The 72089-nt window shown below is 37.1% G+C and overlaps 1 protein-coding gene and 1 long non-coding RNA gene across 2 annotated transcripts; both read left to right on the forward strand.

Moving 5' to 3' along the window:
* The first annotated feature begins 6306 nt into the window (after nucleotides 1-6306).
* Nucleotides 6307-53211, forward strand: LOC127798385 (uncharacterized). The gene is made up of 2 exons (XM_052331918.1): nucleotides 6307-6360; nucleotides 51536-53211. Exons 1-2 carry the CDS (start codon nucleotides 6347-6349, stop codon nucleotides 52980-52982), a joined length of 1461 nt encoding a protein of 486 aa, XP_052187878.1. The 5' UTR covers nucleotides 6307-6346; the 3' UTR covers nucleotides 52983-53211.
* LOC127798386 (uncharacterized) lies at nucleotides 20994-30641 on the forward strand. The gene is made up of 3 exons (XR_008022379.1): nucleotides 20994-21852; nucleotides 22059-22156; nucleotides 30511-30641. It is a non-coding gene; the product is annotated as an uncharacterized LOC127798386 (long non-coding RNA).
* Nucleotides 53212-72089: the final 18878 nt, after the last annotated feature.

Genomic DNA, 72089 nt, shown 5'->3' on the forward strand with positions numbered 1-72089 from the left:
ACATATAAATATAAATGGGTTTCTCAGAGCAGGGCATTAGTTTGGACGTGTATATCTCTCTCTCTCTCTCTCTCTATATATATATATATAATTATAAATGAGTTTGTGGAGCTGGTGCTTGAATGGGCATACACACATATATATTTTATTTCCTTGGATTTTAATGCCCTCACTTTCTCTCTCTACTGGTGCGCATACATATATATATATATAGACAAGTGGTTTGGACAGAGAAAGGGAAGGCTTCCAGTAAACACCTGATACACAGCTGCACTTTCAGCTAGACTTTCAGCGTACAAGATTTTACATATGTATGGGTAGAGGCAGAGGGAGAGCTCCCATTCAACTGGCTGCTCTGATGCGTATAACTATATAAGTATATATATGTAGGTGTGGGTAGGCTAGAACAAGGGAGCTTTCAGATTTGCTTATGTATATATGTATATATGAATATGTGGGTGGCCGAATAGGAGCAGGGCATTGGAATGGCAAGTGTAACAAAGTGTATACATGTGTATATATAAATATATAAATGGGTCAAGTAGTTGATTGAAACAAGGGGCATTTTAGTGGAGGTGTGCGTGTACGTATACAAATGGTGATCCGCATGAAGCATATATCTATACGGCTATATATCCAAGTAAGAGGCTACTCATTTGGTGTGAATATACATATATGTATAGGGGTGTATATATACATGTAGCCAATTTTTTTGATACAGAGATGAACAAGGCTGTTGTATCGATTGAAACAAAGGTAGCCATTCGCAAAAAGTAAAAAGTAAGTGATGCTTTATAGCAAGAGAAGGAAGGAGGAGAAGTTAGTAGGGATATAGAATTTTACATTCATCTAGGCAACAGACAATAACCCAAGAAGAGATCAAATACACAAAATTTACATAATATAACTGAAAAGGCAGGAAGAACTTGCAACAAGGCATCAGCAGAGAGATCAGAGAGAAACTTGCCTGAAGAAGATGCTAGCGAGAGAACTCCACCAATATAATGAAGAGCAGCGCACAGTGAATTGAACAGAAACACAAGGAGGAGGTGAAGTATAAGATGATGCTGAGGGGATGAGGAAATAAATGGAAAAGTGAAGAAAAGAGAGAGATGATATGCACTAGAATTAGAAGATTTGTAGACAGAGAAGGTTGCAAATTTCTGTGTACAGATTGCATGCCAATATTGAGAATTTTACCAAAATGACATTCTTATCATATAATAGGCAGAAATTGTTAGGGATTTTATTGACAATTGCTAATTTAATTTATTTTCTTCTCTTCTTCTTTTTTTTTTTCTTTTTTTATTTATTTATATATATATATATTTTTACATAACACAATTTAAATCCCCTCTACCATTGGGCTCAAGCCCAAACCCAACAATTTATTTAACCCACTTGGTAAACCCATGAACTCATTTAACTATTCAAATGGAGTCCAAAACATTTATTTCCCAAATTTTAAAAATAGGCCCATACTCTTAAATTCATGATCACATGAATCAAGAAAATTTCATATTAATCCAAAATCATGTTATGCCATCAAAACAATATATCATAAATTGTTAAAATACTTTGACCCACATTTAGAATGCCCTTGAGCTAAAATTAAATATTAAAAAAAAACACCTAGACCCAATTTAGGGTCATTACAAGGCGAGCGGCCGAGGGCGAGCTTGAGCAAGGAGAGGGCGAGAGCGAGCGAGGGTCCGAGGGCGAGCTCGAGCGAGGAGAGGGCGAGAGCGAGGGTCCGAGGGCTAGCGACGGCGAGCGAGCGGCCGAGGGCGACCTCGATCGAGCGAGGGGAGGGCGAGAGTGAGCTAGGGGGCGAGGGCTAGCAACGCTAGGGAGAAGGAGAGACATAGATCGAGAGGGTTCGAGAAGGGTTCGCAGAGAGAGAGTAAAATTGGGGGAGGGAATTTGGGGGTGCCTTGGCACAGGCGGGTAATGGGAAATTGGGGGAGGGAATTTGGTTTTTTTAGTTAAATAATTTATTTGATTATTTAATTAATTATTTAACTGTGAAATTTAAAGTAATTATATTTAATATACATAATTTAATATAAAAAATTAATATTGTTGACTAATTTATATTTTTAAATAATATAAAAATATTAAATTTAATTATTTGTAAAACTTAATTCATATTAGGCATTATCTGAAAAAAAAAATTAAAAAATTATTAAAAGAGATCGATGTACTGTTTTATTGATATTTTTCAAGTGATCAATAACATTAAAGGTGTGTTTGATAGTATAACAATTTCATAAAAAATATCACATTCAAAAAGTGAATTCCATTATTGTTATTTGACACACTATATTTTTTATAGAATTAAATTTTATAGTACAATTATTTATAGCATATTTTAATCTATTTTCTATGAAAAATTGATTCCAAGAGATGGTAGTTTTTATTTTTCATGTAAACTAAATATAATCAAACACACCTTGAGACTATTATTTTACTACAGATAAATGTTAAGTAAACTAATAAAATGATATATACACGCTCAGCTATGTACATTTTTTATCTAAACACTAAATTGCTTTATATTTAAAAGAATTTTCGATTTCAGTTACTACAATACTATATTAAAGTAATTTTGATCAATTTTGTAACCTTATTAGTATATTTGGAAACAAAAAAATTTTAAAATTCAATTCATTTCATTTAAAACAATTAAATTTCAATGTTTGAAATAGTAAATATTCATAGAATTATGGAGATAAAATTGAAAAGTTCAAATTGATCTTATACAATACAAATCATGGAATCAATTTATGTGTGATTTGGAAAGAATTGAAATCAACATGAGAATTTTATTTTAAATTAATTTATTGTAATGAATTTAAATTTTAAAAATTTTTATAAAATATTAATAATTTAAAAATATTCAAATAAAAATCTTACTAATTTAAATTTATTATTTTTTTAAATTTTAAAAAAATTATAAAAATATTAATTAAATTTAAATTTCAATTATTTTTAAAATTGTTATTTAAGTTTTACGGCGGTTTCCTTGAAACCGCCACAATTAAATATAGTTTTTAATTATTTAATTAAAAAATATTGCGGCGGTTGATTACTGCCGCAATATATCAAAATTATATTTTATTTAATTTTAAATTTTCTTTAAATTTTGCGGCGATTTCAGAGAAACTACCTCAAAATTTAGTTTTTAATATTTAATTAAAAATATTGCATCGGTTACTAACCGCTGCAATATGTTAAAATTAAATTTTATTTAATTTTAAATTTTTTGTTTAAATTTTTCAACGGTTTCGGAGAAACCGTTGCAAAATTTAGTTTTTAATATTTAATTAAAAAATATTGCGGCGGTTTCCCAACCGCCACAAAATTTTATTTTAATTTTTTTTAAAATTATTTCATTATCCTTAAAATTTAATGGCGGTTTCAATTAATGGCGGTTTCATTGAAACCGCCGCAAAGTGTTACAAAAAACGCCGCGAAAATTGCATTTTGCGGCGGTTCGGAAACCGCCTCAAAATATCTAGTTTTGCGACGGTTTTTGAAACCGCCGCTAAAATGCTGTTTTTTTGTAGTGAAGGAAAGAAATAATTAATTTATCAATATGCTTTAGTGATGAATTTATGATTATACAAAATAATTTTTTGAACCATTGTGACTAATTTTGTGGGTAAATCAATTATAAACAAAATAGAAGAAAAATCGTAGGAACGTACACTGCAAATTAGCACCAAATATCAATTATACTGGAAAATTAATATAACACTCATTTTTGGCTGGAAGTGCTTAAAATATATAGTCTTGTGCATCACGAAACGCACTAAGGAGATATAATATCCTTGCACTATATGAGATATAATAGGGTTAGAACAGAAATTTTCTCCACTCTTCTTATAAAATGACAAAAAAAAAAAAAAAAAAGGGTATTCGGATAAAATTGTAAATCCTTTCGGAATCAAAATATGAAATGATTAAGATAAGTTTGAAAAGTTCATTTTTCGAGATTTTCCTTTGAATTATTTGTTAATAGTCTAAATAAAAAAAAAATTATTTTTAGTGAGTTCATTGAAGTTTTATATCTTGGTGAAGTCATATAAAATTATTTGGTAGAGGAGATCAGATAATTTTATTTGCCTCTATCAAGATAAGAAGTTATGCAATTTTTATTTTATTTTTTGTAAGTCTCATAATTTAATAAACACTTTAAATAAATTAAGATACTCCTTTTCGGTCATAAATTGGTTAAAAACAGGGTATTCTAGTAACTTTACTTTAGTGTATTTATATATTAATATTTTTCTGATGCCACGTGATTGGAGCTCAACCCTATCCATTGCTCTTTCTTTTACCATCATTAATTTCCATGTCAAAGCATCCTATGTTTGTTTCATCTCAAATCACAAGCCCTTAGCACTCATGTTCATGTTCTTCTCATAATTAACATCTTCAAAGAGGAGTCGAAGTATAACTACGAAATCCTAATTAATTAAAAGAAGTCAAATGTAACATTATTTTAATCCGTCCAATATATAATTGCACACGTGCTCCATGTGTAAGCTAGAAAAGGAACAAAATGAATAATTGATTATTCCATATGTTCGCCCGCAAAGTTACGGTGATAATCACTTTAAGTCTGTATTGATTAATAGAATTTAGTGTTATTTATTACTCTTACCAGTTTTATGGCGAAAAATAGTACAGATGAGGAAGAAATTTCTTTTGTTTTTCAAAATTTTCCATCTTTTATTGCCAATTAGTAAGTAGTTTCGAATTCCTTTAGATACCAAAATGTAATCCGGCCATTAGTGCCCCCTTAAGATAAAAAAAAAATAAATCATCTTCTATTTACGTATTTATATATATTATAAAAAATCAATTATTAATATTCAAAAACCACAATACCGGAAGCTATAAACAGCAAAAGCTTTCATTTTTTCTTTTAGTTTATCAAAAGAAAATTAAAATCCTTAGATAAGAGGCAATTTTTAGGGGAAAAAATGACATTCTATATGACTCAATCGAGCATATCCTTACTTGGAGATCATACTTTAATTTTGCTATGAATTGCGATCGTGGCTCATTTTCTGATAACTCCCTTTCTTCTATTCTCTTTCTTAGTTCCCTCTCAGTCACCTGAGAGAAAATTATATCTCATCCAACAATTACATAAACAGTGACTGTCAAATAATTAAAAAAAAAAAATAGATTCAGTAACCAATCAAACTAATAAAAAAAAGAAAAATATAGAGTAGATAAAAACTAATGGCCCATTTTTCTACTCCCTTTTTTAACTTAGAAGCTGGCAATTGCTGACTTATATCTTAGGTGATAAAGTGACTGTGGATAAGGACCAAAGAGTGAAGTGACTAGGGTTTGGAGATGGTAAACAAGGAGTGAGATAAGATTAGAATTTCCACTGAGTAAGAGCTAAAACTAAAAATTTATGATATCTCTCTCCTTGGAAAGAATAGAATTTCAAAATATTTCCACTAAAAATTTAAAAATTTAATATTTCCATTGGAAAGATTAGAATTTCCATTGCGTGCATGGAGATCTTCACTGTTGCTTTGTCGCATCTGATTTCTGATTAATATTTTGATAATTCATTAAATATATTTAAATGATGAAAAGATATTTAAAATTTTGAAAAGAAGGGTTTGGATTGTGCTTTTCGAGATGGGTGTTCAATATTTTTCTGATGCCACGTGATTAATTTGAGCTCAACCCTACCCCCAATCTTATCCATTCCTCTTTCTATTTTTACCATCTTAGTTCCATCCTAAAGCATCTGATGGTTCATATCAAATCACAAACCCTCTAGCATCCACGTTCGTGTTCTTCCCGAGATTTTGTTTCATATATACTAATTAATATGTTTGAGGAGTCCAAGTACAATCACATGTGTTCACATGCACATTACATTATCCAATTCAAAAAGAATAAGAAAACAGTAAGGAATGCAATTATATATACTAATTAATATGTTCATAGAGGAGTCTAAGTACAATCACATCTGTTCACATATATATTGCATTATCCAATTCAAAAAGAACAAGAAAAGAGTAGGTATGCAATTATATACTGGGCGTGTGAAGCATTAATGCATTTCTTATTGCCAGAAAAAGAAAAACGTGAGAATATTTTTATTTTTCTATAATATTATGTGGTGTTAAAATCTGTGTTCTCATGACAGAGATTCGATCATCATATGTGTTCGCGTGCACATTGCATTATCCAATTCAAAAAAAGAAGAAGAAATTTTGGATATAAATAGCTTGGGAGGTTCAGGTAAGCAAGCACAAGAGAGCGAAAAACACCAAGACAACAAAATCAAAAAGAGAGTAGCAAAAGAATGGCATTGCCAAGGTTTATCGTGCTCCGATCCAATGAGAAGAACGAATACTTGGGATACATCCATGAAAAAGGAGAGTCTGCTGATGACTATCTCTCATTTTCGGAAACTCAGGCTGTGAGCCCATATGCAAAATTTGAAGTGGAGAGGCCAGCAAGTGCACGAGCTGCCATAGGTGACTTGGTGCACCTAAGGAGCTGTGAAAACAACAAATACTGGGTGCGAACAAAAAATCGTTCAATCACTGGAAATCCAAAGGAGGAGAATTGGATTACTGCAACGGCTGACAAGCCGGAGGAAGACCAATCCAAGGAGTCGTGCACACTGTTCAAGCTTATTTCTGTAGACCCAGTAGAGAGCACGGTCCGAATCATGCATGTCCAATCAGGATGCTATCTATGTTTATGGCGGTTGAGTTGGGATCCAGCAGTAGTTTTTGGTCGCTGCGTGTTGGCAAACTACAACGTTTTTGATGGTAATGGACGTGATATCTTCACGGTCATTGATTGGGAGTCGTTGCTGATTCTGCCCAAGTACGTGGCTTTCAAAGGGGACAACGATCACTATCTGTGTCTTCGTTGGATCGAGGGTCACCCATATATGCAGTTCGCAACTAAAGATATTGGTGATTCAACTGTGCCATGCGAGATCTTTGTTACTCATGACGGAAACGTCCGCATAAAGCCTACTAGTTCCGAAAAATTTTGGAGGCGCAGTCCAAATTGGATTTGGGCGGATTCTGATCACGGCGCTGACACCATTAATCCCCCGCTGGACACCTTGTTTCGCCCCGTCAAAGTCGACGATCGTACAATTGCTCTTCTCAACTTGGGAAACAATAATTTCTGCAAGAGGCTCACAACCGAGGGAAAGACAAGCTGCCTTAACGCAGCCGTCCCCTCTGTTACCAAAGAGGCCCAGCTAATAGTGGAAGAGCCTGTCATGACAAGAGAAATTTATGATGTCAAATACAAACTTGATTATTCCAGGGTGTACGATGAAAGCATCCTTGTTGCGACCAGGAATACTGCCACCAACTATAGCCAGCAATCCACCACTTTAGACGTGAAGCTTTCCTATACAGAAACCAGGACTACTACTTGGAAGATTTCGAGTTCACTCAAGTTAGGTGCGAAAGCCACCTTCGATGTTGGCCTTCCACTCATTTTTAACGGAAAGGTTGAATTATCTGGTGAAGTTCAATTTGGAGGGGAGTGGGGAAAGACCACGACATCGACCAGTGTAGTGGAGGTCGTACACAAAGCTGTTGTGCCTCCAATGACTAAGGTGACGGTGAATCTAATTGCAACAAATGGTAAGTGTGACGTTCCCTTCTCATTCTTTCAAAGGGACACTCTTTATAATGGGAAGACTGTCATAACTGAAGTGCAAGGTGGCACTTTCACTGGTTCTAATTATTACAACTTCAACTTCGAAACCAAAGAAGAGAAGCTGCAGTGAACCAAACCAATAAAATCGATCTCCACTGGGCAAGCAGGGATTTACAAGGACTGTGTTGTTTCCACAAATAAAATTGTTTCCTTCATGGAAGCATGTCTGTTTTCTTATTATTAATCTACAATAATGTATACTGCACGCATAGCCCAGTGATATTATATTTTTCATGTATCTTGATTTTAGAATATATAAATTATATGTGGTGTTTCTTTATCTGGTTTGGACACACACACAATTATATAATGGAAATTAAGCTCCGCCTATCTATATATTCATACTTAAAATCTTTCTAATTATGACTTTCTCTTCATTTGCATCATAACAAAATGGCCCAATTATCAAAATTTTATGAACTGTACTTCTTCTAATTTTTGAAATTCATAGCATTTGAAGATTATTATTTAATCTTTTAATATCTTTATTTGATGAAAATTTTGGAGGAAAAAATTTGAAAAAGAGAGGATTATTTGAAAAACTATTAATTGTATATATAGTTATGTTAATAGATATAAACCATAAAAAACTCTGATAATAATTTTTATATTAAAATTAGCAAAATCTAATTTCATAAAATTCTCATTTCGATCACATGGTTATATATATATTAATATAGATAATGATTAATTAAGAAAAGAAAAAATTTGAAAAAGAGAGGATTATTTGAAAAACTATTAATTGTATATATATTTATGTTAATAGATATAAACCATAAAAAACTCTGATAATAATTTTATATTAAAATTAGCAAAATCTAATTTCATAAAATTCTCATTTCGATCACATGGTTATATATATATATTAATATAGATAATGATTAATTAAGAAAACAATTAATACCTTGATAAAGCTATCAGGGTATTCTCGTTGCTAGTTTTCTTTCCAAAGTCTTTCAAATCAAGCCTCTACACCAAATTAAGTGTGTGCATGTAATATTTTTGGTTTTCGGTTACTGCCAAAAAATTTACATTCTATTCCGGTAAACTAAAATCTTTAGCTTTTATTTCAAATATAGATAATCAAAATTTTATTTTAATTAAATTAATTTAAATTAAATTGTATTTTAAAATATAAAACCAAACAAACCACTTGCCTAGTCTCCTTAGTCAGAAAAGGTAGCAGGAGTAACAAATTACATAATTTGAATTAATATTTAAAATTAATTCAAGTAATTCTAAGAGTTATAATCTCTCTAATTAGAATGTGTAATCAAAATGTTCATCTTATTTAAATTAGATATTTTATTAAATATTTATTATAATTAATTAATTTCACAATTATCCAATTATTTCAATGATCGATGTCTTACCTTATTTGAATATCATTTCAAATTTTGTGTTTAATATTTTTAAAATAAAACTTACTAATAAACAAAGATCCAAACACTAAATAATTGCCAATATGGAGCTCCCAGCAGCTGAGTACCACAGAAAGAAATAAATGTTGATCCTATAAACACATATCGTTATTCGGGGGATCATATTTTGGTTTTAACTCCCTCTTAGTCACTTAAAGAGATAATTATATCTCATCCAATAATTACATAAACAGTGATTGTCAAATAATTAAAAAAAGAAAAAAAAATCAGATTCAGTAACCAAATAAACTAATAAAAGGAAAGAGAAAAATAGGAGTAGGTAAAAAATAATGGCCCTTTTTTATACTCCCTTTTTTTTTTTACTTAGAAACTCCAAAGAGAGTTGTTATTTTGAAGTGCTAAATTATTCATTTGCAAGTTTGAGCAGTGTTATAGTACTCTTAAATTATAAATTTGTTCCAATGGCAAGTGTCCAAATAGGGGTGTCATTTTAATATTTTTTTATTAAAATTTAAAAATTAAATTAAATTAAGAAATTCAAATTAAATTACAAAAATTAATATATATAGGCAAACAAAATAAAAATATTTATTTTAAATTAAAATTAATTATATTTATATACATACCTAGCTCTAGAAAGTTCCCTTAAGCGCCTCTCTCTGCCTCCTTCCTTTCATGGCTCACCCTCGCCGATCGTTGCTCGCGGCTTGCCCTTATCGGCTCTCCCCTCGGTCACTCACCTCGCTCTTGCTTGCTATCTCTCTCGACTCTCTAGCTTCCTCGCTCGCTGGCGTCACAGCCTCGGCCTCGGCCTTGCCCCTTTGGCCCTCCATCGCTCGTTGATCGATCGTTGCCGCTTTGGCTCTCTCTCGCTCCGTCCTCGCCTCGTGTCAAAACCCCTAGTTTAGGTAAGAAGTTGAAATATAAACGTTGGATGTTATCGTTAAAAATGTCACCTCTCCATTTTTCTCTCTTCAGAGATTAAAAAAAATGACACCATAAGAAAGTTGTTGCCATTTTGCAACCCTATTTGCCATTCTCGTTGAAGTGAAAAAAATTTAATTCGAGTTCCCACTTTGGCAGTTATGGGGTTGGCATCCCAGATGGCATTTCCCCTTAAGAGTTGTTCTTATATCTTAGTTGATAAAGTGAAGGTGGAAAAGGACTAAAGAGTACTGCTACAAGAAATTTGTCAAAAATATATCATTATAAATTAAAAATTTGTCACCATTAATATTCTTAATGGTAAATTAATGAACATTTTAATGATAAAGTTTATTTTTTGATAAAAAAATATTTGTTACAATAATAATTATTATTGTGACGATCCGTAAATTTTCCTCAATTTTTAATTATAATTCAACCAAAATCATACAACACACCACAATAGCAGGAGCTAAATGAACATAAACCATTCACTCAGGGGCTTAATCATACATAACAACACAATAACCAGATAAAGCAAACAAGCCAAAATGTCTGAGCCCCTGATCACAACTCGCACCTCACGGATCTTTTACTCAGGATTGCCTTGTACATAAAGTTATCTGTAACTGACACGCCAAATAGTCTAGCCACTGGGTCAGGTCCTATTCCTGGAATGATGGTAAAAATAAGATGAGCCACAAGGCTCAACAAGCATAATAAAATAATGAAGGTAAGGCTAAGCATAGATCTCCCACACCGGAACACATCTCACTAACAACAGGTAAGACAGACCAAAACTAGAAATAGCCATACTCGACATAGGTCTCGCTAGACAAAGTTAATCCAGAAATAAACCACAATTGAGTACACCTCGTTACATAACAATAACAAAGCTGGGGATACATCCTACCTAGAATACACCCGTACAAAGTGCAATACATCATAAGATCATGCCATGCCATACTGTGAAATAGAGAATCCTGTAATCCACATAAATATAACAATGCACATAACAGTCCTTGGGGCCCACATAAGAAATGCACATCCTGGCACCCAAGTCCCAATATATAAACTTGCCACAGCCATGAACTGGCTGGCATAAAGCCCATGAGCCCGAGGCTCCCACAATACTATCCACACAAGCTCGAAACTCTCATCACAGTCACGCACCGCAGTCCCTAAATCATAGCTATCTAGAGCCCAGCTCACACTTATAGCTAGGGATGTGTGCGGTGTGGTTTGACTGGTTTGAACCATTTTCAGCATGCCAAACCGCTAGTGCGGTTTTTCGAACAAACCAGACCGTGGTCTAGTTTTGGTGTGGCCAAACCGCACTGCATTTGCGATTTGGTTTGGTGCGGTTTACCGTGATTTGAAAATCTAGTACATGTGAGTCTTAAAATCACTAAAAATGCTACTTAAAAATAGTAAATAAAGATTACCAGTGATTACCATCAGATTACTAGTAACATAACATCAAATAATGCATGTCATCATACAATAAATATGCAACATACAATTATTTCCAAATATATATACATACATATAATTGAATAATGTACTGTCCAAACCAATTATTTTCAAAATAATTATTTTTATATTATTTTAAACCGAATCGCCTACTGTCCAAACCGTAAATCGCGTAGTTTGGACAACTTTCAAACCGTTTCCGATCGCAAGAAAAAAAAAAACCAACTAGTTCGGTCTGGTTCGGTTTGGTTTGGCTGATTTCCACAGTGCATCGATTTTTTTGAACACCTCTACTTATAGATATCGCAGGTCAACTCCATATCACAGCGCATATCGAACAGTAACCATGCAATGCAACAGATAATAAATGCAACGGCTTCTGCAGCATTAACGTGATGACAAAGACTCCATAAACCAAGCATCGGGCCATGCTACGCCCATATAAGAACCTTCACAGGCAAAATGCTCTAAATGCACATGTTCGCCTATCGTACCCAAATCGGCACTCAACAGGCCAATCAGATTATGCCAATGAGCACACTTCCCCGTACATACAAAGTATGACCCCCAATGAATGTAAGCTCAATCCCATGCACTGTAATGTTACACAATATGTCACAACACCAAGGATGGGTGTCCGACGATACCAGCTTGCCCTACCCGTCTATAGTCTATCGTAACAGTTGATGATCGGTGCCCATACATCCAACCATCAATTGCCATGACTTAACGAACGATGGTCAGTAGCTATATATTGCACACCCTACTACTCACACAAGCAAATCCCGAGACTTCCGGTTACAACAACTTACCCCGAAGGGTATCCACAACCACTACTGACTCATTAAGAACCTAACCCCAATCAGGTTTGGCATCATTCCCAAGGAAGTAGGAGCTATATAATACCCCGTAAGCATTTACAGAATTAAACCCCGGAAGTCTTCTATTTAATTTAATTTAATAAAATTTGCATAATAATTATCTATAATGTTCACAATTAATTTCTATAACCAAATCGGGTTAAGGGAGGATATAGAATTCATAAATCAAATGAGAATCACGAAGGGAGTAAAGAACTTGTCTTAAATTAACTGATTTCAGTGTTTGTACGCCCACAAGCTTCTAAATTAATACATGCACGCTGCAAAATAAATTAATTCAATCAAAAAGATTAATAAAATCGCATTCTAAATTAAATTTCAACCATATAAATTTATTTACACAATTTACACCACTAACCTGAATATTTAAACCTAGATTAAACTAAGTTTAATGCTGAATTTCTCTCAATTTCTCTCATTTTTCCACCACCGAGCACTGCTTCTTCTACCTCTATTTTTTTTCCCTTCACCGCACCACAAATTTGAGGTTGAAATCGGGTTAAAAAGGGTGCAAGGGAGGGGTTGTCAGAAGCTGCCCCTAATCACAACTTCCATTAATCACACACACACCCTAGAATTCCCATTTCCATTTATTCCACTAACACCTCAAATTTTAGAAATTCACCCATATCAACTTATTTTAAATTTTCTTTATTTTCATAAATACTCCTAAGTTTTTTTTTTAATAGTTAATTGCCTCTTTCTTTTAATACAAAATAATTTAATATTTCCTTTAAACCATAAACACTCGATAATCACCGTAACACAAATTAAATTAATATTTTCTTTAAACTTATAAATATTTAATAATTACTTTAATTATAATAATTAATAATGATTAACCACTCTCCATTTAAATTACTAAATATTTTCTATTTCAAATTAAATTAATAATTATTAACGATTCTCAATTAAATTAATAATTATGAATTATTCTTGAATTATCGGGGTGTTATAATTATGATAATATTTTTTGTTATAAATGTATTTGTGACTGATCACTCCTAGATAGAGTGATGAACTCACAAGTGTACGGGGTCAATGCAAGTAATAACCTAAGAAGTATTTCTAAGGTGTCGAATTCCACAGGAAAAGACGTTGATTGAAATAAATCCTAAAAAGCATAAATGATGAGGCCATCACACATGGAAATGGAGGCATGGATGCATGCAGATCCACTTCAAGTTCCAATTGGATTTGGATGCATGGAGGCCAAGGAAGGTTCTACAACTCACGATTCTTAATAGCATTCTCCTCTCACGTTTATTTTTGGGAGGAGAATGTTATCAAGAATAAAAATGTTATTTAATAATTAGTAATTACATTTTATGTGACATTTTATGTTAATGTGTTATACTTTTTCTCTTAATATATAAATAGTTATCGTTTTATCTCTCCGTTTGCAAGTGTTATTTTGATAATTATTAATTGTACTTGTTTATATTATAAGTGGAATTAATAAATTATAAAATATAAATTAATAAAAAATATAATAAATTAATTACAATTTATATTTAACAAAATTTAAACTTTAAAATTGAGTATTGTTGGCAGAATAGCACTTTTGCCGCTATACTAATTCCTATCAACAACGGAATACTGATTCTTTCATTTTTTTGTTGCTAAGAATATATTTCGTCTCTAGATAGTTCAGTCGTTATTTAGTGACAAAACCATTTTTTCATTGCTAGAATAAATTCAAATTAGAGACAAAAACAGAATCCATCGCAAAATGTCGTGATGGAACCTCTCCCATCGTTAGATCCATTGCAAATGTTAAAAATTTTGTCCTCATAGCTACAGATTAGCTATGGACTTGTGTTCCATCGTTAATATGTTAGCAAATCTATCTCAATATTTTTGTAACTCGTCCGTGGTTATTTCGTCTCTAACTAACGATAGAAATCTTGGGATTAATTACTCCAATAATCACTTATGTAATATTCTAAGAGCCCAGAAAAGTTAGTATATATCGAGGATAGTGTAAGGAAAGAAACAGCACTACCTGGATATCTTTTGGGCTGAATGTTGGCAAAAGAACTCCCAAGTTAAGCGTGCTTGACCTAGGGTAATCCAAAGATGGGTGACCCCCCTAGGAAGTTCGAGTAGATCCATCAGGGTAAGTTGTTCTGATCCTTCCTATCACTCGATGCGAGATGTTACAGGTGGTATCAAAATCGATCCCCGAGCCTCTGAGCGTGGTGGTGGGGCAAACATCAGCGAGGACGCTGAGTCCCCGAGGGGGGGTGCGTGTAGGCACCTTAGACGAATCCCACATTGGCCATGTATCGAGGGGAGATCTGGGACCGGTTGTAAGGTCGCATGACGAGGACGTCATGTGCTCAAGGGGGGAGAATGTAATACCCCGAGAGCCTAGAGAAGTTAGTATATATTGAGGATAGTGTAAGGAAGGAAACAATACCAGCTCGATATCTTTTGGGCTGAATGTTGGCAAAGAACTCCCAAGTTATGCGTGCTTGACCTGGGGTAATCCAAGGATGGGTGACCCCCCTGGGAAGTTCGAGTAGGTCCATCAGGATAAGTTATTCCGGTCCTTCCTATCGCTCGATGCAGGATGTTACAACTTAACTTTGCATTCTGTTATTATTTGGTCACTGAACTTTAAAATATTATTAATTAGTTACTGATATTTCAAATTTGTTACTAATTAGTCACTGAACTTTAAAATATTACATGCTAGTCATTAATATTTCAAAATCATTTCTCATCTGTCATTCGTTAGTCACTAAACTTTAAGTTCACAAGTGACGAACGAGGAACAGTTTTGAAATATTAGTGATTAACATGTAATATTTTAAAGTTTAGTGGCTAACTAGTAACAAATTTAAAATATCAGTAATTAATGGATAACATTTTAAAGTTCAGTAATCAAACAGTAATAAAATACAAAATTGAGTGATTATTGGTGTAATTAACCCGAAACCTTGCCATTCTAACTCCATTTTTCTGTAATGAAGAAACAAAGTAAAGAGTGGTCATAGGCCTTCTACACCTTGTTCTATCCAAATTTGCTTCTAACTTATAATAGGAGAGAGGAATGAGCTATAAAAAGCTATAAAAGCCTAGTAAATCTCCGTGCCCACATACATATGCAACATGCAAGACCAAAAACAAGAACAGCTATCATACTGTACATGCAATGCAACGTAATACTTCTTTAGCAAACCATGGAATAAATAGATTTGGTCCATGAACAAGAAGTATCATATCATATGCACAACAGAATGCAACGCATTTCTTTTTTGTAAATTAAACCTTAAAACAAGTGGATTTGGTTTCTTTGTATTTATAATTGAATTTGAGACAGATAGTGACAGTGATATCCTTCATTTTGTTTATAGGTTATTTAAGGGTTCAAGGAGAACTATACATTGTGAAATAATCTCAAATCAGTTGCTCAATATACCCACACCACCTAGTGAGTCATCAAATCCAAGAACAAAACCAAGTGAACACCCTTACTAAATGTCAAGTAAATCAAGACATGCTGCACACCGACTACTTGGACAATTCTTTATTAAATAATGCACCTAGCTAGGAGTGCAATGCAAACATTCTTTTTCGATAAAGCTATTCTTACAAACTAATGAGGAACTTAAATAGCTTTGAGTAATGTCAAAGTAGTAACATTTTTGAGTTCAAGTTAAAGCTCTCCTGCCTCTGCCTCTGAATGAAGAACGAACAATGACGTTAGTTTAAGGTGGGTCTTGAGATTTTAGAGGCTCTAAACGGAATTTTATATGGGACCCTTAAAATCTAAGCATATTATATATTTTATTATATAATATTATATATATAAGTGGGGCCCCTAAAATTTTATATGGGACTTCCTCGATTGCTTCTTTCATTTATTATATAATATTATATATATAAGTGGTAACACGCTGCCTTATTACATCTAATCCATTCTGTAGCCCATTAATTGCGATGTCTTCTCCCGTGAAAGCCATCTTCTTTTTTCCCATTATTTTGAATTTTTCAATTTAAAATTACTTGGATATGAGATGAGTCCAGGCCACCTAGGCCTAGGATCGACCCTGGGTAGAGGGCCTTAGGCTACTGCCTTGATTTTCCACCCTCAAGGTTGACCCTGGGGACAAAGCTTAAAGTGGGACCCTGGAGGTTATCAAGAAGAGCCTAAAATGTTCTAGAGGATTCTAGGGGGTGCTAAAAGACTATGGACTAGATGATTGGGCGATGATGTGGTGTTCATATGGCAAGACAAATCCAAAACATTTTAGAATATTCTAGAATTGTCCAAGCCATTTTAGGTGGTTCTCTTATATTTTAGATATCTTTCGTCTTCTATGTTTTACATTATTTTATAAGAATGTAATAGAATGCATTAATGATAAAAGGTCCCATAATATAGGTGGAAGCGGAATGGAACTAGTGTGACAATACGGGTAAAAATAAATTTTTTATTGTATATCAGATACACGTAACAAAATATAATATACACGTCATATATAAATTGGGTATTTAAGTAACACACATATCAAACAATTGAATATAAATAAATGCATGCATGCTGCCTGATGTAAGGAAATAGTTTCTATATAGAGATTAAATCTATTTCAAGATGTGGTGGTCTTAGTCGGTCCACACCTAGTATGCCGAATGGTACCGTTCCGGTCACCTCTTCCGGTGTTAGACACAAAGATTCTGCGTATCACTAGTGCCCGCGTCTTAAAATTATACGTGTAACAATTACACGTATAATTTCTGTGGCAACAAAATATTTTTCAAATGAATCAAAAAGAAAGAAGAAGAAATAGAAGAAGAAGAGGAAGCAGCATAGGAGGGCCAGAGAAAAAAAAAAGCAGAAGGCTTTGCCTCATTTTTCAAACCCCCTCCCCATTTTCTCTTATTCCTTCTCCCAAATTCAATTGAAGCATCTTCTCAAATCCGCTACCCCACCATCCCAATAATTCAAGAGATTACCATGTATACAATTTTACTATGCACTATACATTATGCACTATGCATTTTAACTATGCATTATGTACTATGCATTATTACCATACACTATGAACTATGCACTATTGGTAGGGGGTCAAGGGTCAACTTTTGAGCAACCATTTTAAAAAATATTTCGAGTACAGGATGTTGATACCAAATACAACACTATATGGTGTGTGACTTTCTTAGTTCACTACCCGCTAGCAATCAAATAACACATAAACTATTTTCGGTATTGGTCAACCCTTTGACCCATCATCGGAACTTCTTTAAATCCCAATAACATTTCGAGAGTTCCTAAATAATGCCTAGCAATGATTTAGGACAATATAGGTGGTAGTGAAGTCTCACTTCAAGTGAACCTATTACAGTTGACAATTATCGTATGCTATAATCCTTTCATCACCTAAGGTCCCGACTGAGCAAGAGCCATAGAGTGACAAACTCACAAACTAAGTAACTATGTATCAAACATCATTAATGTGACTAGATGACACATCAGGAAACACTTTTCTTGACTTTCCATATGCCCTGACCAGGGATTGTCTCGTCACATTAATAGTAGATCGCATAGGACGTTCACCCCATCAAATACTGACGAGGGTGATAGATCTTATTCCCAACACCTGCCTCCTTATATCAGCAATACGGAACCATATAGATGAACGTTTCCACCTCCCAATTGGATGGTTCATCTCATTAGTAAATCCCACACGCCAATACATAAAACAATCGTGTCGGTTCAAGTCTAATGACTAACACACCATCGCAACCTGATGACTCAACCATTATCCACCATGCCATGTGGGCAGTCATTGACATCACATTCGATTGATCATTTTCCAATGACCACCCATAGGTTTACTAGTGACATCTTATGTCATATGGCGCATGACACACCATTCTCTCATCGATATTCCCATACCAAACAAGGTAGTAGCCCCTATACTAGTCCATACTCGATTAATCAAAGTCCCAATCCAAAGAATCTAAGGACTATAAATAGTTTAAGAAGTTATGTTACCAAATAATCCTGTCACATAGTCTCAACACCTAGAGAATAAGATTCTCACAGAGAAGATCTAAGGACTCATTCATATAATTGATTGGAGAAAATATGAATGAAGAAAACCTTACTTTCCTTTTATTAATTTATACAAAAACACAATTAATGTATTAAAAATAAGCCTACTAGATGTCATCCAAACCTAGCATGAGGGCACACAACACTAATAGATCATATATACCTCCACCCCATCTCATTTTGTAACAAGACCCTTTCCTATTAAATTAGAGTTTCTTTCTCTAAAAGTGCTTTTCTCTTTAAAATGTAGCCAATTTGTGGGGAAAAAGGCTTGGGGAAGGCTGGCTTATGCCATGAGGGTTGGGGTTGGTTGTTAAGTGTCGCACATCGGAGACTAAGATAATTGGGGGCGTGACAAGTGGTATTAGAGTAGTGTTGTTGGCTTGCACCTTTGCCTTCATTTGCTAGGTTACGAGAAGACGCCCTAGAGAAAATTTGGGAGGAGTTTTCTATTATTGAAGAGTAGGCTAAGGTCACCACCGCTAATCTAAAGAAAGGTCAGGATAAGTCCCAAAAAGCTAAGGAGGTAGATGGATGACTGGTAAGGGTCAAGGTGGTTGTGAGAGATTCCTTAGAGTGCATTGATATCCTTGAGCAAGAGATTAAGGCATGAGGTAAGTCCTTCGAGGAGTTCAAGGATAAGATAATCACCATAATGTTCTACACGAGCACACTTAACACGACATTATCCTATATGTTTTAAGTCCAAGGTCTTAAACGAGGATGACAAATTAAAAGATGAAAATGAGGATTCCCATGGGGATGAGACTAAGTTACTTGTATTCAAGGCTAAGAAAATTGAAGTGGAAAAGGTATAAACTAAAACTCAAACTAAAAAAAGCTTGAAAGCCAAGTGTGACATTCATTCCATTAAGAAGGGATTAGAGGCCTACTTTTTGGGAGTGGCACAAATCCTTCTACCTCAGAAGGTGATTGGGATATTAGCTACCATCAAGTTGTGGTAATGACAAAAGCATCGATAGATTTGGTAGGGAAAATGTCACCTATCGTGTTCCCCTACCGCGTTGTAATTAACATATCATCTGGAGGGATGTTCTGGTCTCTCGGATGAAGAAGCCATTCTCTGGGGGCAAGAAAAGTTCACCTAGAGGAACCTTAATTTCCAGGACAAGGTCATTCTCCCGAACCACATATATGTTCCCATAGAAAATCCTTCCTTGGGAGAAGTTTTCTTCTTCGCTCGACAATGTGTGCACCAAATAGCATTACACCCAGTTGAGCCACTTTCTTGGGGAATGAGACTTTATCCCTGATGACTAATGCCCTGTCATTACCCCACACAATAATAGCTTGCCTCATAAGTGAAGGGAATAATGTGTACGCTAGTACGGGAAAAAATAAAAATTTTATAGTGTATCAGATGCACGCAATGAAATATTACATACACACCATATACTAATTTGGATATTTAAACAACATGCATATTTATCAAATGAATACATAAATAAATGCATATCTGTTGTCAGTTGTAAAAATAAAGTATAGAAACAGTTTCTATACTGAGACTAAATCCACCTCAAGTTGTGGTGGTCAAAGTTGGTCAACACCTAGTATGTCGAAAATGGTACTGTTCTAGTTACCTCTTCCCGTGCTAGACACAAAGGTTTCGCATATCACTAGTGCCTGTGTCTCAAAATTCTACACGTGAACTTCACACGTATAATTTATGTAATACCCCATGTTTAGATAAGGCTGCAACGTAATTTTAATAAATTTAGAATACCGAAAAATGGATTTTTATAGCAATTTCAGGTACCGAATCAACTACAGAGAATGCCTCGGAGTGAAATTGTCTAAAGAAAATTTTATGGTCTTGACGAGCGTATCAAGATAGGATTTATGGTATCGAAAGAAATCAGATCGGGAACAGTTTTCGGTACAGCTAAAATACAGCTGCCGTTTAAGTTGAAAATCGAATTATTGTAAGAGGCTCCTGAAAAATCAACGGACCCCTAGGGAGGCTTCGATTTTTGCGTAGTAAGCAACCCTTCAGTGGTTTAGAATGAAACAATAGTCCGATGAGAAACTAGGGAGAAATCGTCCTTTCCAACTAAGATTTGGATTATTAATTGTGAATTTTCGGTATTAAAATACAAATTTAATCTATGTTTGAGGGCATAGTTACAAAAAGAAAATTACCTAAGTAATATTATGATAAAATTGGAATTTAATAGAGTAATTTTTATATTAGTATAATATATAATTATATATATATAGCCATATATGTATGCGCGTATGGGCATGAATGGCAGTGGGCGTGAATAAGCAGTGGCCAGCTTCTGTGAAGCTTTAATGGCCGAGATTTAGGGCTGGAAATTGGGAGATTGTGGCAGCAATTTTGTTGAATGGCAGCGAGATTTGAGGCGAGATTTGTGGGGATTTTCTGATGTGCGTGGCGGGCAAGCATGCAGCAGTGCAGTAATATATATATATATGTGCACAGTGGAGTGGTAGCCAAGGCAGGGGGTGTATAAAAAGGATGCATTCGGCCGAGAGAGAAGTAGAGGGAGCTTGAGCGAGAGAGAGAGAGGAAGAGCTTGGGCTTAGCATGGTCGAGAGAGGGAAGAAGATCGAGAGGGTGAGCTGGGGCGGCCATGGCCGCAAGCAGCTAGCTCCCAACAGCCGCGACCGGCAGCTATAGCAGGGGCTGGGAACGGTCGCAATGGGTGCTGGACGCACGGAACAGGCGGCGAGTGAAGGCCGAGAGGCGGCCGTTAAAGGCAACAACGAAGGCCGAAGTCGGCCATGGTAGCAGCCATGGAAGCACCGCGAGGCAGGGGAGATGGCCGCAGGCGTGGTGCTGCGTTGCAGTGGCTGCGGCTGTGCACGGTGGAGGCGCGAGTAGCTCGCGGTGGCGAGTGCGGCTCAGCCGACGGGAGACGCCAGCAGCGGCGAAGGCGGCAGCAAGGCCGACTGGTGCGGTGCGGCAGCTGGGGAAGCTGGTTCGTGGGTCACGCGGGGAAGAAGGAACAGAGGCGCGGTGCAGAGAAAAGAAGAAGAAGAAGAAGAAGAAGAAGAAGAAGAGAAGGAAGAAGAAGAAGAAGAAGAGAAGGAAGAAGAAGAAAAGAAGAGAAGAAAGAAAGAAGAAAAATGGAAGAAGCTGGGCGTTGCAGGAAGCAGGGGAGGCGCAAGGAAGAAGATGAATAGTAGAGGAAGAAAGAAAAATAGAAAAGAAAAAGAAAGAAAAAAAAAAAGGAAGAAAAAGAAAAGAAAATTGGGAAAAATGTCGAAAAATCCTAGAAAAAATCCCAAAAAATAGGTAATGAAGATGTAATGATATCCCGGAGATTTGGATGAGAAAACGAGCCGAGCACGCTTTTCGAGAATATGGCACGCATATCGAGGAAATCGGAGATGCTAAGTCAAGGTGAGTAAAATTCTCTAGAAAATTTCAGAAATTCCAAAATATTATTTTATGAATTGTCTTAGAAGAATATTTGAGAAAATATTTTAGAAATATTTAATCTGGATTTATTGAGGAAAAATAGGAAGAAATAGAGAGAAAATTATAGAAAATATCAGAAATTATGGAAAATAGATTTTAATGTTTATTTAAATAATTATGGTGATTAGGATACTTTGAGGCTGAAGTTGAAGAGACTCGTGCAAATTTTGAGGTTGGCACGCAAATTGAGGCAAGAATTTCGAGGTAGCCCGATAAACTCTAAAAGGTAAGTGGTACTTCCTTGATAATGATTTCATCATATTGACATGCCCTGATATGTATCCATCACGTAGACTGCATACATGATTATGAAATGCATAAATACACGTTGATATCATCGATCACACGCATATGAGGCCGTAGGGGGTACGAACTGGCATCGCTGCCTTACCAAGGGTGCACCCATACACCCCGGCTTCGAAAGAGGTGGCCGCTAAAATGGTAGGTAGCATGAGGGGTGCAGTTGACACCTACGATGAAAGACATTGCATACACTCATGACATAGCATTATATACCCTTACTTAGATGGTTCATCATCTAACTTGGGTTCGCCCCTGGAACATTCAACGTTCCAGTCGGGACTTGCAGAGATGATTCCGAGATTGGTGAGATGTAGTGACGCGAGACGTCAAGAAGCGAGTAAATGTATCATGTTATGTTGTAATATGAGTAGTTTAAGAATTATGTACATTGTATTGTCAGACGCTTATGAATTAACTTTGTAATGAATATCATGTCTAGTTATTATTATATGAGCAGGTTCGGTTCAGCTTCCGCTTTGTATTTATTTTCTAGTGTAGATATCTCGCACTAGATAAGGTCTTGGGGAATTTCGGGATAATGTGAAGAAAAAAAAAAAAAAAAAAGGGACCAAATTTCCTAAGGCATAACACGCCCTAAAGAAGTGGGCTGTTACAATTTATGACAACATAATATTTTCAGAGGAAGTAGAGAAAAGAATAAGAAGTTGCAGCATAGGAAGAGAGCGAGAGAATAAGGCAAAGGCCCTGCCTCTATTCTTTATCAATTCCCTTCCTTTCTTCCTCCTCAATTTCAATTGAAATTGAAATCTGCTACCTCTTACGATGCAATATACTATGCAATCAATAATTGATTTCACTATACAATCAATAATTAATTTCACTATGCATTATGTACATTAGCAGGGGGCCAAGAGTCAACTTTTGACCAATCACTTCCATAGACATTTCGGGCACACGATGACAATACAAAACACAACACTATATGGTATGTGACTTTCTAGATTCATTGTCCGCTAGCAATCAGATAATACCAAAATTGCTTTCAATATTGATAAACCCTTTGACCCATCACCGGAACTTTTTCAAATCCTAATGATGTTTCGAGAGTTCTGAATAGCACCTAGTAGCGGTTTATGACAGTATAAGTGGCAATAAAGTTTCACTTCAAGTGAACCTATTACAATTGAAGATTACCATGTGCTATAATTCTTTCATCACCTAACGCCCTGACTGAGTGAGAGTCATGGAGTGACAAACTCACAAACTCAGTAATTATGTGTCAGACCTCATTAATATAAGTAGATGACACCTCAGGAAACACATTTCCTAACTTTCAATCTATCCTACCTAGGGATTTTTCTATCACATTAATAGTATATCACATAGGATGTTCACCCCATCAAATACTGACGAGGGCGACAAATCCTATTCCCAACACCTATTTCCATATATCAACAAGACAGAACCATATAGATGAACATTTTCACCCCTAATTAGCTGGTTCAGCTCATTAGCAAATGCCACACACAAATACACAAAACAACCGTGCCGATTCAAATTTAAGGATTAACACATCATTGCAACCTAATGACACAACCATTATCCACCAGGCCATGTGGTCAATCATTGACATTACATTCGGATGATTATTCTCCAATGACCACCCGCAGGTTTTCTAGCGACATCTCATATCATATAGTGTGTGAGACACCATTTTTCCATCAATATTCTCATACCAAACAAGGTAGTAACCCTTGCGTTAGTCCATACTCAATTAATTGAAGTCCCCATCCAATGAATCTAAAGACTGTGAATAGTTTATGAAATTCTATTACTAGAGAATCCTGTCACACAGTCTCAACACATTGAGAATAAGATTCTCACACATAAAATCTAGGGACTCATTTATATAATTAATTAGAGAAAATATGAATGAAATTTTTTTTGTCTTTTATTAATTTATACAAAAATACAATTAATACATTATAATTGGCGATCACACCTAGAAGTTGTTATAGTAGTGGGACCAAGCTTGGGAAGAGCTCAAGTCGTTGAAGGGGGAGGTCTAGGTTGCCAAGGTTGTCACCTAGGAGGAGGCGAAGAAGTAGGCAAAGTTGACAGCCAATCTTGCGACCGCTCTCTTTCAAGCTGACTAGGCCAAAGTTGATCCCATCCAAATGGAGGGTGAGGTGGCCAAGGCGAAGGCCAAGGTTGAGTGCTTGAAGGATGAGGCCGTTGATCAATTTCTGGAAGATTTCTGAAAGGCCTTTTTCCAAGCTTGGGTGCTCTTTCCTGAGCCCGACTTCTCGGCATACGATGCCTTCAAAGACATTATGGATGGTCAGCTTGTGGATATCCGCCTTTGACGGACCCAACTGTTCAAGTTGAGGTCTTGGCGGAGGTGCCGAAGGTTAGGGGAAGCTAGCCTTATAGGAGATCTCCCATCAACCTGGCGAGTCTGAGGCTGTTTAGTTCACTTATAGAGTGATTGTCGAAGGTGTAGCCGAGCCTATTCTTGGTCCCGTTGGGCTTTAACTCCGCTTTCTTTTTCCTTTCTTTTTGAAGTAGACTTAAGTTTTTGTTGTTATAGTATAGGTAGGCACAAACATTGTACTTTTTGTCATAATGAAATGAATGATATTTTTCGAGTACCTGAGTTGTTCTGTGTTTGGTTTTGTTTTTCTTTTCCTTGCCAATCTTTGTATACCTATTTAGTCTTGTTGCATGTTTTGGATTGTCCGTCGCTCTATTTTATTTCTAAAACAAGGTCGAGCAAGTATGCTTGCTTCTATGGCGTTGTCAAGTTTCTTTACGTCACATATACCAGGGATAGACTCTAGGTCCTCATGCTGGGATTGACCCAGGCGCTTGGGGGCAGACTAACCGAGTTTGTCTGACCCAGGGCACGACTTGAGAGAAATCGGGATAGACCCGAGGTCCCCATGTTGGGATTGAACTGAGCACTTAGGTGTGAATTAACAGAGCTTGTCTGACTTAGGGCATGGCTTGAGTGAAACCAGGTTGGACCCGAGGTCCTCACGCCGGGATTAAACCGGGCACTTGGGTGTAGACTAACTAAGCCTGTCTGACCTAGGGCATGACTTGAGAGAAATCAGGATGGACTCGAGGTCTGCACGTTGAGATTGACACGGGTGCTTGAGGATGGACTGACTGAGCCTGTCTGACCCAGGGCACGACTTGAGAGAAATCAAGATAGACTCTAGGTCTACACATAAGGATTGACCCATGTAACACCTTGCTTTTCCAGTTGTGTTATAACTTAGGGAATCTAAGGGATATACTTTTTTCAACATATACTTAACATAAATTATTCACCGAGAATCCCATTCTACATTCTCAGCATATCAAACTTGGAATCATTAAGCTAAGACAGGTAACACCATCATAAATGCGAAAACTAGATTGAGACCTCAAACGGTACATAATCGAAACCTAAAATGAAAATCATACCATCCTATAACATAACATCATCAAAATAAAATACATCATATCCCAAAAGACATGCTACAAATCATTTACAAATAATTGTTACTCCTCGATAATTCATTTTCCTTTGACATTGTTGCCTTCACTTGGAACGTTTGAATATTTCAGGGATAAAGTCCAAATAAGATGCTGAATCATCTAAGTGAGAGTTCAAAATAATTTCATGAATGTGTGCAAGACATGAAACAAAACTGTCATATCCCCGACATGTCCCAACCCAAGAGAATCCCACACAGCACTTAACCCTAATTGGAGAAAATGCAATATTTCTAAAGGCAACACAACCATATCGACATATTGGCATAACATAGTCCTAGCTTAAGAAGGCAACCTCAACGCCTCTCCCTGATACAACAGAAAACCATTGTTACCACTTCCGACACGAAAAGGTCAACATCAATTTAGGAACCCGAGGAATCACCCCACAATCATGTTAGGGATTACGTTTCCATTCGAAAGCATATCGGATCATGTCAACACAAACCCTGGCCATAATATGATCAACACTATCCCTGGGGATCCACATCCACCTCGGAACAATGCTATCGCTCAAAGGAACTTAGGGTGGTGTCCACTCCCAGCCCCACCACATAAACCGATCCGGGGTGGTGTCCACTCATAGCCCCATCACTTGTGGACCTACCAGGGTGGTGTCCACTCTTAGCCCCCGCCACAAGTGGGTATTAATCCATGACATGCTTCCCTAGTGCTAACACTTAAGTGCCACGTCTCACATGAACAACCAGTCACCTTAGTGTAACTTCCCTGACCACCCAGCCATGCACGAAACCATAGGTAGTCATCCCGACCAGCACACATGGCACGGGATACCTCTATACGTTGTTTCGACAAATACCCTTAGAAAATTACGGCTACACTACCAGGGTAACATCTCAAGTTGACATCCCACATGAATAACATGAAAACATGCTAATGCCACATACCATGATTCGATTCATCATATAAAACAGCACTTCATGTACATAATTTATTGTCCAAAATTCAATGTACATGCATAAAACATTTTGAGACGAACTTCCCACATGAAAACAACCATCATAGGTTAAACCGTTCACACATAATAAAACCCTTTGCATGTAATCAAATCTAGTTTAGGTGGAATCAAAACTAAGTATTTAGGGTAGAACTACTCACCTTGAACGTACTCAAAAAGTCTCGATTTTCGTGCACAATCTCGATTCTCATAGCAAACCTCAAATAACCATACTTTTACTCAACCTCAAGTCTCAACGATCCCTTGACATCGTATTTATTCAAAGCAATATCAAAATTCTTTTTTTTTTTTTTCAATTTTTCCATAATTTTCTCTTATTTTCTTCTTATTTTTCCCTTGATAATTCTAAAATAAATATCTCCACAAACATTTTTCCAAATTTCCAACACCATAATTCATAAAATAATTTTAGGGAAATTTATAAAAAAAATTAATAAAAAATACCTAGCCAGATGACTGAAGCATTTGGCCAGCGCATGTACTGCACTCGCCGATCATTTTCTCCGATTCTTTGGTTGCCAGCAACTACTTCGGTCATCGATCTTTTTGCACAACCTTGAAGTCCTTCTTAAGTCGATCCCAATGTCATTCTTCTTGACCCGAAACACCATCGAAAAATAACCCAAATGGTCGGTTACAGGTCCGCCTCAAACGACTAATCTCGACTTTCTAGCTAAGCTCAAAACCCACTTCAACCACCATGAAACCTCACTAAACTCTCTATAAATTCTCTCCAGGTCATGAAGAACAAAAGCCCTCTACCCAATCCTTAAAAATCAAACAAAAAATTGAGCAATTTATGTGCAAAAATCTTGAAACCCTCGGCCCTATTTATAGCTAATAACCGACTACCTTTCAGCCAATCAGAGCTAGGACTTGGCCTCCAAGCTCCCTAGGCCACAAAGAGCCTCCCCCAAGCACACCTTGGTTGTCCCATCGCCAGAATCGACGATGGGAAAGGTGGCCACCGACTTTGTAGTGTTCACAATGTAACTTTTTTTTATTACACTTTTGCCCTTCTAAAACTTCTTTTTGCATTTTGGCTCTTCTTTCAAGTCCTTAGACTTTGATATTTTACCACTTGAACCCCCAAGTTTCAAACTTCTCATTTAACCCAACAAATTTGGAAAATTTTCATTTTCAACCCTTTTTCAACTAGAATAAAAAATTACACTTAGGCCTGAAAATTGTACCTAGGCCTATCTTCCAAAAATTTCCATTCGAAGCCGCCTCAGGGTTGATGTACTTATAAAATCCATGCCTTTTCAAGGTTTTGTTGATTTTTCGAAAGTCTCCTATGACTATTTGGTTTTTCAGCTTGAATCATAGATGCATCGAAAACTATTTCTGATCCGATTTTTTTCGATGTCATAAATCACGTCTCAAAATTCTCGTCAACCACATATCATTTTTCTTAAAATTCTAGGCTTCAGGGCATTCCCTACAGTTGATTTGGTCATTCATAATTGTAAGAAATTACACTAAAGCCCTAATCTTCTGAAAATTTCATTGACGAGCCAAGATAAATTATTCTTAAAAAGATTAAAAAATTCTTGAGTGTTACAACCCAGGCGCTTGGATGTGGACTGACCAAGCTTGTCTAACCTAGGGCACAACTTGAGAGAAACCAAGATAGACTCGAGGTTCGCACGCATGGATTGACCTGAGCACTTGGGTATGAATTGACTGAGCATATCTTACCTAGCGCATAGCTTGGGAGAAACTAGGATAGACCCAAGGTCCGCATGATAGAATTGACTTGGGCGCTTGTGTAATACCCAAAACTTATAGGGTATTTTTAAAATAAGAACAATAAAGGAAATACGAACCTTTAAAGAAATCGGTATCAGAATAGCCCGAGAAAATGACCAAACCAACTAGAGGGAATACCCGAGATCTTAGATACCTAAGGAAATAGGTGTATCCCTAACGAACACCTTGAGAGATGATTTATGGCATTGAAATAAATCGGATCAAAGACAATTTTTGGTACAACTTTCGAAGCAAACTGAAAAACCAAATTGGCGTAGGGGGCTTCCAAAAAGATAATGGAACATTCAAAGAAGTCAAATAGTACATAAGAAACAACACTTCAGTGACCTCGGGATGAAACAAGAGGGTTTCGCAATCAAAACATAATTCGGGTCCAAAGTATAATTTTTGAAAATTCCCAAGGAAGGTCGAAACAACATTTTTTCTAAAATTTCAGGGGTCAAATGAGAAGGTTAGAACATGAGGGTCACAATAGAAGTTTCGAAAAACTCAGGGGCCTTGTCAAAAAGGGCTAAAAATGCATTTCAAAAGTTGATGGGTGAAACTACAATTTTAGAAAAAAACCTCCAAACAGCCATGGCCGACCAGCCCATCCCATCGCCAAATTCGGCCATGGGAGACCCGAGGAAGTGGTTGGGGGGCCTTGGGGCAAGGCCTGAACAAGATTCTTGGCCGACAATCGACCTTATCTCCCCCCAAAATGGCAAACTTTCGCCCAAAAGTAGCTGAAAGTTTGGCCACTGAGATAAAAATTTTAGATCCCTTTCAATGGGTTTTGGACTCATTTAGGGCAAGAGGAGACATCAGAGGCCTTGAGTTGCTTGAGATCCGTCATTTAGGGGTTCGATTTTGGGTATAAAAGGAAGCTCAAAGTGGCCGAGAACTTCAGAGATTTAAAGCTCAAATCGAAGGCATTTTAGGTAGAATTGAGTGCAAGGATAGAGGGCTTTTGATCCTTGAGAGTAATAGATCATTTTTGGAGAGTTTGGTGAGCAAAGGAGTAGAAACAAGTGAGATCCAAAGATTCGCTAGAGCCTTAGGCAGACTGTTTGGCCGAGACTTTGAGCTACCAGTTGAGCCACTTTCGGTCATCCTTTCGAGCCATTTCAGGTACCATTGGGATCGACTTGGCCTGTAGTATGTTGTTGTGCAAAAATCTCAATTTTTTGGTGTACTAGCACTGGAGAAGATGACTGGCGCATGAAGCTCACGTGCTAGTTTCACTCTCATTTTCACGCGCAAGCGCGTGGTCGCTCATGGGGCCTTGGTATTTTTTGATTTTTTTTTAAATTCTTAGAAAATTATTTCATAATTTTCTGTGTAAAAATATTTAAAAAATTATTGATGTAGGTATTTATTTTGGATTGCTAGAGAAAATAATTGGAGAAAAATACAAGAAAAATATGGGAAAATAGGTTTTAATGATTATTTAAATAGATATCTTGGATAGGGTGCTTTGGGACTTGAGGTGAAGTAGTTGGTACAAATTTCAAAGTTTGGCACAAAAACCAAAGTAGGTGCACGCTTTTCGAGAAAATTCAAGTTTGTGTCTAAGATGAGTAGTTTTATCCTAAACCTGATTTTGTGAGTGATTTTACTCCAAACGCTTATATATGTTATGTATTGTCTATGTTAAGAATTATAGCCACGATAGTGATATGTATTATATGAGCATTATGTCATATTTATTCATGTATTGTTGCATTGATGGATTATGATTTTTGCATGGCACGATATTATTGACAAATTGATACTCGTGCATGGGATTGGGAGGTCACCTTGATAGTGTAACCGTAATTCCCTAAGGGTAAGTGATGGAACAATGTCAGGATTATTTTGAAAGGAGGTCGGGACTTTGCCTAGGGTTTTGTGCTGAGCTGGTGGGCCAGGGAAGTAATATTATGGCATATGTCCATTCACATTATGGCATCATGCATTCATGTAACTGTCATTTTAACTCTCACTTGGAAGATTCATCTTCTAATGTTGGACGTATGTCCCTGAAATATTCAACATTCCAGATGAGTAGAGCAACCAGAAGGGCAAGGGTGTGGTTGAAGCATGATCGTGATAGAGGTTATTGTGGGCCCTATGCAGGGCTAAGTTCCAGTTGTTTCGTTTATCTATGTTATGTGGATTTTAATGATTATTGTAATAATGTAACGGGTAGACGATATGTATGGACCCATGTATGTTATGATTCTTAAGGTTTCGATTCTCGTTTCTGCTAATAATTATGTATTCCATTACCTTAGTCTACTTTTGGGAATGTTATTGCTATATGAATGTGTTGAGGATTTTAGCTTGATTCATGCAAAAAATAAAACATAAAAAAATCCTAGCATATAATATAACACCCAAAAGAGGCTGGGGTGTTACAGCTTGGGTGTAGATTGATCGAGCCTGTTTAACCCAGGGCACAACTTAGGAGACTAAGGACGAGCTCAAAGAGATCATATATTGAAATAAGAGGAGACAAACGGGAGAGCTGAATGACATATGATTTTATTAACGTTGTGAAATGTGTTGGCGTGTAGTCGAGTAATACATAAGTAATGAATTCTGAAAGAAATGGACATAACAAATCCTTGAATAGAATGAATAAGATTAAACAACAAATAATACAACAAATGAATTCCAGATGACCATTTAGTTGTAATACTTTCGCATGCTGGCTGCATTTCATGCTCACAATAAGGGTTGTCTCAAGACCTCGGCTAAGTGGTATCCTTCGTTGCTGAGGTTATGGATGAATTAGTAGGGGCCTTCCCAATTAACGCCAAGCTTTCCTTCTTCGGGTTGTTGCTTGGCTCGCTATTTCGACCTTCCTCAGCATTAAGTCACCTTCTTCAAAGCTTCAGGGTATGACCCTTGCATTGTACTTCCATTCTCTGTTTGGCCGCTTGCTCGCGGATGTGCCATGTCCTGTACTTCTAGGAGGAAGTCGAGGTCGGGGGCTTGGCTCTCTAATCTCCACCAGGATAATGGCATCGGCTCCATAGGTGATCCTAAAAGGGGTCTCCATCGTTGAAGACTGCGCTGTGGTGTGGTATGACCATAATACCATTAAAAGGTCTTCTGCTTGTTCCCTTTTGTCTTGATCAAGTCGTCGTTTGTTTTGGAGATGAACCTCCATAATTGCTGGGTTTTCTAGCGAGTGATGGTTTGTAATGCCCCACTTTTCCTAAGCGTGCATTAACTTGAGATTTCGGGAATTTTTTTTTTTCAACATCATACACACAACATAAGTCTCTCGATATGCATACCCTCAACGTAATCATTTCCCGACAATCCCACTATACCTTCTCAGCATATCAAATTTAATAATTAATTAATAGACTAAGATAGATAATATTAATCACATCAACGAAAGCAAGATCGAATCCTCAATGATATATAACCGACAAATTCCTTTTACAATCAAATAACCAAATCGATGTTTCACATGAAAATATCAAAATATTACATAACCTTTGAACATTGTAATCATAGACAAAGACCTACAAAAACTAAATATAACGGCTGCATCTCGATGACATCTTTTCCCTTAGCTCCACTGCTTTCACCTGGAATGTTTGAATATTCTAGGGATATAGTCCAAATTAGATGCTGAATCATCTAAGTGAGAGTTCAAAAATATTTTCATGATATATGCAAGACCATGAACAAAACCGACATATCTAGACACACCCCAGCCTAAGAGAATCCCATAGAGTGCTTAACCCATACTACGGGGAAAGAGTAAATCTCTCTAGAGGCAACCAAACCATACCAACATATTGGCAAAACACAACCCTAGCTTAAGAGGAGAAACATCAATGCATGAACCCGGGAATCACCCCGTCATCATTACATTTCCACTCAAAGGCATTCCGGGCCTCATCAACACAAACCCTGGCCACCGGATGATCAACATTATCCCTATGAATCCACGTTCACCTTGGAAATAATGTTGTCGCTCAAAGGAATCTGGGGTGGGGTACACTCTCAGCCCCGCCACTTTTGACTCTCAAGGGTGGTGTCCACTCTCAGCCCTCGTCATAGATGGGCATTGATCATTGGCACGTTTCCTTAGTGCTATCACTCAACTGCTATAACACAGGTTGACATCCCGACATCCCTCATGAATAATACAAAAGATATGCCAATGCCATAACCACAACATATATCAATGAATTACGAACAGCAACATTTCAATGCATGAATTTCAATACACATGCAAAAACATTTTGGATGAACCATCTACATGAAATCAACCTATCACGGGTCAACCATTTGTATGGAACAAAATTGAGTATAGGGTCGTACCACCCACAATAAATCAAAAGTGATCAAAAGTAACAAGAATATGCACAAGAATTGGATTGAACAACTCACCGTTATTCGCAACTCAGATTTTCTTGAAAAGCATGCACTGTCTCGATTTGCATGCCAATCTCAAAATTTGCACAAGTCACTCCACCTTAAGTCTCAAGGCACCCTAATAATCTTGTTCATTTAAATAGGCATCAGAACTTATTTTTTCTCATAATTTTCTCAATTTTTCTCCCATTTTTCCTCACTAATATTCTAAAATAAATATCTCCACAACTTTTTTTCCAAATATTTTTGCACCAAAAATCCTAGAATAATATTCTAAGCATTTTAGAAAAAAAATGGGAAAATACCTCACAGGCACGCGCTGCAACACCCCGCCTCACAAGGCATTAATATATGCTAGGATTTTTTTTTTTTTTACATCAAACATAAACCAACAATAAATCCTCAACATAACTTTTATACATTAACACTCCCAAACATGGTGAATGAGTAATACATTTTAAACATAAACAGAAGCAAGATCAGAACCTGGAAGAAACCTTGAAAACATAATATACGTGGGTACATACACATCGTTCACCCAACATAATATTACAAATATTGCTAAAACCTTAAATAATACAACTGAATGTAATAGATAGTCCTAACCCTACGTGGGGGCCACAAATTTCCGTCAAGCTCATGCCTCCATCACTTCCTTACCTTTCTAGCTGCTTGTCTCCCCTCGAACGTGGAATATTCCAGGGACATAGTCCAATATTGGAAGATGAAATCTTCTAAGTGAGGGTTATATAAGTATGAATGAATGAATGATGCATAGACATTAAACAAATACCCTAGTGTAACTTCCCTAGCCCACCAACCCGGCACGGAACCCTAGGCAGAATCTCAAACCTCTGCAAGATAATCCTAACGTTGTTCCATCAATTGCCATTGGAAAATTACAGTTACACTCTTAGGGTGATATCCCAATCCCATGTACGAGTTTAATATGACAATAATATTATGTCATGCATACCTCACGACTTCTCATGTAACAGTATATGAAGATGATCATAACATACGTAGATATCATGCATAGAAAGGTAACCATATCGTATATGGGTTATAGGGACAAAACTACTCACCTTAAAATAGAAATTTGACTTGCCTCGATTTGCGTGTCAATCTAAAAAATAATACAAATTGTCAAGATCCTTGGCCAAATCACTTCATGGCCAATAATTTTCAATAAAAATTAATAATCTAATTTTTCTAGACTTTTCCTTATTTTTTTCTCTATTTTTCTTATTTTTCCTCTATTTTTTTATAGACACAAATTCTTCCAAAATTCCAAATAAAGTATTTTCTTAAATTGTTTCTTCATAAAAATTCCTAAGATAACATTTATAATATCCATAATTTTTTTTGGAATTTTCCAAAACCTCTTCCTATTTTTTTCTAATTAAGTTTTCTTTCAAAAATTCAAAATAATTATTTTATTATGAAATTTCCAAAATAAAAATTCATAAAAGTAAACAATTCATTTTTTCTATATTTATGGACATTTTTCCAGAATTTTATCCATCTTATTTCTATTTTTACTCTATTTTTCTTTATTTTTAACTTTTAAAAATAATAAAAATTATCTCCGATCATCTTTTTTGGCGCCGGCACACTGGAAAATTAAACTGACTATACCAAAAGATAACTTACCTTGATTTGATCACTCTGGCCAAATTTGAGGTTGAAACAACACTTGGAAAACCTCCATCCGAACAAAAATCAGTCCGACTCCAACGAGATTCGATTTTTCCAGCGAAGCTCTGATCACCCCTCAAATGAACTCCAAAATTCTTCAAACTTTCCAGAAATGATCCTCACCTCATGGGAAACAAAATTCCTATGGTTTGGTGCCTTAATTTGTTAAAAAACGAGGTCGATTTGAAACTCAAATCTTGCAAAACTCTAGGCCACCATATCCTCTATTTATAGCCAAATTCGAACCCCAAAACGACAAATCTCGAGTAACCCAAAGCCTTTGATGTCTCCTCTTCCCTTTAATGAGTCCAAAATCCACCGAAAGAGCTCCAATCTTGCCATTTCAATGGCTAAATTTTTGGCCATTTTTTGCCAAAAGTTGGTCCGATTTTGACGCCATTTTGGCCATTTGTTGGCCAAGAAGCTTGTCTTGGCCTTGTCCAGAGGCCCCCCAGCCACTGCCTTGGATCTCCCACGGCCGATTTCGGCGATTGGAAGGTTGGTCGGCCATGGATGCTTTGGAAGTTTTCTTGAAATTGCACTTTGGCCCTTTAACTTCGGTTTTCCCATTTTGACCCTTTTTCACATAACCCCTCAACTTTGCACAATTGCATTTAAGTTCCTCAAGTCCTAAAAATTTCATTTGACCCTCGAAGATTCCAAGAAATTATTGTTTTGATCTCCCTCAGGCAATTTCGGAAAACTGCACTTATGCCCGAATCTCCGTTTTGGCCTTAAACCCTTTTGTTTCTTCCTGAAACCACTGAAAGGTTGTTCTACATACTAAATATGAACTTTCTTGCAGTTCCATTGACCTCTAGAAGGTCTCCTGCATTGATTCAGTTTTTCAGTCAAAATCATAGCTGTATTTTTAGTTGTACTGAAAATCATTTCTGATCCAATTTCTCTCGATGTTAAAAATCATTTCTTGAAATTCTTAATAGGTATATGCCTATTTCTTTAGGTATATGAGCCCCCGAGCGTTCTCTTTAGTCGATTCGGATATTTTCTCGGGTTCTTCTAATACCGATTTCCTTTGAAACCTCATATTTCTTACCCGAAAATTTTTCGGGTATTACACGCGTCCCCACACGCCAGGCGCGTGAACTGCGCATAGTAGTAGCGCATGAAGGCCACGCTCTATTTCTTCTCTGGTGAGCTCCTCGCTAGCCGACGACCGAAATCTTTTTTTGACCACACCAACTAGTAGCTCTCTCCAAGTCAATCACAAAGGTACCCTTGGGTGCCCAAAACAACCACCAGAGGGCTTCTAAATCGAGCAAAACCAGACCCGGTCCGGCCATCATGCATGACTTTCTAGCCAAGCCTGAACTGCCTTCAAACGTACTCCAAAATGCCTCAAATTTCCAGAAACTCTCATCTCGACTCAAGGATCAAAAGACCCTTAATGGTTTCGTTCAATTCACCCTCAAGCTTGAGCAATTTTTTGCTCTAAAATTAGCCAAAAACCTTTGCTATTTATAGGCTAAATCTAACCCCCTCGTGGCCAATCACTGACCATAGCTTCTCTCACATGCCTTCTAGACCATCCTTGGACATGCCCTGATGAGATTTGGCTACCATTTATCTGGATTTTCAGGCCAAGCTTACGGCCAGATCGGCCATGCCTGTGCAGATCTTTCGAAAATTACACTCTGGCCCCCTTGAAACTTTCTTTTGCATTTTGACCCTTATCCTCAAGCCCCTGAATTATCCAACTATTCCACTAAGCCCCATAAGATTTAAACCCTTCATTCCACCCTCGAAGACTCAGAAAAACCATTGTTTTGACCTGCCTCGGCCATAATTAATAAATTACACTTAGGCCTGATTATACGTAGGATCATATGTTAATCGAAAATCCTTATGTTTCTTCTTGAAACCTCTTAAGGGTTATTTCTTATATTTAATATAGCCCTACTCGGGCTCCCATTGACTTCCCGAAAATCCCTTACTATCATTTAGTTTCTCAGCCTGAATCCTAGCTGTACCAAAAATCATTTCAGATCCAATTTCTTTCTATGTTATAAATCTTATCTCGGGACACTCGTTACTAATGTACCATTTTCTTTAGGCATCTAAGCCCCGGGGTACTCCTTGCAGTTGATTCGGCGATTTATTTTTTACTATCAAGTCATTTTTCGGTATTTTAAACTCATCTAAATTACATGGCAAATTTATGAAAATATGGGGTATTACATGGTTGGTGTGTTTGGGTTTTTTTGGTTGGGGGCATGTTGTTCTGGCTTCTCGTTCTGGCCATGACCGATTTGCGAATGGAGTTGTTGGGATGTTCTGGTGAGTGTATGGGGTAGGTAAAATTTATCGGGCCCCACGATGAGTGTCAAATGTTCCTTCCAGCCTAAAGAAGGTGATCGAACGATGAGCTTAAGGCGATGACAAAGGTGGTTACGGTGGTTTACACGACTGGGCGACATCTGCAAGCACTCTGACGCTCAAGTAAGCAAGGATTCAAGGTGGAAGAATATCGGTAGGGGTGAAAAAGACATACCTCGACTAACGGTGAGGCTGACTTAAATAAGAGAGGAGAAGGGTCTAATCCCGGTATATTGGCCAGCCATTGTAGAAGGATGAGGGGTCGAGATATCCAGTGCTAATGAGGATATAGGGTCGGGATATCTGGAGGCGCTGTTGAAACTTGTTGCAGGTGTGGAGATCTTGACGTACGGTGATAAGGATGAGGGTGCTGCTAAGTTATTGTTGGGTCGAGGTCGGGCTAGGAGATTGGGCTCAAGGCCAAGTCATGGGCCGGCTAAAAAATAAATTAAATAAAACATATAAAATTTAGTGATGGGATTGCCCTCACCACTAAAAAATAAAAAATAAATAAATAAAAAGGGTAAAATTTAGTGACGGGATCACCCCGTTGCTAAAAAATAAAAATAAATTAAATAAAAAATTAAAATTTAGTGACGGGATAACCCCGTTGCTAAAAAATAAAAATAAATTAAAACTTTTTTAATTATTTAGCGACGGAATATTCCATCGCTAAATTTAAAAACTTAATAAAAAATATTTAAAATTATTTAGTGACAGAATATTCCGTCGCTAAATTTAATTTTAAATTAAAAAATGTGGCGACGAAATATTCTGTGGCAAATTCGTTGCTAAAATTTAGTGATGGAATATCCGCCACTCAGATGTCTCTAATTAGCGACAAAAAAATTTCATCGCTAAATCTGTAACTAAATTATGAATTTTTTGTAGTGTTCTCCGTAGCTAAGGTTACAGATGACTCGATAAAGGCCTTCCTAGTTAGCACTAAGGTTTCCTTCTCTAGGTTGTTGCTTAGCTCGTTATTTTGACTTTCCTCAGCATTAAGTCACCTTCTTTAAAGCTTTGAGGTATGACCCTTTCATTGTACTTCCAAGCTATTTTTTGTTTGGTCACTTGCTTGTGAATGTTCGCTATGTCCTGAACTTCTGGGAGGAAGTCAAGGTTGATTCTTCGCTTGAGTTTGTTGGTGTCTTCTAGGAAGTACTGCTTGCGGGGCCTTGGCTTTTCGATCTCCACCGGGATCATGGCCTCAGCTCCATAGGTGATCCTAAAGGGGGTCTCCATCGTTGAAGACTTCGTTGTGGTGTGGTATAACCATAATACCATTGTAAGCTCTTATGCCCGTTCCTCTTTGGCTTGATCGAGCTACCGCTTGGTTTGGAGAAGAACCTCTATATTTGTTGGGTATTTCTAGCAAGTGATGGTTGATGTTTAGGTTTTCTTGATTGGGGGTGTTGTTTTGGCTTCTCGTTCTGGCCATGGCTAGTTTGTGAGTAGAGTTGTTGGAATGTTTTGGTGAGTGTATGGGGTATGTAAATTTTACTGGGCCCCACGATGGGCGTTAAATGTTCCTTTTGACCCAAAGGGGGTGATCGGACGGTGAGCTTAAGGCGACGACAGAGCTGGTTACTATGGTTTACATAGCGGGGGGGTGCATGACACCTACAAACATTATGACGCTCAAGTAAACAATGATTGAAGGTGACAGAATATTAGTAGGGCTGAAAAAAAAACATACGTCAACTGGCGATGAGACTGACTTAAATAGGAGACGAGAAGGGTCCAATCCTCAGTACGTTCGCGGTGAGGTCGACTTAAATAGGCGATGAGGGGACGAGATATCCAGCGTTGATGGGGATATAGGGTCGGGATATCTGGAGGCGCTGTTGAAGCTTATTGTAAGCGTGGAGATCTTAACGTACGGTGATAAGGATGAAGGTGCTACTGAGTTGTCGTTGAGTCGAGGTCGGGCCAGGAGATCGGGCTCAAGGCCGAGTCATGGACCCGTTATTTGGGCTGAGCCCAGTAAGATTAGTACAATCCAATATATAAAAATAAAAAGAAGAATCTATAATATGTAGCACTACTTCAAGCCTTGGCTCAAGTTTTTTAAGTGATTTAAATTTAATTAAAGCCTAGCTAGTTGAACACGAAAGAATCTAAATTTTGAGATCAAAGAAGTTGAAGGGATGAAGGGACGAGGAGGCGGTGCGGGTCCGGAACATGGCTCATCATAGGTAGAAACTTTCAGTTACTAAGGAGGGTGCGTTTGATTTAGTACAACCTTTTGTCTTAATATCTTAATATGAGAGAACACCCCCCCCCCCCCCCCCCCCCCCGAGAAACTTCTACTAAAAAATTTCAATCAGGCAAGAGTATTTTAGCAAACCCAAAAACTCCATCCGAAAATAAAATTGACAAAAATATTAAATTCTTCTTACTTTATTAAAAGAAACACACATTAATATTGAAATTATTTTTTAAACTTCAAAGTTAAGTACAATTAATTTTTAAATTTTTAAATTAATCAGGCTCGTAACATTTTGCAAAATTTCCTGTTCAGTCCTCTTAATTTAACTGTTACCAATGAAATTAACATCCAATTAATTATTTGTGACCTTCCATAAAATATAATATATATATATATATATTGTGTGTGTGTACAATGAAAAAATATTATATTTTTTAGTACATCCTTTTGTGTATTTTTTGAATTAGTTTTAGTACGCTTCAATTAATCAAATTATTTGAACCAATCTAAAAACACATATTTTTCAATTTAATTCAGACATATAAGAATTTTTCTTTTCGCATTAAATTTTTTTATTCTTTTTGTCTTATTTGAATTAGTTGTATTTGTTTGACGTATTCCAAAATAAATTAATGCTCATTTTATTGATCTTAAAATAATTCTACTTATTTTTGGTTATTTTTGCATTCATCTTTATTTTTTTAAATATACCTGATAAAATACGAAATAAATAAGGATATAAATGAATAACTATAATCTAAATTATGAGTTTTAATGTATTAATGATTTTTTTTTCATTATATATTTATAAGCTTCCCAAAAGCTTTGCCTGAAATTAGCCGTTTATAACCGTTGAAATTTGAAAAAGAGATAGTCGACAAAAGATAATATATAGTTGACTATATTTTCAAGTAAAATTAAGACATAGTCGACAGACAAGAAAGCATAGTCAACTATCTTCTAACACAAATTACCCATAGTCAACAAACACATTCACATAGTCGACAGATTATACAAGCATAGTCGACTCTGTCGACTATTGACAGGCATAGTCGACAACACTAAACCATATAGTCGACTATTCATAGACATAGTCAACAGAACACAAATACATAGTCGACTATTCTTTTTATAAAAATTGAATCGTTAAATGATAACATGAAAAAAGAATATTGGAATCATAAAATTCTTTAACATTGAACTCTCTTAACTTTATTTCATCATCAAAATACAATTATTTGTCATCGTCAAAATTATATCAAAGGCAAAACATCAATCTCTCATTTTCTGATGATGATAATATTTTATGAAATACCCAAAAGTCTCCCCCTTTTTGTCATAAATCAAAAAGGATATATTTGAAAGAATTTTAACACAAGATTAGGAAGAGATTGGATAAAACATCAATGGGATAAGAGTACATTTGAGAAAAGATAAATTTTTACAAACTCCCCCTTAATAACACATATCAAAAAGATTTATTCTTCCCCCTGATCAAAGCATAAAATTTGAAAATCATTTTAATACTATAACTCCCTCTTAATTTTAGAAACTAATATGATTGAAATTTTGGATACACATTCTTAAGTAAAATCATAAAGGCAATACATGATTCAAAATCATCATAATCATGGAGAGTTTAGGGATAGAGAATATACCACCAAAATTGAGTTTAACAATCTCTCTTACTTTTTGTTGGCAAAATAAAAATGAGCATCTTTTGGGGTTAATTTTCTCCTTCAACCCTCTTTCCTTCAAACTTGATTCATCCATAAATATTTCACTTTGAGCTTCATTTAGATGTCAAGCAAACCTACAAAAAATAACTCATCTACAAGATTTTGGTGCCAAACCCTCTTTGGGGTCACCATAGTTAGTGTTGAAACTTCCTTTTGGAACCCATATTTGTTTATATCTTGTAGGATGGTTTCTTATAAAGTATTTGTTTACAGAATGCCCACATTGACCACAATAATGACAAGTGATTTTAGAATGTGAGGCAAAATTTTGTTTTCTTTTCACAAAGCCACCTTGCCCTTTTCTTCTTTTATGAAAATATTTTCTTTGAATCTCAAGAGCATTTTCAATTCTTCTTTCTCTTTGTCGGTTTTTTCAAGAGATAATTTTAAACATTTATTTTTCTCTTGAAGTTCATCATTTTGAGCTTTCAACATTTTATTCTCATTATTCCAAGAATCTTTTTCTTCTTTCAATAAGCTCACTTCTTTATCTAAAGATTTTAATTTCTTCTTTAAGACATTGTTTTTCATATTGATATTTTCAAATTCATTCATCAAATCATTGAATGCATCGTGCAATTCATCAAGAGTAAAACTTAAAATTAAATCACTAGAATGGGATGGATTCTCTTCTATGTTGGTTATAAGACATAGGTTGACCACTTCCTCCACTTGGGATTCATCACCAAAAGAAGAATCATCCATTTTCTTTTTGAACTTCTTCTGATACCTCTTAAATGATGGACATTCGGATATGATATGCCCATACTTTTGACATCTATAACATTTAACTGCATTTCTATATTTCTCCCCTTCAAACTTATCCTTCTTCTTCCTTAGGTTTCTTCTTTCCAATTCTTTCAATCTTTTTCTAGTGAGAAACCTTTTGAATTTCCTAGTAATTATCATCAAATCATCATCATCATCATCACTAGATGAGTGTGAAACTTTGAAAAGAAGATTCTTATCTCTATTTATCTCATCATTATCTCTCTTCATCATGATCTCGTGAGTCATGAGAGATCCAAACAAATCATCAAAAGATAAGTTATCTAAATCTTTAGCCTCTTGAATGGCAATCACTTTGGGGTCCTATTCCTTGGGTAGACTTCTAAGGATTTTTTTAACTTTCTCTCCATTTGAAAAAGTTTTTCCTAAGGCCTATAAATTTGTGACAATATTATTAAACCTAGTAAACATTTCATTAATAGGTTCCCAAGATTTCATAGAAAAAAATCCACACTCATGAATTAGTAAATTTACATTTGATTCCTTGACTTGATTGGTGCCTTCATGAGTGATCTCTAATTTGTCCCAAATCTCCTTTGTCGTTTTGCATGTTGAGACTAGGTCGAACTCTTCGATGCAAATAGCACAAAACAAAGTGTTCATGGCTCTTGCATTTATCTCCATATCTCTTCTTTCCTTTATTGTCCAAGTCTCCATATTTTTCATATCGGCCAAAGTAACCCCTTTCTTAATCACTTGGACAAGGCTTGTATCCTGCATAAGATAGATGAGCATTTTTGTTTTCCAAAAATTAAAGTTAGTACCATTAAAGAAAGGTGGACGAGTGGTGCTTTGACTCTCAACTTTTGATGAGCCAAAAATATGTGTCATTTGACAAGATTTTTTTCCCTAGGTTGTTAAACCAATGAAAAATAGTTGGAATGAGGCTCTGATACTAATTGTTAAAACTGAAATGATGAGGCACACACCAAGAGAGGGGATGAATTGGATATTTAAAAAAAAAAACATGATAGAAACTTGAAATCCTTTTGATGAAAAATTTGATGCAAGTGAGGATTATTGAAATGTTTGAAATAATAAATGAAATAAAATCAAAAGTAAGAGATGAACACAAGAATTTATAGTGGTTCGGCTTAACCCAAGTCTAATTCACTACCTTAACTCCTCACTAAGGATTTTCAAAATAATCCACTATCAACCCCCTACTCAAACCGAGTAGGTCCTCTAGTTCTCGACTAGAAAATTTACAAACCTCCCAATCAAATGAGCCATCTAGCTACACAAGCTAGGAAATACAAGAAATGTACAATTGGAGAGAATCTAAGAGATGAATCTCTTAGTTACAATGTCTTTAAAAATGAAACAAGGCTTAAATGAATGAATACATATTTAGATCAAAACCTTGAAGAGGGAAAAATAAAGCAGAGACGATTTTAAATACAAATGAGAATAACAGTAAGCTCAAATCATTTCATTCCTGTCCATTAGTCTTCTCTTGATCATCATTGAGTTGTATTTATAGGCTTCCCAAAAGTTTTGCCCGAAACTAGCTGTTTATGACCGTTGAAATTTGAAAAACTAGCTGTTGGAAGCTTTTTATGAAAAGAGATAGTCGACAGAAGATAATGTATAGTTGACTATATTTTCAAGTAAAACTAAGACATAGTCGACAGACAAGAAAACATAGTCGACTATCTTCTAACACAAATTACTCATAGTCGACAAACACATTCACATAGTCGACAGATACAAAAATATGAAGAAGATTTTAAAAATCATATATAAACATAGTCGACAAAAGAAAAATCGTAGTCGACTATCCTTACATGATAGTCGATAGAATGAAAAATAGTCGATATAAGCCATATATAGTCGACAGATTATACAAGCATAGTCGACTATCCTTAATAACATAGTCAACTATTGACAGGCATAGTCGACAGCACTAAACCACATAGTTGACTATCCATAGACATAGTCAACAGAACACAAACACATAGTTGACTATTTTTTTTATAAAAACTGAATCGTTAAATGATAACATGAAAAAAGAATATTTGAATCATAAAATTCTTTAACATTGAACTCTCTTAACTTTATTTCATCATCAAAATATAATTATTTTTCATCATCAAAATTATATCAAAGGCAAAACATCATAGCTCGGAAAGATCATATATTGAAATAAGAGGAGACAAATGGGAGAGTTGAATGACACCTAATTTTATTAACATTGTGAAATGTGTTGGCGTGTAGTCGGGTAATACATAACTGATGAATGCTAAAAGAAATGGACATAATGAATCCTTAAATAGAACAAATAAGATTAATCAACAAATAATACAACAAATGAATTCTAAATGACCACTTAGTTGTAATACTTTCGCAAGCTGGTTGCATTCCATGCTCACGGTAAAGATTGTCCCAAGAGCTCGGCCAAGTGGTATCCCACTACAAGAAAAACGGCCTTTAGTGACAGAAAATCCATTGCCAAAAAATTTAGCGACAGTCAGCTTCCCGTCGCTAAAATGGCGTCGCTAAATTTTAGCGACGGTGCACAAATCAGCAACGAAAATTTTTGTCTCTAATTAAAAAATAAAAAATTATTTAAAGATTTAAAAATTATTTTAGCGATGAAAAATTCCGTCACTATTCAGCGACGAAAAGTTTTTCGTTGCTAATACACAATAAAAAATTAAATATTAAAAAAATTAGAATTAGCGACGGAAATAGTTCCGTCACTAATAAGCGACAGGCGTTTCTATGGCTGACTTTTATTTAAAAAAAATTAAAATAATTATGGCACGTGCCTGGCCCTTCGTGCACACGCGCACGCTCGTGACCGTCCAAGCTTGGAGCCTCCTTAATAGATACACTACACATATTAATTATATACTACATTTAGTTGCCAACCGTTTTAATTTTATTTTATTTTAAATTAAGATTTTAAATTTTAATTCTTTTAAATTCATAAATTAATACTTAAAAAAATAAATGTTGTAAATTTTTAACTCAACTAATGTATCACTTAAATGTTGTAATTAATTAATCTCTTAAATATTTAAGTTTTATTTGATTAAAAATTAGTTTAATACATATTTGTTATTATAAATTTTATAATATCACATCAATTTACATATTTTAGTTTGTAAATAAAATACATAAAATATGTATTTAATACTAAAGAATTTTAATTTTTATTTAATCTTAGTTTAACAGATAATTAATAAATTTTATTTTTTTAATTATTTTTTTCTTTTTTAGCGACGAATTTGTACCATCACTAAAGTTTCTAATTATTAATTTAATTAAATAAAAAATTAAAATTTAGTGAAGGGATCACACCAATAACTAAAAAATAAAAGTAAATTAAATAAAAAAATATAAAATTTAGTGACAGGATCATCTATCACTAAGGGTGTGCAATCAATTATAACCGAACCGAATTGATCAAAAATTATGAATCGAATCGAACCAAACTATATGTAATAACCGAACCGAACCGACTGACCCACCCCAACTAACTGAAGCCGAACTAACTGAAGTCTATACCATACTAATCGAATTGAACAGAAAATGAACCGAAAACGAATTGGAACACAAAAATAACCAAGAGACTGCCTTGCTGTTGTCGCCGGCCACATATTCGGCTGGTGATTCCGATGATCGAAATCGATCATCGGATTCCCCCAACCACGGTGACCCACATACCCAAAAATTAAAAGCATCTAATGGTTAAATTTTAGTAAATCTAGGTTTCAAACTTTCAATGTAAAAAAGAAGTTGTACCCAGAAAACTTACCTAAAAACCATCGACATCATCTTCGTCTCTGGTCATCGGAAGTAGCTAGCATCAGCGTCATCTTCGTCTCTGGCCATCGGCAACAACTCGCATCGATGTCATCTTCGTCTCTGGCCTTTGTCTTCGTTTTCGCCATCGGTGACGATGAGGGATGGTGGAGGGAGAGAGAAGAGACGAAGAGATGAGGCGGCCTAATCTATGAAGCCTCGAAGAGCCTTCGTCTTCGCCATCGGCGACGGCGAGGGATGGCGGAGGAAGAGAGAAGGGACGAAGAGATGACCCTGAGGTAGTGCATACGACCTGATCTGAGATCTATGAAGAGATAAGATGAGGTAGTGCTGCGGCTGGCCAGATCTCAAAGAGAAGAGAGACGAAATGGCGAGAGAGGGATAGAGTCTTAGAGAGAGAATGACGAAGAGAAGAGAAGACAGTTGCAGACATGGGGTGTTGTGCCTGCATGAGGGAGGACGACGATTCATTTCGACAGATGGGGGTTATTAGTATTCGGTTCGGTTCGATTTTTTGGTTATTTTTACTAAAATAACCAAACTAAATCGAATAACTGATTTTTAACGACAAAAACAATCGAACCGAACCGGCCCTTTTGAAAAATCGAATTGAACTAACCAAATTTGTCGGTTCGGTTCGGTTAGTTCGGTTTAACCGAACTTTTGCTCACCCCTACCTATCACTAAAAATAAAAAATAAATTAAATAAAAAATATAAAATTTAGTGACGGGATCCCCTGTCGCTAAAACATAAAAATAAATTAAATAAAACATATAAAATTTAGTGATGGGATTGCCCTCACCACTAAAAAATAAAAATAAATTAAATAAAAGGGTAAAATTTAGTGATGGGATCACCCTGTCGCTAAAAAATAAAAATAAATTAAATAAAAAATTAAAATTTAGTGACGGGATAACCCCGTTGCTAAAAAATAAAAATAAATTAAACCTTTTTAATTATTTAGCGACAGAATATTCCGTCGCTAAATTTAAAAACTTAATAAATAATATTTAAAATTATTTAGTGACAGAATATTTTGTCACTAAATTTAATTTTAAATTAAAAAAATTGGCGACGACATATTCTGTGGCAAATTCGTCGCTAAAATTTAGTGATGGAATATCCGCCATTGAGATGTCTCTAATTAGCGAAAAAAAAATTCCGTCGCTAAATCTGTAACTAAATTATAAATTTTTTGTAGTGTTCTCCATAACTAAGGTTATAGATGACTCGATAAAGGCTTTCCTAGTTAGCACTAAGGTTTCCTTCTCTGGGTTGTTGCTTAGCTCGTTATTTTGACTTTCCTCAGCATTAAGTCACCTTCTTTAAAGCTTTGAGGTATGACCCTTTCATTGTACTTCCAGGCTACTTTTTGTTTGGTCACTTGCTCGCGAATGTTCGCTATGTCCTGAACTTCTAGGAGGAAGTCGAGGTCAGTTCTTCACTTGAGTTTGTTGGTGTCTTCTAGGAAGTACTGCTTGCGGGGCCTTGGCTTTTCGATCTCCACCGGGATCATGGCCTCGGCTCCATAGGTGATCCTAAAGGGGGTCTCCATCGTTGAAGACTGCGTTGTGGTGTGGTATAACCATAATACCATTGTAAGCTCTTATGCCCGTTCCTCTTTGGCTTGATCGAGCTACCGCTTGGTTTGGAGAAGAACCTCCATATTTGTTGGGTTTTTCTAGCAAGTGATGGTTGATGTTTAGGTTTTCTTGGTTGGGGGCATGTTGTTTTGGCTTCTCGTTCTTGCCATGGCTAGTTTGTGAGTAGAGTTGTTGGAATGTTTTGGTGAGTGTATGGGGTATGTAAATTTTACTGGGCCCCAAGATGGGCGTTAAATGTTCCTTTCGACCCAAAGGGGGTGATCAGACGGTGAGCTTAAGGCGACGACAGAGCTGGTTACTGTGGTTTACATGGCGGGGGGGTGCATGACACCTACAAGCATTCTGACGCTCAAGTAAACAATGATTGAAGGTGACAGAATATTAGTAGGGCTGAAAAAAAACATACCTCAACTGGGGATGAGACTGACTTAAATAGGAGACGCGAAGGGTCCAATCCTCAGTACGTTCGCGGTGAGGTCAACTTAAATAGGCGATGAGGGGACGAGATATCCAGCGTTGATGGGGATATAGGGTCGGGATATCTGGAGGTGCCGTTGAAGCTTATTGTAAGCATGGAGATCTTAACGTACGGTGATAAGGATGAAGGTGCTACTGAGTTGTCGTTGAGCTGAGGTCGGGCCAGGAGATCGGGCTCAAGGCCGAGTCATGGACCTGCTATTTGGGCTGAGCCCAGTAAGATTAGTACAATCCAATATATAAAAATAAAAAGAAGAATCTATAATATGTAGCACTACTTCAAGCCTTGGCTCAAGTTTTTTAAGTGATTTAAATTTAATTAAAGCCTAGCTAGTTGAACAAGAAAGAATCTAAATTTTGAGATCAAAGAAGTTGAAGGGATGAAGGGACGAGGAGGCGGTGCGGGTCCGAAACATGGCTCATCATAGGTAGAAACTTTCAGTTACTAAGGAGGGTGCGTTTGATTTAGTACAACCTTTTGTCTTAATATCTTAATATGAGAGAACACCCCCCCCCCCCCCCCCCCCCCCCCCCCGAGAAACTTCTACTAAAAAATTTCAATCAGGCAAGAGTATTTTAGCAAACCCAAAAACTCCATCCGAAAATAAAATTGACAAAAATATTAAATTCTTCTTACTTTATTAAAAGAAACACACATTATTATTGAAATTATTTTTTAAACTTCAAAGTTAAGAACAATTAATTTTTAAATTTTTAAATTAATCAGGCTCGTAACATTTTGCAAAATTTCCTGTTCAGTCCTCTTAATTTAACTGTTACCAATGAAATTAACATCCAATTAATTATTTGTGACCTTCCATAAAATATAATATATATATATATATTGTGTGTGTGTACAATGAAAAAATATTATATTTTTTAGTACATCCTTTTGTGCATTTTTTGAATTAGTTTTAGTACGCTTCAATTAATCAAATTATTTGAACCAATCTAAAAACACATATTTTTCAATTTAATTCAGACAGATAAGAATTTTTCTTTTCGCATTAAATTTTTTTATTCTTTTTGTCTTATTTGAATTAGTTTTATTTGTTTGACGTATTCCAAAATAAATTAATGCTCATTTTATTGATCTTAAAATAATTCTACTTATTTTTGGTTATTTTTGCATTCATCTTTATTTTTTTAAATATACATGATAAAATGCGAAATAAATAAGGATATAAATGAATAACTATAATCTAAATTATGAGTTTTAATGTATTAATGATTTTTTTTTCATTATATATTTATAAACTTTCCAAAAGCTTTGCTTGAAACTAGCCGTTTATAACCGTTGAAATTTGAAAAATTAGCCGTTAGAAGTTTTCTATGAAAAGAGATAGTCGACAGAAGATAATATATAGTTGACTATATTTTCAAGTAAAACTAAGATATAGTCGACAGACAAGAAAGTATAGTCAACTATCTTGTAACACAAATTACCCATAGTCGACAAACACATTCACATAGTCGACAACGCTAAACCATATAGTCGACTATTCATAAACATAGTCAACAGAACACAAACACATAGTCGACTATTCTTTTTATAAAAACTGAATCGTTAAATGATAACATAAAAAAAAGAATATTGGAATCATAAAATTCTTTAACATTGAACTCTCTTAATTTTATTTCATCATCAAAATATAATTGTTTGTCATCATCAAAATTATATCAAAGGAAAAACATCAATCTCCCATTTTCTGATGATGATAATATTTTATAAAATACCCAAAAGTCTCTCTTTTTTTGTCATAAATTAAAAAGAATATATTTGAAAGAATTTTAATACAAGATTAGGAGGAGATTGGGTAAAACATCAATGGGGTAAAAGTACGTTCTAGAAAAGATAAATTTTTATTACCCTCATTTGAATCAAAAAAACATTTCAACCTCATTTGTATTACCCTCTTATTTTGACCATTCTAACAAACCATACCTGTATATATATATATATATATATATATTAATATTTTTCTGATGCCACGTGATTGGAGCTCAACCCTATACCTTAGTGTTTTTTCTGATGCCACGTGATTGGAGCTCAACCCTACCGCAACCTTATCCATTGCTCTTTCTTTTACCATCATTAATTTCCATGTGAAAGCATCTGATGTTTGTTTCATCTCAAATCACAAGCGCTTAGCACCCATGTTCATGTTCTTCTCGTAATTTTGTTCCATACTAATTAATATCTTCAAAGAGCAGTCGAGGTATAACTACGAAATCCTAATTAATTAAAAGAAGTCAAATGAACATTATTTTAATCCGTCCAATATATAATTGCACACGTGCTCCATGTGTAAGCTAGAAAAGGAACAAAATGCATAATTGAAGTCCATGTTCCATGTGTAGAGATTTGATTATTCCATATGTTCGCCCGCAAAGTTACGGTGATAATCACTTTAATTGAAGTCAAATTTTCGCTCTTTTATTGCCAATTAGTAAGTAGTTTCGAATTCCTTTAGATACCAAAATGTAATCCGGCCATTAGTACCCCCTTAAGATAAAAAAAAAAAAAAAATCTTCTATTTACGTATTTATATATATTATAAAAAAAACCAATTATTAATATTCAAAAACCACAATATCGAAAGCTATAAACAGCCAAAGCTTTCATTTTTTCTTTTAGTTTATCACGAGAAAATTAAAATCCTTAGATAAGAGGCAATTTTTAGGGGAAAAAATGGCATTCTCTATGTTTCTACCGAGCATATCCTTACTCGGAGATCATACTTTAATTTTGCTATGAATTGCGATCGTGGCTCATTTTCTGATAACTCCCTTTCTTCTATTCCCTTTCTTAGTTTCCTCTCAGTCACTTGAGAGAAAATTATATCTCATCCAACAATTACATAAACAATGACTGTCAAATAATTAAAAAAAAAATAGATTCAGTAACCAATCAAACTAATAAAAAAAAAGAAAAATATAGAGTAGATAAAAACTAATGGCCCAATTTTCTACTCCCTTTTTTAACTTAGAAGCTGGCAATTGCTGACTTATATCTTAGGTGATAAAGTGACTGTGGATAAGGACCAAAGAGTGAAGTGACTAGGGTTTGGAGATGGTAAACAAGGAGTGAGACAAGATTAGAATTTCCACTGAGTAAGAGCTAAAACTAAAAATTTATGATATCTCTCTCCTTGGAAAGAATAGAATTTCAAAATATTTCCACTAAAAATTTAAAAATTTAATATTTCCATTGGAAAGATTAGAATTTCCATTGCGTGCATGGAGATCTTCACTGTTGCTTTGTCTCATCTGATTTCTGATTAATATTTTGATAATTCATTAAATATATTTAAATGATGAAAAGATATTTAAAATTTTGAAAAGAAGGGTTTGGATTGTGCTTTTCGAGATGGGTGTTCAATATGTTTCTGATGCCACGTGATTAATTTGAGCTCAACCCTACCCCCAATCTTATCCATTCCTCTTTCTATTTTTACCATCTTAGTTCCATCCTAAAGCATCCGATGGTTCATATCAAATCACAAACCTTTTAGCATCCATGTTCGTGTTTTTCTCGAGATTTTGTTTCATATATACTAATTAATATGTTTGAGGAGTCCAAGTACAATCACATGTATTCACATGGACTTTACATTATCCAATTCAAAAAGAATAAGAAAAGAGTAAGGAATGCAATTATATATACTAATTAATATGTTCATAGAGGAGTCTAAGTACAATCACATGTGTTCACATATACATTGCATTATTCAATTCAAAAAGAACAAGAAAAGAGTAGGTATGGAATTATATAGTGGGCGTGTGAAGCATTAATGCATTTCTTATTGTTGGAAAAAGAAACGTGGGAATATTTTTATTTTTCTATAATGTTATGTGGTGTTAAAATATGTGTTCCCATGATAGAGATTCGATCATCACATGTGTTCACGTGCACATTGCATTATCTAATTCAAAAAAAGAACAAGAAATTTTGGATATAAATAGCTTGGGAGGTTCAGGTAAGCAAGCACAAGAGCAAAAAACACCAAGACAACAAAATCAAAAGGAGAGTAGCAAAAGAATGGCATTGCCAAGGTTTATCGTGCTCCGATCCAATGAGAAGAACGAATACTTGGGCTACATCCATGAAAATGGGGAGTCTGCTGATGGGTATCTCTCATTTTCGGAAACTCAGGCTATCAGCCCATATGCAAAATTTGAAGTGGAGAGACCAGCAAGTGCACGAGCTGCCATAGGTGACTTGGTGCACCTAAGGAGCTGTGAAAACAACAAATACTGGGTGCGAACAAAAAATCGTTCAATCACTGGAAATCCAAAGGAGGAGAACTGGATTACTGCAACGGCTGACAAGCCAGAGGAAGACCAATCCAAGGAGTCGTGCACACTGTTCAAGCTTATTTCTGTAGACGCAGTAGAGAGCACGGTTCGAATCATGCATGTCCAATCAGGATGCTATCTATGTTTATGGCGGTTGAGTTGGGATCCAGCAGTAGTTTTTGGTCGCTGCGTGTTGGCAAACTACAACGTTTTTGATGGTAATGGACGTGATATCTTCACGGTCATTGATTGGGAGTCGTTGCTGATTCTGCCCAAGTACGTGGCTTTCAAAGGGGACAACGATCACTATCTGTGTCTTCGTTGGATCGAGGGTCACCCATATATGCAGTTCGCAACTAAAGATATTGGTGATTCAACTGTGCCATGCGAGATCTTTGTTACTCATGACGGAAACGTCCGCATAAAGCCTACTAGTTCCGAAAAATTTTGGAGGCGCAGTCCAAATTGGATTTGGGCGGATTCTGATCACGGCGCTGACACCATTAACCCCCCGCTGGACACCTTGTTTCGCCCCGTCAAAGTCGACGATCGTACAATTGCTCTTCTCAACTTGGGCAACAATAATTTCTGCAAGAGGCTCACAACCGAGGGAAAGACAAGCTGCCTTAACGCAGCCGTCCCCTCTGTTACCAAAGAGGCCCAGCTAATAGTGGAAGAGCCTGTCATGACAAGAGAAATTTATGATGTCAAATACAAACTTGATTATTCCAGGGTGTACGATGAAAGCATCCTTGTTGCGACCAGGAATACTGCCACCAACTATAGCCAGCAATCCACCACTTTAGACGTGAAGCTTTCCTATACAGAAACCAGGACTACTACTTGGAAGATTTCGAGTTCACTCAAGTTAGGTGCGAAAGCCACCTTCGATGTTGGCCTTCCACTCATTTTTAACGGAAAGGTTGAATTATCTGGTGAAGTTCAATTTGGAGGGGAGTGGGGAAAGACCACGACATCGACCAGTGTAGTGGAGGTCGTACACAAAGCTGTTGTGCCTCCAATGACTAAGGTGACGGTGAATCTAATTGCAACAAATGGTAAGTGTGACGTTCCCTTCTCATTCTTTCAAAGGGACACTCTTTATAATGGGAAGACTGTCATAACTGAAGTGCAAGGTGGCACTTTCACTGGTTCTAATTATTACAACTTCAACTTTGAAACCAAAGAAGAGAAGCTGCAGTGAACCAAACCAATAAAATCGATCTCCACTGGGAAAGAAGGGATTTACAAGGACTCTGTGCTGTGACTCTGTGTGTTGTTGTTTCCACAAATAAAATTGCTTCCTTCATGGAAGCATGTCTGTTTTCTTTTTATTAATCTACAATAATGTATACTGCACGCATAGCCCAGTGACATTATATTTCTCATGTATCTTGATGTCAGAATATATAAATTATATGTGGCATGTCTAATATTCTATTTGAGCTGATAAAGTGAAGGTGGAAAAGGACCAAAGAGTACTACTACAAGAAATTTATCAAAAATGTATCATTATAAATTTAAAATTTGTCTCCGTCATGGAGTTTGTCGAAATAATCTTGTCTCAATAAGTTCATTGTGACAAATATTTGTTTGTCACCGTTGGCATCATTATTGTGACAAATATCCTATCACAATAAAATTTAATTTTGTCATAATAAAGTTATTTTGTCATAATTTATACAACATTAAAGGTAAATTGATGAACATTTTAATGATAAATTTTATTTTTTGATAAAAAATATTTGTTACAGTTGCAATTATAATAATATTTTTTGTTATAAATGTATTTGTGACTGATCACTCCCAGATAGAGTGATAAAGCCACAAGTGTACGGGGTCAATGCAAGTAATAACCTACGAAGTATTTCTAAGGTGTCGAATTCCACAGGAAAAGACGTTGATTGAAATAAGTCCTAAAAAGTATAAATGATGAGGCCATCACGCATGGAAATGGAGGCATGCAAGCATGCAGATCCACTTCAAGTTCCAAATGGGTCGATAACGAGACGAAGGGCAAAGAGGTTCAAAGATGCATGGTGTTGTTGGGCTGATTCAACATGTGCTTAAGGATTTGGATGCATGGAGGCAGAGGAAGGTTCTACACCTCAAGATTGTTAATAACATTCTCCTCTCACGTCTATGTTTGAGAGGAAAATGTTATTAAGAATGAAAACATTATTTAATAATTATTAATTATGTTTTATGTGACATTTTATATTAATGTGTTCTACTTTTTGTCTTAATATATAAATAGTTATTGTTTTATCTCTTTGTCCGCCTAATTTTATCCCGCAAGTGGACGGATCGTGATAAGTAATATAGTGATGAATAGAGTGTCGTACTAACGAGAACTAACTTTTGACGTTTACTCTTACTAATTTAACCTTAACCTAACACACATATTAACAATAACTTCAACTGTAATGAAAACTAATTTACGAATAAAAAATGCAACTAGAACAATTTCTTTGATTCAAAAACTCCTAAGGATAAGGCATTAGGGTTTGTGAATCCATCGTCGACCTTTTATCATTCAATTATTCATTACTCGGGTTTTACTATTCCACATCTTAGGTTGAAAATCGATGATCCAGTTACAATCAAAAGCCTCTCTCAATGGTCATTCGGTTCTATGTATATATGTAAGACTGATTATCTCTAGTCAACCTTCGAACATATAAACATGCATTGAATCATGGAGATCATCACAAAATGATTTCATAGGGCATAACTGTACCTTTACCTATTATAGGATTCTACGTTATTTGCTACCATGTTTAATCTATATTGAATCTCTCGAAAGCAATACAAATCACAAATACGTTTCAATGATAATCAAGCATCAAAACGGCATTATGAACATAACAAGCAATCAACCCGAATGAATAAGAAATAACAAACCGAGTAACTTTAAATCAAACCATTAGAAGTCAAAGTTTCATCATTCACCCTAGCTATAAACACTTTGCAACACATTCTTGCAATCAAAAGAAAAGGAAAAGAGTTTGAATCTGTAATACCCCAAGAGCCCAGAGAAGTTAGTATATATCGAGGATAGTGTAAGGAAGGAAACAACACCAGCTGGATACCTTTTGGGCTGAATGTTGGCAAAGAACTCCCAAGTTAAGCGTGCTTGACGTGGGGTAATCCAGGGATGGGTGACCCCCCTGGGAAGTTCGTGTAGGCCCATCAGGGTAAGTTGTTCCAGTCCTTCCTATCGCTCGAACGGGATGTTACAGAATCCATAGCAAAGAATTGAGAAAGAAAGGAAAAATACAACCCAAGAGTATAGTCTTTAATATTTCGTTCGCTTTTCTTCCATCCAAAAACTCTCTAAATCCCTCAAGAATAATTCTTTATATATTGATTTTTAGGTTATTAAAGTCGTGCACAATGAAGACTCTCGTTTCCATTTATTTGGACCCGTGAGCTCCAAATAGCAATTCCTAAAGCGGTCTTATAGCGGTATGCATTCCACTGTAGGACCATGAGCTCCATAAACTAATTCTTATAGCGGTTCTATAGTGGTATGCATTCTGCTATAGGCAACTAGATTTCTTCCTTAGCCTCTTTCTTTTTCACTTTTCACTTTTCTCTCTTGTTCCACTTTCACTTTCTCCATCTTATCTAGGCCAACATTACTCAGTGGTCTTCTCACTCACGCGAGTTGAATGGCCGGTCTGCGAGCTGATTGGTCTCACGATCTGTGAGCTTATTGGTCCCGCAGTCTTGCGACTTTGAACTGATGACCTCGACCTTGGGCCTGTTGGGCTTCGAGTGATTGGGCCGGCCTGCAGGGTTGAATTCAACCCGCTTAGCTCTTTCCGGGAAATACCCATAACACATTCAAAAGTTAAAATAACAAAAAACTAAAAATATAATATATAGAAAAATAAAAAAAATACCTTAACAGTTTTGTGATGTTCATATCTTCTAAATGAAGACCCTACAAAAAAAAAAAAAAATAGATAGAAAAAACTAAAAGTATAATACATAGAAAAATAAAAAAATATGTTTAACAGTTTTGCGATGTTTGTATCTTCTAAATAAAGACTCGACAACAACAAAAAATTAGACAAAAAAAACTAAAATATATTATACAAAGAAATAAAAAAATATAACACAGAAGAATAAAAAAGTACCTTAACTGTTTTGTTGATATTTGTATCTTCTAAATGAAAACCCTATAATAAAAAAAAACTAATTAGACAAAACTTTAAGAGTGATACAGAGAATGCAAAGAGGGGTGAGAGGGGAGACAAATGGGGAAGATGGAGGGGAAAGATGAAGGGAGATAGGGCACAAATAGGGATGGGGGAAGGGAATTTATAGGGGAAATTCAAAAAGGGGGCCAGGCGAGGGGAAAATTTTGGGGGTCGGGAAGGGTAGGGAAGTAGAGACTGGCATGCCCATCACTAACCCCTTGGGATGGGGGATTAGCGATGGGTAATTGTTCATTGCTAAACCTCAACCCCCCCTCCCCGGCCCCTCCCAAAAAAAAAAAAACAATTCCCCTAAACCCTTGCTCTTTATTTATTTTAAAATTTTTAAAAATTTAAAAATTAAATTTTCAAATATTTTTATAAAAATTATAAAATATAAATAATATATAAAAATATAATATATTATACTCAATAATATATATAAATAGTAAATAAAACTCTGAATTTGAAGTATCATATTTTCACCCAATTCACAAGATTCAACAAGCAATCAATATTTCACAATCAATGCTGTAATATTATTTGTAGTAGCGATCCTTATATATCGTATTAACAATTGAAATATTCTCTAAAGAAAAAATATCTATTTATAGTGTTTTTTTTCTATACCTATGAATTCCGTCAGACCCATAAATGATGCATTTGAAGATTCCTTTATATAAAATATTTTACTAATTAATTTATAGTTTTAATTTATATATATTCTTTAAGCTAAAAATGATAAGTCTCTTAAAAGAAAAGTAAATCAATAATCATCTACAACGGGTGACTGTCCGTCACAAAACAAAATAGTAACGAGCATCTGCCCGTCGCAAATGGAAGAGAATTAGTGATGGTGATTGTCTGTGACTGAATAATAAACTTTTTAAAATTAATATAATTTTTTTAACTATTTTAAAATATAGTTCTTTTATAGATATTTGATTTTACGACTTCAAATTAATTAAAAAAAAGTATAAAAGATAGAGAAAGAGGAAAAAAATAAAAAAAGTAATAGAAATAAAACACTAAGAGTATTTGAAAAACATGACTGAAGAAAGAATATAATTAGTTTTTAATTAAAATATTTTTCAATATATAGTATGTAACTTTATTCTTAATGTAAACCTAATCCCATGTACTATAATGTCATGCAATATGTCATATAATGGCAGAGCTGGTCGACAGTGACCAACTATCAGTCGACAATCCATGACTAGGAACAACAAGTTGATAACAGTTCTCAGCTCGATGACGATTCACTCCAGTGTCACCAAATAGTCAATACGTTACCCCATAAAATAAAATCATAATAACATTATGATACGTACAACACCAATAGTGGGTGTCCGGCGATACCATCTTACCGACCCGTGTATGCTATCGTAACAACTGATAATTGATGTCCATACATCTAGCCATCAATTACCACGAACCAACGACTGACAATCAATAGCTCTGTATCCCACACCCTACGACTCCCATAAGCAAATTTTAAGATTTCCGGTTACAACAACTCACCCTAAAGGGCATCCTCAACCATCTCTGACTCCCTAAGAACCTAGCCCAAACTAGGTTCGACATCATTCCCATGAAAGTAAGGGCGATACAATACCCCGTAAGCACTTACAGAATTAAACCCCGGAAGTCTCCTATTTAATTTAATTAAATTTAATCTATACAACAAATACCCACAACACACGTAAATAATTTCAAAAACCAAATCAGGCTAAGAAGGAAACGAAATCCATAAATCGAAGGAGATTCACAAAGGGAGTAAGGAGTTTGCCTTAAATTAACTGATTTCGATATTTATAAGCCCACACGTCCCTAAATTAATACACGCTACAAGTTAGTTTAATTTAACAAAAAATTAATAAAATTACACTCCAAATAAAATTCTAACTGTACAAATTTATTCACATAATTTACTCATCTTACCTGAATAATTAAACTGCATTTTTTTCATTTTTTCTTTGAGTTTTTCCTCCCCATTTTCATGGTTGCGTGCTGCTGCTTCTTCTCCAAGCCTGAGCCCTCTAATTTTGCTACCAAAATCATGGCTGAAAAGTCACAAAAAAAGAGCACTAGAGACTATCGCGTGGTAGCCCAGTGCAAGCCATTTCCTTCAGGCCAGAACGATGCCGTTTTGGGTGCCTGTGGCTTGCACTGGGCTACCACGCAGTAGTCTCTGGTGCTCTTTTTTTGTGGCTTTTAAGCCATGATTTTGGTAGCAAAATTAGAGGGTTCAGGCTTGGAGAAGAAGCAATGCGCAACCATGAAAAAGGGGAGGAAAAATTCAAAAAAAAAAGAAAGAAAAAAATGAGTAAATTAAAGTTTAATTATTCAAGTAATATGAGTAAATTATGTGAATAAATTTGTATGATTAGAATTTTATTTGGGGTGTAATTTATTAATTTTTGGTTAAATTAAACTAACTTGCAGCATGCATTAATTTAGGGACGTGTGGGCATATAAATAATGAAATCAGTTAATTTAAGTCAAACTCCTTACTCCCTTTGTGAATCTCCTTTGATTTATGGATTTCGTTTCCTTCCTTAGCCTGATTTGGTTTTATAAGTTATTTACCTGCATTGTGGGTATTTGTTGTATAGATTAAATTTAATTAAATTAAATAGGAGATTTCCAAGGTTTAATTCTATAAGTGCTTGCGGGGTATTGTATCGCCCCTATTTTCTTGGGAATGATATTGTCGAACCTAGTTTGGGCTAGGTTCTTAGTGAGTCAGTGATGGTTGAGGATGCCCTCTGGGGTGAGTTATTGTAACCAGGAGTCTTGAAATTTGCTTGTGTGAGTCGTAGGGTGTGGGATATAGAGCTATTGACTATCAGGCGTTGGTTCATGGCAGTTGATGGCTGGATATATGTGCGTCAGTTATCAGCCGTTACGATAGACTATAGATGGGTCGGTAAGTTGGTATCGCCGAACACCCACTATTGGTGTTGTGCGTATCATAATGTGATTATGGTTTTATTTTGTGAGCGTGAGTGGTGATAACGGGCGGCTTGAGTTGTCGTTCAGTGAGGTAACGTTTTGACTATTTGGTGACACTGGAGCGAACCGTCATCGAGCTGAGAGTGGTTATCGACTGGTTGTTCCTAGACATGGATTGTCAACTGGTAGTTGGTCACTATCGACCAGCTCTGCTATTATATGGCATATTGCATGACATTATAATGTATGGGATTAGGTTTACATTCATTGGGGGTCATGCTTTGTATATATGGGGAAGTGTGCACATTGACATAACTTAGTTGGCATGTTGAGTGTCGATTTGGGTACGATAGGCTAGCATGTGCATTTAGATCATTTTGTCAGTATGGGATCCTATGTGGGCATAACATGACCTGATGCTTGGCTTATGGGGGCTTTGTCATCACGTTAATACTGCAAGAGCCAATGCATTTATTACTTGTTGCATTACATGGTTACCGATCGATATGCACTGTGGTATGGAGTTGACCCTCGATAGCTATGAGTGTGAGTTGGGCTCCAGATAGCTTTGACTCGGGAACTCCGGTATGTGGTTGTGATGAGAGTCTCGGGCTCATGTGTATCATGTTGTGGGAGCCTTGGACTCATGGGCTTTATGCCAGCCAATTCATGGCTATGGTAGGTTTGTATGCTACCACTTGGGTGCCAGGATGTGCATTTCTTATGTGGGCCCCAGGGACTGTTATATTGATGTTGAACACTGGTTATTCTGTTGCACGATATGGCATGGCATTTTTATATGTAGCATTGCACTTTGTGCTGGTGTTTTCTAAGTGTGGGATGTGTTCCCAACATTACCATTGTTGTGTAACAAGGCGTATGTCGAGTATGGTTTATTTCTATTTTTTCTTTGTCTTGTCTATATTTGGTGAGATGTATTCTAGTGTGAGAGGTCTATTCCTAGCTTTACCTATACTCTTTTGTCATGCTTGCTGAGCCTTGTGGCTCATCTTATTTTTACCATCATTCCAGGTGTGGGAGCTAACGTCGTAGCTAATCTGTTTGGTGTGTTAGGCGGAGGTGATTGTATGTACAACGCAATCCCAACTAAAAGATCTGTGAGGTGCGGGATGTGATTAGGGGCTTGGATATTGTGGTTTACCTGATTTGACTAGTTGTGATCCTGTTATGTATGATTAAGCCCCTGAGTGGTGTGTTTCACATTCATTTAGCTTCTATTGTTGTATTATTTGGAGCAGAACCCCAATTCATGTATTTGGGTTATTAGCTGAATTGTAATTAAAAATGGAGGAAATTTCTGGATCGTCACAGAACATATTTATAATAATAAACCCTAGTTCTCACAACCAATTCCATAGGATTAGTAAAGTGCACATTTTCTTTTTTTCTTTAACTTTGTGTTACATATTCTTGGTTGCCTTTATATAATCTTATTTATATTAATTGTCTTACTTGATCATTTAATTGACATGTTATTTACTGTATGAATAATCAACATTGGACATGAGCTCAATAGTGGAGTAAGAAGTGCCTATTAGCGAGTATATATTTTGTAACATCTCGCATCAAGCGATAGAAAGAATCGAATCAACTTATTTTGATAGACTTACATGAACTTCCTAAGGGTCATCCATCCTTGAGCTACCCCTAAGTCAATCACGCTCAAGTCGAGAGTTCTTTATTCATATTCAGCCCAACAGATATTTAGCTGATGTTATTTACTTTCTTACTATCTTCGATATATATACTAGTTTCTGTAAAGTCCCTTCTTAGACATGATCTTGAGCTTTTGGGGTATTACATATTTTTAATTATAATATATATCTTACTCAAAATTATATATTTAATTAGTTAACTAATTTTTTTACTATGCTACACTCTAATTAATTGTATAATTGAGATGAATAATTTTTTATACTATTTTTAATTTTTTTAGTGAAAAATATAAAAGCATATATGCAAAGTCTTTTTTGCTATTATATTCTATCTATATTGTTTGACTCATTTAAACAATAATATAAAATTTTATTTTTTAATAAATGAAAGGATCTTGAAGTTTATCTCAAATAACACTTTTAAAGAAATGATTGTTAATTTTGTTTTTGTAACACCCCGCCTTCCAGAGCATTAATATATGCTAGAATTTTTTTTTTTAAAACATAAATTGGCAATAAATTCTCAACATAACTTTTATCTAATAACACTCTCAAACATAGTAAATGAATGATGCAATTTAAACATAAGCGGAAGTAAGATCAGAACTTGCATGAAATCTCGAAAATATAACTTGGGTTCATCAACATCATTTACCCAACACATTTATTTAAAATCTAAATAATACAGTCAAATGAAATATATGGTCTAGCCCCACATAAGACCCACAAAATTTCTGTTGCAATCAGGCCTCAATCACCTCCTTACCTTTCCAGTCGCTTGCCTCGCCTAGAATGTGGAATATTCCAAAGACATAGTCCAATATTAAAAGATGAAATCTTCTAAGTGATGGGGTTAGACAAGCATGAATGAATGAGTGATGCATAGATATTTATAAACAGATACCCTTAGTGTAACTTCCCTAGCCTACCAACCCGGCACGGAACCCTAAGCAAGATCCCGAACCTTTGCAAGATAACCCTAACGTTGTTCCATCAGTTGCCCTCAGAAAATTACGGCTATACTCTTAGGGCGACATCCCAACCCCATGCATGAGTTTCAATATGATGATAACATCATGCCATGCGAGTATCACAACTTTTCATGCAACGGTATATGAACAAATATGGCGAAATTGATCGTAACATAAGTAATTATTATGCATAGAAAGATAATCATATCAAATATGAATTTTGGGGGTAAAACCACTCACATTTTACAATTATCGGGATACCTTGAAAAGCGTGCAAATTACCTCGATTTGCATGGCAACTTCAAAATTCGCACCAAATGTTTCGATTCAAGTCCAAAAACACCCTAGGTAAGATATTTATTCAAATAATCAATAAACACTATTTTTCCTCTATTTTCTTGCCTTTTTATCTATTTTTCTTAAATTTTTCCTTACTAATATTCCAAAATAAATACCTACGTAACATATTTTGCGAATCTTTTTTCATGAAAAATCATAAAATAATTTTCCAGGATTTTTAAAAAAAATTAGAAAAATTTCCAAGCCAGCATGCGCGTGGTAGGGCGTGTGAGACTAGCGCGTGGGGCCCACACGCCAGTTGTCTTCTCGGCCACGGCCTTGCCAGAAAAGTGTGATTTTTGCACCACTAGGTAGCCTATGCCAAGTCGATCATGATGGCATAGGTTTCAGCCCAAAAGGAGCATCAGAGTGCGTCCAACCGGCCACTTGAAGGCTCGGCCAGGCGGCCCATTCCATTTTCCAGTGAGACTTCGAATAGCCTTCAAATCTCAACCAAAATGCTTCAAAATGCACAGAAATGATCCTTACCTTATGGGCAACAAAAGCCCCTTATCCTTGCCTCTCAATTCATCCAAAATAGCCCTCGATTTGAAGCTTCATTTCTTGAAAATTTTGGCCATCTTTGAGCTCTATTTATAGGCGATTTTGAAGCTTCAAATGGCCTTTGATGCCTTGCCCATTGCCTTAAGAGTCTTCACCGCCTCTAGATTGACCTAAAAGCATTGATATTCGCCTGCAAAAGCGAGTTGTGAGTCTCCCATTTTGGCTAGCTTTCTTGATCGATTTTCTCGAAAATTCGGCCATTCCGGTGGCCGTTGTCAACTCATCATCACCCCTTGGCCCTTGCTGACCATTGCCCATGAAACCCTAGAAGCTTTCGGCACCTCTCATGGCCTGGTCAGTTTCTCATTGTTGCCATCTTTGAGTTTTTTGCATTTTGGCCCCTCAACTTTTGGCCTTTACCTTTTTGACCCTTTTTACTTAGGCCCTGAACTTTTCAATATTGCATTTGAAACCCTCAAGTTCAAATCTTTCAATTTTTCTTTTGAAACTTTTTGAAAAAATGACATTTTGACCCCCTCGGGCAACTTCAGAAAATTACGCTTAAGCCCGTTTCTTCGTTTTGACCCTATCCCTAATCGTTTCGTCCTGAAACCACTAAAGGGTTGTTCTATATGAAAAACCGAAGCCCCCTTAAGCTTCCGTTGACTTCTCGGAAGTCTCCTTTAGAAATTCATTTTTTTATTTTTTTCAGCCTAAATGGTAGCTGCATTTTTGCTGTACCGAAAATCGTTTCCGATTTGATTTCTTTTGGTCTTAAAAATCCTGTCTCGATATTCTCGTTAAAGGCGTTCCTTTTTCTTTAGACATTTAAGGTTCCGGGTCTTCCATTCGACTGATTCTGTAAATTTTTCAGGCTTTTCAGATACCATTTTTTTTTTTCAATTTTTTATTTTTTTCCCTCAAAATAATAACCCAAAATTCTTGGGTATTACAGCTTTCCTCTTAAGAGACTTGTCTAAGAATATAATTTGTTAAAAATAATTTTTAGCTTAAAGAATGTGTATAATTTAAAACTATAAATTAATTAGTAAAATAATTTATATATTTATTATTTCTTATAACGTAAAAACTATTGATTAATTAAAAAATAAAAGATTAATTTTTACCTCTCATTTTATAATTAAGAATAAACTTGCATACTATATATTGAAAAACATTTTAATTAAAAAATAATTCTATTCTTTCTTCCGTCATTGTTTTTCAAATACTCTTAGTGTTTTATTTCTACTACTTTTTTTATTTTTTTCCTCTTTCTTTATCTCATATATTTTTTTAATTAATTTGAAGTCGTAAAATCAAATATCTATAAAAGAACTATATTTTAAAATAGTTAAAAAAATTATATTAATTTTAAAAAAATTATTATTCAGTGACGGACAATCACCATCGCTAATTCTTTTCCATTTGCGATGGGCAAATGCTCATTGCTATTTTATTTTGTGATGGACAGTCGCCTATCGTAGATGATTGTTGATTTTGCTTTTCTTTTAAAAGACTTATCATTTTTAGCTTAAAGAATATATATAAATTAAAATTATAAATTAATTAGTAAAATATTTTATATAAAGGAATCTTCAAATGTATCATTTATGAGTCTAATGAAATTCATAGGTATAGGAAAAAAAAATACTATAAATAGAGATTTTTTTCTTTAGAACATATTTAGATTGTTAATACGATATATAAGGATTGCTACTACAAAGAATATTACAACATTGATTGTGAAATATTGATTGTTTGTTGAATCTTGTGAATTGCGTGAAATATGATACTTCAAATTTGGGATTTTATTTATTATTTATATATATATTATTGAATATAATATATTATATTTTTTTATATATTATTTATATTTTATAATTTATTTTAAAATATTTAAAATTTTAATTTTATAAATTTTTAAAAATTTTAAAATAAATAAAGAGTGGAGGTTCAAGGGAATTGTTTTTTTTAGGGGGGGGATGAGGGGCGGGGGGTTGAGGTTTAGCGACAGACAACCCATTGCAAATCCCCCATCCTAAGGGATTAGCGACGGGCATGCCAGTCCTTATTTCCCTGCCCTACCTGGCCCCCAAAATTATCCTTTCGCTTGTCCTTCCTTTTGAATTTCCCTTATAAATTCCCTTCTCTCACCCCTATTTGTGCTCTATCTCCTTTCTCTTTCCTCTCCCTCTTCCCCCTTTGTCTCCCATCTCAACCCCCCCTTTGCACTCGCTGCCTCACTCTTAAAATTGTCTAATTATTTTTTTTTTGTTGTAGGGTTTTCATTTAGAAGATACGAATATCAACAAAATAGTTAAGGTATTTTTTTTATTTTTCTATGTGTTATATATTTTTATTTCTTTGTATATAATATTTTTAGTTTTTTCTGTCTAATTTTTTGTTGTTGTTGGGTCTTTATTTAAAAATACAAACATTGCAAAACTGTTAAGGTATTTTTTTATTTTTCTATGTATTATACTTTTAGTTTTATCTATCTATTTTTTTTTTTTTTTGTAGGGTCTTCATTTAGAAGATACGAACATCACAAAACTATTAAGGTATCTTTTTATTTTTCTATATATTATATTTTTAGTTTTTTTGTTATTTTAACTTTTGAATGTGTTATAGGTATTTCTCAGAAAGAGCTAAGCTGGATGAATTCGACCCTGCAAGCCGGCCCAATCACCCGAAGTCCAACAGGCCCAAGGTCGAGGTCGTCAGTTCCATGGCTACCATTTCTTTGGATTTTCAGGCCATGCTTGCGGCCAGATTGGCCATGCCTGTGCAAATCTTTTGGAAATTACACTTTGGCCCCCTTGAAACTTTCTTTTACATTTTGGCCCTTATCCTCAAGCCCCTGAATTATCCAACTATTCCACTAAGCCCCATAAGATTTAAACCCTTCATTCCATCCTCGAAGACTCAGAAAAACCATAGTTTCTGTTATATGCATTTCCTGCATCACCCCGCATGGGCCAGACTCGGTCCGATAGACCGGCCCAATCACCCAAGGCCAAGAAGGCCCGGACGACCTCGTCAAGGAAAGTCCAGCCTCCACCAAAGATCCGGAACTCGTAAAGCGAGCATATGGCGAGCTCCCAGTAATCCCCTAACGAGCTCCAAGCAATCGACTAACGAGCTCCTGAAATATCCTCCAGATCGCTGGCCCATCCAGGTCGCTGGCCTAAAACCTCCAGCTCGCATGAGTGGCAAAGCTGTTGAGAAGTCAGAGGTAGGGTCCGATCACTTTATCTGTAACAGCCCATGCCTCTCGTAATGAGAATCCCACTGAAGGCGATAAGAACTGTTTGTCCCCCATTATACAATCACTGTATTTTTATATATTATCTAAATTGTAAAAGCCCCTCAATATAAATGGGAATCAAAGAGACCATGAGGGGCAGGGATGAAAAGAATGATCAGATACCGCCACTCTGAGAGAATAATCAGACGGCGGCCGTGGACTAGGCATCGTTCTGGCCGAACCACGTAAAAGATTCTGGTGTACACGCTTGGAATATTTTTTTTTTTGGGGGGGGGGGGGGTTTCCTTCCTTCTCGTTATTTTTGGATTGACTCACCGCGGCCCAAAACGAATCACAGTCGGCCGAAATCGAACGTCGACATTTTGGCGCTAAAGGAAGGGGCCGCTCTGATCAATAGCCATGGCTAGAGGAAGGAATACTAGAAGTTCCGAGGCGGCGGTCGACCCACTTGAAAATCACCACGACCGACCACGAGACTTACCACCAAATGGAGGACCCGTTGCCCCGACAGCCGATACTTTTTTGCCGCCGCCCGCCGGAGACACTCCCGGCATACCACCACGGGTCCCTATCCAGCCTACTGTCCAAATCACTGGGACAGGGACGATCCGGGACTGGCAGCAGCGCCAAGAAGCATTGGAGAATACGGTAATGCAACTCGCTGACGCGGTCAGAATTCTGGCCCAAGCTCAAGCACGGGCTGTTCACGACCCACCGGCGTCGCCTCGCAGGGTTCGCCAACCGCGGGAGGAGAGACACCCACTCGCGGAAGAGGATATCGGGGATAACTATCCGTCCCCAATTCACCACTCCCCAGTCCGAGAAAGAAGCAGGCGATCGCAAGCCCAGCAATCAGAAGGACCGGACTCAACTGTGGAAGAGCTGTATCAAAGGGTGCGACAGCTGGAAGAACGACAAGGAGTCCGCAGCCAGAATAATGGCCGTAGGGATAGGACGCCGTTCACCAGAGAGATTGAGCTCGAACCCCTGCCCCAGAGGTTTAAGGTCCCGAGCATGCCACAATATAATGGGGACAGCGACCCCTATGATTACCTGGATGCGTACAACGTGCAAATGGATCTACAGACAACCAGCTCACTGGCTAAATGTCGCGCCTTCCCAGCAATCTTAGGAGACATCCCCCGGGCTTGGTTTAGGAGCCTTCCGCCTCGTAGCATCAACAGCTGGGAAGAGTGCCAACAGAGGTTCCTTAACCAATACAGGGCTCTAAGGAGGTAGCTCGCGCCACCTTGCCACCTCGCCACCGTATTCCAGAAAGCAAACGAGCTACTAAGGGATTACATCGCCAGGTTCAGGCGCGAGGTGAGCAACGTCGAGGATCCCTCGGATGAAAGTATCCTAACGGTGATCTCCGCCGGCCTCCGAAAAGACGGAAAGCTCTACGAGAGCATCTACCGAACCCTGGTCAAAGACCTGGGGGAATTCTATGAACGAGCTTCCAAGGAAATCCGATGGGAAGACGCCTTCGGGACGAAGAAACCCGTCGGGTCGAGAGAAGAAGCTAGGGGCTCCAGCCAGAATAAGAGAAGGCACAACGGAGACGCCGGAAGAGAAGCTCGGGGGGAGCGCTCGAGCAATGAAGTGTTCAAGCGAGCTCGGAAGGCAGAGGGAGATGAGCGACCTCGTAGATCACAGCGCTTTGACAGCTACTGTGCCCTGTCAGACCCCCAAGAAAGGATTTTCGCCATCGAAAGGAACAAAGAGGAATTCGGGAAGCCCAACCCGTTAAGAACCCCAAACAAATTCCGAAACAAAGAAAAATTTTGTGCATACCACAACGAGGCGGGTCACAACACCTCGGAATGCTGGGCCCTAAGGGACGCCATCGAAGATCTGATAAGAAGAGGTCGCTTGAAAGATTACGTGGTGCGGCCGACTAATCAACCAAGCCAGCCGCCGGTACAGCAGCAGCCTCCCACCGATGATGACCAATCACCGGCTGTACGAACCATCTACACGATCCATGGCAGGCCCCACCTCGCTGGATCCTCCCACAAATCCCGCGACAAATACATACGAGAGGCCAACCATGTCTTGCTAGCAAGATCGGGCGAACAACCGGTTCCCGCGAAGCGGCCTAGGGGTAACCCAATCCCAGAGAAGATGTTTTTCTTGGAAGAAGACGCCAGAGACGTCCATTGGCCGCACAATGACGCACTCGTTATACGAGCCTAGGTCGGCAACTCCGAAGTGCGAAGGATAATGATGGACACGGGCAGCTCGGTAAATGTAATGTACAGAGCATGCTTCGATCAGATGGGTTTGGGACCGGAACAGTTGAGCTCGTCCCCAAAGCCACTCTATGGGTTCAAGGGGGACGCAGTGATTCCCGTCGGTCGGATCAGCCTTCCCCTCACCATCGGGGATGCGAACCGCCAGGCCACTACTTTGGCAGAATTCCTAATAATTGACTGCCCCTCAGCATACAACGTCGTACTCGGAAGGCCGGCGATGAACGACCTGGATCTAGTCACTTCAACCAGGTCGCTTACGGTGAAATTCCCAACCCCGACGGTGTAGGGTGTGTACGAGGCGAGCAGCACCTCGCAAGACGTTGTTATGAGGACGCCCTGAAAATGGGAGCAAAGGGAAAGAAAGTAAATATCATCGCAAAAGTTGGCCCGCGATCAACCGGCCGATGGGAAGACCTGGATCCACGCGAGGTCGACTGCGAAAAGCCCACTGGTCCCATGGAAGAGCTCGAAGATATCTCAGTCGACGAGGCAGACGAGGAAAGACACCTCAAGCTAGGCAAGAGTCTAGCCCCCGAGGTAAAATCCCAACTTACAGATTTCCTTAAAGCTAACCTTGATGTATTCGTATGGAACCACGAAGATATGGTGGGAATCGCCCCAGAAGTCATGTCACACAGGCTCAACGTAGATCCAAGCTACAGGCCAGTGCGCCAGAAGAGGAGGCTAATGACTCCGGAGCGTTATGCCGCTCTTAAAGAAGAAGTGGACAAACTCTTGGCAAATAATTTCATCAAGGAAGCCCACTATCCGGTCTGGGTGGCCAACCTGGTCCTAGTAAAAAAGAAAAACGGGAAGTGGAGGACCTGCATCGACTTCACCGACCTGAACAAGGCCTGTCCTAAAGACAGCTTTCCTCTCCCCAGAATCGATCAGCTCGTGGATGCAACGGCTGGTCACCGCCTCCTCAGTTTCATGGATGCCTATTCAGGCTACAACCAGATCCACATGAACCCCACGGACCAAGAGCACACCTCGTTCATAACTGACCGGGGGCTCTGTTGTTACAAGGTCATGCCCTTTGGATTGAAGAATGCTGGCGCGACCTACCAGAGGCTGGTCAATACGATGTTCGAAACACTGATCGGAAAAACCATGGAAGTATACGTTGACGACATGCTGGTAAAATCCGAGCAAGTGACGGACCACGTTTCCGATCTAAGAGAAACGTTTGGAGTCCTTAGGAAATATCAGATGAAGCTCAACCCGCTCAAGTGCGCCTTCGGTGTAGCCTCTGGAAAATTTCTTGGGTTTATGGTAAACAACAGAGGCATTGAAGCCAACCCAGACAAAATTAAGGTTCTGCTCGACATGAGGTCGCCCATAAGAAAGAAGGAGGTGCAAAGCCTCAATGGTCAGGTCGCGGCTCTGAGCCGTTTCATTTCAAAGGCAACTGACAAGTGTGCCCCGTTCTTCGAGCTTCTAAAAAAGGAGAAAGACTTCAGATGGACAGAAGAATGCGAGTTCGCATTCCAACAACTAAAGGAGTACATGGGACGGGCCCCACTGCTCGCCAAACCTAAGGAGGGAGAGAGGTTGACCTTGTACTTAGGAGTATCCCAACAGGCTCTCAGCGCGGCCCTCGTTCGGGGGGAAGAAGGGGTGCAGCGCCCCATTTATTACGTCTCTAAAAGCCTAATCGATGCAGAAACAAGATACCTCAGGCCGCTTACTAAAATGGTCTATTGAGCTCGCTCAGTTCGACATAAAGTACAAACCAAGGACGGCGATAAAGGGTCAAGCGTTGGCAGACTTCATTGCCGAGTTTACTGGGCCAATTGACGAGGAGCCGAAAAACCTGAAAGGACCGTCCTGGAAACTATACGTCGACGGATCATCGAACGAACAAGGAGCGGGAGCCGGGGTTATGCTAATAAGCCCCGAAGGTCACAAAATCCTCTGCGCCCTGAGGTTCGGCTTTTTGGCCACCAATAATGAATCCGAGTATGAAGCCTTATTAGCAGGACTCCGCCTGGCAAAGGAAATACGAGCTGAATTCCTAGAGATCTTCAGCGACTCTCAGCTAGTTGTCAACCAGGTGCGGGGAGAATACCAGGCTAGAGACACAAAGATGGTAGCATACTTACAGAAGGTACACGAACTTTTAGCCACTTTCAAAAAATATGAAATGCATCAAATCCCCCATTCCCAGAACTCTCATGCGGACGCTCTAGCTCACCTAGCAACTGCCCGGGACGCAGAATTCTTGGGGGACATACCTGTCAATTTTTTGGCCACCCCGAGCATGGAACAACGAGATGAAACGCTACTGATCACGGCGCCACAAAACTCATGGATGACCCCCATCTTGGAGTATCTGCAAGACGGGAAACTACCGGAAGACAAGCTGGAAGCACGTCGCCTGCGAGCTCAAGCTGCCCGATATTGCATCTACGATGAAAGATTGTATAAGAGGGGGTTCTCAGCCCCGCTCCTGATGTGCATTGACGGCACCGATTGCCAGGCTGTGCTAGAAGAAATTCATGCAGGCCACTGCGGTAATCATGCAGGGGCACTCTCTCTGGCACAAAAGGCCCTCCGACAAGGGTTTTATTGGCCCACCGTGAAGCAAGATGCCATAGAGACGGTCAAGAAATGCGAGAAGTGCCAAAGGTTCGCCAAGGTTCCGCAAGCTTCGTCGGCTTACCCGCAGCAGATGAGCAGCCCTTGGCCCTTTGCCATTTGGGGCATGGATCTAATCGAGCCGCTCCCCACGGCTCGCGGAGGATGCAAACATGCCATAGTGGCAGTTGACTACTTCACCAAATGGGCAGAGGCCAAAGAGCTCGCACAGATCACCAGTGCGAAGACACAAGCTTTTACATGGGATAACATAATCTGCAGATTCAGGGTGCCACAGCAAATAGTAACGGACAACGGAACCCAATTCACCAGCGAGCAATTCATCCAATTCTGCGAGTCAATGGGGATTCAAAAGAGTTTCACCGCCGTTGATCACCCCTAGGCCAATGGGCAGGTCGAAGCAGTCAACAAAATAATCAAGCAGACCCTGAAGACAAAGCTTGAGGCTAGAAAGGGGGCCTGGGTGGATGAACTGCAAACAGTGCTATGGACCTATCGGACAACAGCCCGAAGCAGCACTGGAGAAACCCCATTCTCAATGGCGTATGGGTCGGAGGCTATGATCCCCGCTGAGAATAAAGTGGCCAGCCACCGAAGGGCCACCTTTAGCTTAGATCGCAATAACGAGCTACTGGCGGCTAATCTGGACCTGCTCGAGAAATCAAGAGATGTAGCTCGCGTGAGGATCGCCATTTATCAATAAAGGGTGGCACGATACTATAACAGGAAGGTCCGAATCCAACGTTACAACGTCGAAAATCCGGTACTACGCCTGGTACTGCCAGGAGCACGAGCGGCAAGCGATGGCACCTTAGGTCCTAACTGGGAAGGTCCATTTATCATCAAAGAAAATTTGAATAACGGAGCATATCATCTGGCAAACATGGACGGTCTCCCTCTCCCACGAGCTTGGAACGCAGAACACCTTTGTCCTTACTTCAGATAAATGTAATCGTTCTTGCCTATGCTCCGTCTTTTTCATTACGAATGACTTTCATGATTCTGGTTAGAATTTATGAACTTTCATTGCACTTTATTCTTATTGGTATTCGATTGAATGCCCCCGTAACGAGGGGTCGAGAAGCCATGGTTTGCGAGCCGAGGCCTAAATAACCTAGCCACGGTGCTACGGTCAACGGCTTAACCGAGCATTCACCTTGGTCCCCCCCTCAGGTCGTGGTTTGCGAGCTGGGAATCAATCATCTGGACTTTATGTCATGGTTCGGAACCTACTGAGCAACCACTTCCACAAGTAACTCCGAGCTTGGTTTCGCTAGTCGAGGTCCTTTTATCTTGGCTTAAAGCCATGGTCTGCAACCTATCTGGGTGTTCCCTCTTAGTTCAAATAAAACTTGTAGAAGCCGCTGGGTGTTAGCTGAGGCCGTAACACGACCTACCTGGACACATATCCTGGCCGTACAAGTCAACGAGATAACAAGCCATGGTGTGTTAGCTGGGGTCACTCTATAACCCGCCTGAACATATAACTTGGTGGTACAGGTTGCGTTTTCACTAGCTGGGGTCCTCCTATCTTGGC

Source organism: Diospyros lotus, chromosome 3 (assembly GCF_014633365.1).
Source record: "Diospyros lotus cultivar Yz01 chromosome 3, ASM1463336v1, whole genome shotgun sequence".
Lineage (NCBI taxonomy): Eukaryota > Viridiplantae > Streptophyta > Magnoliopsida > Ericales > Ebenaceae > Diospyros > Diospyros lotus.